A 72,089-nucleotide genomic window follows, 5' to 3' on the forward strand; every position below is an offset into this window, starting at 1 on the left:
GTTGGGAACTGTAACCTCTGAAAAGAGACAAGGTACAGAAATTAGAGGCTTTGCAGGAGATACATTCTCTCCTGGTGGAATTCAGTAAAAATGTGAAACTATAAAATATCTTAGCCTAAAAAGTAGTAGGAAGAGCAGTGGCATAGGGACTTCAAGCTCCTTCAAGCCAAAGAGTTTCCACTTCTGTTTTTCTAGTCCCTTATTGTTGTTGAATTACAAGCACAGTAGGTAAAGCAGATTTAGCTCAAGTGAGGAATGACCAGATAAAAAGGGAGTAAAACTCCTGTAGGATGCAGAGATAGGAAATGAATTTTTCACAAGTTTCATAAACCTCAGTTTGTTTCTTTACAAAAACTTCTGAAGTACTTTTAGTGCACTTAAAAAAAATTAGTCAGTGGTTGGAGTTTAAATTTATTTAACTCAGAGCAAGAGATTTGGGAGTTTGTAATAAGCTTTGTTTTGAATCAGAAAAAAAAATCAGTACATGCTCCTAGTACAACATGATATCCATAAAATAGATTTACATTTGAGATTAACCTCAGTACTGTCTCCAATTAAGGCTGGCATATGGTAATCTCTCTCTCCCTTCTTAACAGCATAGTTAAATTTTCTAGCTCTAAAAAGTAAAATTATGTCTACCCATGTATTAGCTAAATGGAACAAATAAATAAATGAATTTAAACACAACATCAGATTCTGGCTGTAGCTTAGCGTTATGGTATATGTGGAAGACAAAGCCCCTAATTAGCCAGCCCAATCATGCATTTATAAACCGATGCTGAATATCCAAGAGAATGGCAACTTGCAGAGATCGAGGCAGTGATTCATGGAAAATTATCCGCACAGAAGCAACACACAGAGTGAGAATTGTGGGGTATAGGTTGTCTATTTGAGATAAGAATTGACTGTAAAATTAATTGTAACACAAAACACTTTGCAACCAAAATGAATAGGAATTTCTCCCTCACCATGTGTGGCATGGAGCTTAACCTAGAATAAAATGCTTTTTGCACATCAAAAATGTTAATGCACTTCCTTCTTTTCTCTGTAGAGATTTGTACCAAGCATAAGCATCTTGGATGTCTTTGGTATCAGTAATTAAATCTATGGGTGTTTATACAGAATCCTTCTCCCATCCACTCCCTCAGTCCACTCTTATTTGAGATAAAACCCCAGGCTGGAAAAAACAAACACAAGAGAAATTCAAAAGCAACCAAAGCTCTATGTAATCACAGGAGTGAACACACAGAAATCTCTTCAGGGACTGGATTCAGGACTTCTCTTTGAGGCAAAAATATTTTTAGTGGGCTAAAGCACCATGTTTATGTACCTCAAGAATGGTAAACTAAGAGGCAGCTCTAGAATGGACATCATGCTCCCTGAAGGTGTTCAAGGCTGTCACTGTATATATTAATTAGTGACAGACAAAATAACAGTGACAAAAGAATAAGTAAACACAATACCTGAGGCTGAAGCCAAAGCCAATTTATTACTATAACATCAGTCTTTTTATATGCCATGCTACAAGTTGTGGTGATTCTACAAGTTATGGAGCACAGTGATTGGGTAAAATATTGTTTTTAATATTCTTATTGGATAACAGTGATGTAATAGCGAGATGTTGGCTACCTTGGCACAGACTACTTTCAGTTCTTTGCTCTGAGTTATGTTGCTTCCATGCAAATGTTGCACAAGGTGAGAATACCCATTTACTATGTTTCTAACATCAATCTTACTGAGTCAAGGGTACACAGAGTTGCTCTCCAGAGATACATCATTTATCACATTTAGCTGACCCTCTTTTTTGATTCCCATGCAAGGCCAGGTTGGATGAGGCCTTGAGCGACCTGTTCTAGTGGGAGATGTCCCTGCCTATAGCGGCAGGTTGAGACTAGATTATCTCTGAGGTCCCTTCCAACATAAACCATTCTATGATTCTATAATACACACTTAATGTTCACTGCCATGAAATGAACTAAATCACAAAGTTTCTGACTTATCAAGTGTACATATAAATGTTTCTCCAATGATCAAGACTCAGTCTGTAAATAATTTGGACAAATGCATGGTGACACCTACCATATAATAGGTTACCTGCAAACAGTTGCAAGAAACAAGGATAGGTTATAGTTTTTTGTTATGTCCCAGTTAACATCACTCTTCTTCCATAATTAGCAGCAAAGTTTCTGAGCCACACTAGCAGAAAGTCTCACAGATTGCATCAAATTAAAACTTCTTGAAAAATACCAGAATGAGAGCTGGGCACAGAGCAACCTAATAAGGATCAACAAGGACAAGTGCAGAGTCCTGCACCTGGGGAGGAATAATAAACTACACCAGTACAGGCTGGGAGATGATCTGCCCATGTTGGACGCCAAATAAAGATATGTGATGGTTTGGGTGTTACCCGCCCCCCCACACTTTAGAAATTGCCCAGGCTAGACTCAGCCGGATCTGGGAATATAAATGAAGCTATTTATTTACAGCTAGCACAATATACAAGCAGATATTTACAGTATATACAGTTATAGACAGAAATATACAAGGTAAAAAATAATACAGAAACACAACTCCCCTCCCAGAAACCTGAGTCCCCAGGAGGGGCTCTCAACCACCCCTGCACCTTCCCCCTGCCCCTCTCAACCTTACCCCAATCCTAAAGAAGAATAGAGGTTCAGCCAAGAGGTTAAGAAGCAAAGGTTAGTGGAAGGTGAGGTTAGGGAGCTGAAGCTCAGTCAGAAGCTCAAGGCAGAGTGCCACAAAATGGCAAGAATGTTATCTAATGTTTACTTTCTTCTTTAGCAAGACTCTGAGGGGAGTAGATATCACCATTGTTTTCCTTCACAGCCTATGATCTATTTCTTCTCACCAAAACATTCTAGCCTGCTTCAAACTAGCACAATAGGGACCTGGAAATGCTGGTGAGTAACATCCATGGGACAGCAATGTGCCCTTGTGGCCAAGAAGGCCAATGGGATCCTGGAGTCCATTAAGAAGAGTGTGTCCAGCAGATCCAGGGAGGCTCTCCTCCTCCGCTACTCCTCTACTCTGCCCTAGTGAGACCTCATTTTGAATACTGCATTCAGTTTTGGCCCTCCCAGTTCAACAGGGACAGGGATCTGCTGGAAAGGTGTGGTGGAGGGTTGCACAGGCCCCAAATGACTGTGTTTACAAATCTATTCATGCATGGACATGTTGTTCCCCCAAAAGGTGTTACCCTGCCTAAACTTCGGGTAAACAAATCAAGGGGGACAAAGGAGCACAATAGCATTGGTGCCTTCGAGTCTGGGTTGCCTGCTTGAAGGTTGAAGTAAACACATTGTGTAAGCTCCCTAGGGTGGGGATCTGCCTGATCCCTCTCCATATTTGGGGGGTACCAGACCTGTGGACTTCACCTTATTTGGTATGTTTTGGCCTGCTGCCAGACCCCTATTGGACAGAATTGTGCCTATGGACCATCAATCTTGGGACAATTCGGTGTTCCTGCCACCTCTGTCCTCTCCTCTACCACCCACCGCTCCTAGCCACTTTGCCGCCTTTTGGGGACCACCGCCGCTGCATGATTCCAGCCCACGGCACCTCACATCAGCCCAGGGAACTTACCAAGGCACTCCTGGCCAGCCACCGCTCCAGCCCGCTGTTCCCAGCTTGACCATGCCCGTGGAAGCTCCAGACAGTGCACCCCAATAACCCCTGAGCTGAACTATTCATCCCACGGGGGTTAACAACATGGCTTTGCCACACGTATTTGGGACCATCAAAACTGACTTCTGCCAGTGAGGTAACTGAGCAAACTCGATTTAATCCATCATAGACTCTCAGTAATTTTACCAGTGGCACTTTCATGCCACAGACTCTCTTCCCAAATCCTTTCAAACCTCTGCTAAATCGCCAATTTTGCTTTAGATAGACATTCTGTAATATAATTTCCCAACCGCATACAAAGAACTTGTGTGGGGTAGCTGTAAATAAGTTTGGGGGAAGGAGGGATTCCTTGTGTATATAATATTAAATTATTTAAACCCTTTTAAATTCAGCCTCATGTTTCATTCCCATCAAATCCAGACAAACTCCTTCACAACAAAAGGGTCCAAGAGAGGACTACGAGGATGATTGGATGACTGAAGCACTCCTGATGAGGAGAGGCTGAGGGACCTGGGGCATTTTAGTCTGGAGAAGAAAAGACTGAGAGAGGATTTAATAAATTTTCTGTAAATATCTGAGAGCTGCGGAGTTGGAGGGGGGGGACAGGCTGTGCTCACTTGCTCCCTATTACAGGACAAAGGATCAATGGATCTAAGCGGCAGCACAGGAGGTTCCACCTCAACACAGGGTGAACTTCTTTCCTGCAAGGTGTGACAGAGAACTGGAACAGGCTCCCCAGAGAGGTTGTCGGATCCTCCTTCTCTTGAGACATTCAAGGCCTGTCTGGATTGTGTTCCTGTGCGACCTGAGCTAGATTGTATGGTCCTGCTGTGCAGAGGGGATTGACTCGATGGTCTCTTTGGGTCTCTTCCAACCCCTAACATCCTGCGATCCTGTGAGTTAATCCCTCTTATAAAGACCCTTCAACAGTGCTGAGGAAATATTCATAGGGTTATTTTGTGGTTTTGTTGGTTTTTGGGTGGTTTTTTTGTTTGTTTTTTTGTGGGATTTTTTTCTTTTTTGTGTGTGTGTGGTGGTTTTTGCTTGTTTTGGGGTTTGGGGTTTTATATATATATATATATATATAGTATATATACTATATATATATATTTAGAACTGTAGTGGTTTTAACTTCATACTATCAATTATCTTTTGCCCTTCAGCCACTGAAATTTCTTGGACTCCCAATGATGTATTTGCATCAGACATCACCTGGTTTATGAGGAGTACCAACTTGTATTTATAGGAGGGAAAATTTGTTCTTTCTCAGTGATTCATCATTCCTCAGACTTGTCTAGAAAATTATGACCACCACACAGAGATGTAAAAATGCAGATCAAGGCAGCACCGATAAAACAAAACCTTTACTTACCTTTGCTCTTCATTGTCCAAAATGAGAAACTAAGAACTGGAACAGAATATGTATTAGAATGGAAAGAAGAAAAAAAAAGTTTGTGCCTGAATATTGATCTGAAATCATAGGAAGAAAAATAGGGCAACTACAGTAGGAAAGAAGAATTCATTTGATAACCAGTAACCCATAACATCTGCTTTAAAATCTTTTACTGCTTTTGTGTGGGTTTTGGGTCTTTTGGGGTTGGGGGTTTTTTGTTTGGGTTGGGTTGTTGTTGGTGTGTGCACAGGCAAGAGATCTATTTTACATTTAAAGAGTCAGTCAGGATAATAATGATTTAAGTAACAACCTCAGTAGGAATTAATCAAGGGAGCACTGTAACAACTTCAAATCTTCAACAAGTACTGCTTCCCTTTTCCTCACCTCAAATAAAAGGGTGGAAGGAGATAAAAAATCCATACTTTATGATTTCATACTTTAGAAAGCATACTGAATTAGAGGAAAATAAGCTACTCAGGCTTTTGGTAAATCGCTCTGAGATTGTATCAAGCAAGAAAACATAGATCATGCTGCTGCTTTATTCTAGAGGTGATATCAAACAACAACAAAATCCCTAAGTTGCCAAATATGTATTTTGGGTTTCTGATTTTATTTAGTTGCCAAGAAACTGCAAGAATCTGAAAGCAGCTTCTTAAAGGATAACAACTCTTGATCAGCAAATGCTTGTCTCTCTTCAAATTGTTTTCCTCTTGCCGACAGCTTTCCAATCTTCTCCAGGAATAGCTTGAATTGGTTTTTCTTTCCTTATTAGTTTCATGTTTTCCTCAGGCTTGCAGTTAGCTGAATGATAGTATTGTCTATAGCAAACTACATTAATGGCTACCACAGGAAAAAGCTGACCCTAGCAGTCCTACACAGTATCACATGCTCCAGTAGGAGATGACAACTAATTGATTCAGTCATAAGGGATGAGAGTTCGTGTTACTCAAGTTAAAACTTCAGCATCAATTTCCAAGTTGATTGCAGCCTCTGCACACTCTCTAGAGGTTTAGAAGCAAGGGATATGTACGCTTCTACCCAAAGAGATCAAATGACAAGGAACAGAAAGCATCTGTACACAGCGCTGGGTTTGGCCACGACCTTGAGTACTGTGTCCAGTTCTGGGCCACTCTATTTAAGAAAGATGTATGAGGGGTGCTTTAACGTGTCCAGAGAAGGACACCAAGGCTGGTGACAGGGCTAGAACATGGGGTGATGGGGCTGTGAGGAGAGACTGAGGAGTTGGTCTCTACAATTACCTGAAAGGAAGTTGTAGACAGGGTGAGCTGGTCTCTTCTACCAGGCAACCAGGGACAGAATCAAGAGGACACAGCCTCAAGCTGTGGCAGGACAGGTCAGGCTGGATGTTAGAAGGAAGTTCCTCACAGCAAATGATTGGCATTGGAATGGGATGCCTGGGGAGGTAGTGGGAGTCACCATCCTTGGAGGTGTTTAAGAGAAGCTGGATAAGGGACTTAATGCAATGGTTTAGTTAAGTTAGACAGTTAGGTGATAGGTTGGACTCATGTATCCTAGAAGTCTTGTTCCAACCTGGTTAATTCTGTGATTTTGTGATCTGCTATGAAAAAACATCAAATACATTAATATCAGTCTCATTTTGTAAAGACAATCTCTGTAATGCAGAATTCCATCTACAAATCCTACTTAGTACCAGCTTGTGGCCTTTTATTTTGAAGCTTCTGGTTTCTATTAAGAGAAAATGTAAATGCTCTCTGTGTACTGGAGTAGGCAAATCTCCCAGGGAACAACCTACATCTCTCAGGCTGTGACCAATCTTTTGGCTGTTGAAAGTTATAGATACTACAGAGTCTCAGCGTTTTAGATACACAAGCAGCTCAATCTTCAGGAAATATAAATTGCCAAATACTTGGGCTGCTTTATTTACCAAAGGAGTAAAACATATTCTTGCCTACTTTTTGTATTTTCCTCATACCGTCAAAGACACATTTGGCTTTCTAGACGCATTGTATGCAGGGCCCGAGGGGGCTTCTATTTGTATTATTCTAGGTTGGGCTCTGAGAACAGAAAAGGGAACCTAAGCAGTTCTATCCTGTGAATGAGGATGTCCTGTAATACAAATGGAGCACCCTGTGGGCACTGCTGCAGACACCCTGCATGCATGTGGTGTCTGTGTGTTTGTGTCTGTGTGTCTGGGTAACCTCTGCACCAGCTTTAAAAACAGAAGCTGGCAGAACACTTCCAGATGAACTAATCTCTAAAGGGTTCAAGTTTTTGAAAGGAACTTTTTTTTGTTGTTCCTTAGTTTTCTTTCAGCATTATCACTTCTCTGATAAATAGAAACTACCTTTGTTTTATTAATTATTCAAAGCTTTAGAGTTTGAAATTTTCCCTTACATTGACTGGTTGCCAAAATTGTCATAAAATGCAACCTTAAGGTGAAAAAAATTACATTGAAATGAATTAAAAAATAGATCTTCCATTAAAATTCAAGCCTTGAAAATACTTGTGTTGAAAGTAAGCATCTGTACAATGTGTTAACTATTTATTTTCAATGATAAAAGCCAACATTTACACTGACATTGAATTATATTATGAATGTCAAATTTCCAGCTTTGATCAGCTGTATGAATATTCTGCCTGCATTATAAGTATTACTTAAAGAGCATTTGTTCTACTCAAACATGTAGAAAACCCTCTTCTCACAGGGGCTTGTGCTCCAGTTAGTAAAACTTGGGTCAATATCCCTGATTTTAATATTTATTCCACAGTTTCCACTTACATTTGACTATAACAAGCAGTGGTTAGAGGAAAAAAAAAAAAGCCCTGGAGCATTAACTCTCCCTTTAATTTTTCTGTTCTTTATTAAGTGCCATCATTTTCAATTTTCAAGAGTTTGACATATTTATTACACATAAATTAACTTGGATGGACCTCATTGGCATGGGACATTCACTGTGCAATACATTTTTGACAGAGAGGTGTCCTTACTTATTTTTTCCCCATAACAAAGACTTCCTAACATGTTATAGAAGCTTATTTGTTGAGCCCTAAAGGAGCATTATGGTTTGTTTTTGTTTAGTTTTTTTTTAATCAATGAATAAAATATTATTACTCAATTTTTTGCTTAAAACAAAGATCAGTTTTACCTTCAATTCCATTATAGTGTGGGGAAAAGTAGCACTCCTTTTTTTTTTTTTCTGGTAATAATCACACTCAGAACAACATTCGGCACTATTTTCAAGCTGTGTATTGAAAATAAAGACTTCGCTCCTTTGGGGGTTGAAATTTGTTTTGTGTGTGTACTCATCTGTAACTCTCCTAAAATTAAGCTAAGCTTCTCCCTCTCCCCTTAAGGAATGTAATTGCTATCTTTCATTTCTAGTAGTTCCTATGATGTCCTGTCTTCCAAATAGAGAATAATGCATTATCTGTGCCCCAAGGAATTTCATATTAGACAGTAACTATATTATTGCCTGTAAAATTAATTATTTTAAATAATAATAATAATAAAAATCTAGGATGCAATTACTATGTTCAAGAGGACAAATTTAGTTCTGTTTAAATTGATGCTGAAAAATGCTGTGCACTTAATGGCACAATTCAGCTAATATGCTACAACAGGAGCTCTATTCATAAAGTCAGATGTAGTTTGCATACAGATAAAATATGCATTTAATCTATTGTCCATATTTTAAACCAGAAATTATAGACTGATATTTGGTTTTAGCATGACAAAACCATGAGTGAAGATTTAAACATTTCCTTGATAGTCACCAATCACACATTAAAAATCGATGCTGCATCTTATGGTTTCCTAAAACTCAAACACTCTAGAGATGTCTTTTTTTTTTTTTTTTTTTTTTTTCTTTTTAAAGACCAGTGCTAGCACATATGATGACAACAGAAAAACAAAACAAAACAAGACAAAACAAAAACCCACAACCCACACAGCAAACAACCAATCAACAACAACAACAAAATCATGAAAGAAGACACAAACAAAGCCAAAATATATATTAAAGATGATGAAGGGAATGGAACATCTCTCTCACGATGAGAGCCTGAGAAAGCTGAGGCAGCTTGGAGGAGATTGAGAGGTGACCTCATCAATGTTTATAAATTTGTATAGGGTGAGTGCCAGGAGGGTGGCACCATGATCTGCTGGATGATGCCCAGGACAAGGACCAAGGGGTGGAAGCTAAGACATAGGAAGTTCTATGGAAACACACCACAGAATTTTTTCACCTTCAAAGGTGACAGAACCCTGAAACAGGATGCCCAGGGGGGTTATGTAGCCTCCCTCTCCAGAGATATTCAAAAGCTGTGTTCCTTTGTGATTTGGTGTAGGAGATCCTGCTTTGGCAGGTGAGTTGGACTAGATGAGGTTTTGAGGTCCCTTCCAGACGCTGACATTCTGTGATTCTGTGATTAATGGTCACATTGTAACATTTTTAAGCCTTAGCTGTAACAATTTCAGTGCATAACTGCAGTGACTGCTTACTATGTCTGTGTTGTAATAGAATCAAAACAGGTACCGATAGAGATAATGTAGGATATTAGCAGTAGGCCCAAGTAGATCCATGCAAATCATTCAAATAAGATGATAAAGCTTTTCGTTATTTAACCTTGCTTTTCTTTTTCATATTATATTTATTTTACATATGAAGCAATATATTCTTCCACTTTGCTCCTCATCCTCTTCTTTTCTTTATACACAGGTTAGAGGAGAGGTATAAAAATGAATCTCCACTCTTACTGACCACAAGGGAAGAAAATTTGTATTTACATAGAAGATGGAAGATACATTTAAGAACATCAGGAGAAAAGAATGCAGAATGGCTGAAGACTCCACCAGAAGCAGGTGTCATGAAAAACTTAATTACATCAAGCAGGTATTAGTTGTATCTTATTTTGTTTGACTGGATGATCACTGGAAGACATTCATAGATCTATTCCTTGTGATTTTTAATGAGTATAAGCTTTAGAATGGATTCTACCTTCAAAATTACAGGAAGATAAGTTTTCAAATGACTGAATATGGTAAAATGGTGACTAAATCCCATTCAAAATAGAGTCTTTTAAAGATAACAAATATTCATATTTAAGTATTAGTATGAGACCCCACCACTTTTTTTTTTAATTGTTTGTTTGTTTGTTTTGAAGTTTGACTTAATGTGTAATACATGGAAATTATCAAGCAGTTTGTGTAAAACCTACACTTGAAATTCTTCATTTTCATGAAGCATTGATGTGATTGTTGCTCATATATTAGAAAATCAAGTGAATGACCTGTATGGGTTTCATCTGAGTGGACCTGTGGACAGCTACAATTGCAGTACAGTTTCAAGCCTGAAGACACATCTGTGTATATTCAAATGCTGCAGTCTAAAGACCATCAGCATATTTATGTTTCCTTGTTTTGAGAGTCCATTTAACCATTTACTTTCTTTCACTATTGCTTTAATATTACAGAATCACAGAAATATCCAGGTTGGCAAAACCCCTCAGAATCACCAAGTCTAACCTGTAACCCTACTCCTGCAAGATTCACCTTAAACCATAGCCCTAAGCACCACAATCCAAAACCCTCTAAAACACATCCAGGGTGTTGACTCCACCACCTCCCTGGGCAGCTTCATTCCACTCCCTGACCACTCTCCATGAAAAACTTTTTCCTATGTTTCAACCAGAATGAGCAGAGCAGATATGTTGAAGGTTATGCTACCATCCTGCATATTGACTGTTCTGTATGAGAATTGACAGTGTTTTTAATTGACTTTTATGTCTTTCCTACTATGTATAAAACAATATAATATTTCATGATGATTTCTTTATATTTTCTATGTCATCACAGTCTGAATTTATAATAAGGTCAAACTCCTCCTAGAAAGTGCTCTCATTCTGGATGGATGGAAACAAGATGCTGGAGGTGTCCCTGCGTATGGCAGGGGGTTTGGAACTAGATGATCTTTGAGGTCCCTTCCAACCTTAACCATTCTGTGATTCTATAAAGAATCTGGCATGGTGGATTCAAAACCTCATGTCTCCTTCACAGAATTGAGACAAGCTTTAACCTCACATATAGACAACACCACACATAGACAAAAATACAATTCTGCTTTTAATACTGGAAAGATCTTAGCTGCCTCTAAGTGATGATACAATATTTTTAAATCTATACATAACCAAGTGAACGAGCAAACACTCTCTCTAGATAGGAAACTGAAGCAGAATGCAAATTAATTCTTTGGAATAGATAAAAAAAGACATATGCCAATTTCCAAGGCATGTCATATGGTGGAATGGAACTCCTCAGATTGCAGAAAAAGCTTATTTACACTTGTCTTTGACCTACTTGACCAGTGTGGGGTTAAAGGCAGTTGAAATAAAATTGCAGTCAGCCATTTAATCTGTGTTCCAATTAATCTGTCTTCCCAGTTTGAGAGTCAGTGTGCTTTGTGATCTGTTATCATAACTGCAAAGCCATACAAGTAGACTGCCTCTCACATTTTTTATAAAGAATTAGTTCACACAAATCTCAAGTTTTCCAGTCTTAAGGAAAATTTCCTAAGCACAAATGGAATCTATATATGTTCTCTATGTTCATATACATGTGTACATGTGTGCAGAAGCTCCTGGTTTTTCGCTGCAATTTGACTAAATAAAGAGTAATATGTAATCCCTCCAAAGGATCTAATGTCTTTTGAGCAGATGTGAGTCCAATACTTCCATGTTATAGAAATGAGGATATTTTATGGCCAGCTACTGTAAGGCCATTTGACACACTTCAAACAGGTAACTAAGTTAAGAGAACTATTTAAGCATAGAGATTTCAACCTTATTTCTCAGATTAATTGATTATCCTCTATAATTTCACAAGGAATATTTGAATATTGTAGGACAAGAACTTCTTCCAGTGATCTTTGGACAAGTAACGATAAACAGTTCTAAAGAAGGAATTAACCCCAAGGAATTTTTTAATTTAATTAAATGGTCTTAAGAGAAGAAATGCTTTAATACAGGAAATGAGAACCATTTGACCTCTAAATGATAACTGAAAGTTATCACTTCTTTGAAGATGAGTGATCAATAAAAGCTCAAAAGAAGAATTATCTTTAAAGGTATCTTAGGAGTTGCCACTGGTAAGGAAAAAAAAAAAAAAAAAAAAAAGCAGCTTTCTCTTCCTACCCCCAAAAATGTATTTGTATTTTGTGTAAAAATACTGAACATGGGGAGAAGGGAAAGGAAAAGGAAAAAAGAACAAAGTTCAAATAAATAAATAAGTAAATAAGAGAGAGAGAGACAGAAGGACCTGGTAATAGGAACTGTTTGTATAGATTATTATCTCTCCTGTTTGGGCAAAATTATTTGCTCCAAGCAGCAGTGTAGCAATTTATTATTTGTTTGTCTTGGAGAGATACCATTTCAAGAGAAATGTACTCTGGACTGGACTACAGAATAGACTGTGAAGAGAAAATTACGAATTGATGTGCTAGTTTGAAGCAGCCGAGAATGTTTTGGTGATTTAGATTACAGGCTGTGGAAAGAAAACAATGGTGATGTCTACTTTGCTCACAGGCTTGCTGAAATGTATAGGAACAAGAAATAAAAACATTAGATAACCACTCTTGCTGGGGCTGCTGGCTGAACTGCATCTCTCTAACCTCACCCTCCATTTTGCACTAATCCACTTTGCTTCCTAACCCCCTGGCCAAACCTCTATTCTTCCCTGGGACTAGGGTAAGTTTGAGAAGGGTAGGGGGAAGGTGAAGGGGTGGTTGAGAACCCCTCCTCAGGACTCAGGTTTCTGGGAAGGCTGTTGTGTTTCTGTATTACCTTTTTACCTTGTATATTTCTGTATATAATTGTATATACTGTAAATATCTGCTTGTATATTATGCTAAACTATAAATACAAGATTAATTCATATTTCCAGAGCTGGCTGAATCTAGTCTGGGTGATTTCCAAAGTGTGGGGGAGCGGGAACACCCAAACCATCACAACTGAGAAAAAGCTATTCTTAGCTGGACTGAAAAATACATATTCAATCTCTCTGCCAGCTCTTTTCTGCACCAGAGAAAAACTACATTCAACTCTATAGTGACTTTTCCTAAAAGAGAACAAACAAATTTTAGTCCCCACTCTAAATACTGGGAGTGATGAAGGAGGGAACTTAAATATTTCTTACTTAAACACAGAATACCAAGTTCAGGCAGAAAAATAAATAAATTAAAAAACACTGGAAAAAAGAAAAATAAATTAATCACAAAATCATCAGGGTGCACACATTCTATTTCAGTATAAACCTGTGAAGTAATCTTTCATTTCTGATTAAATTATTTTCCCAGAGAAATCTTTTACCTATTGATTTTCTCTCTTTGCATGTGATTAAAGGTGTCATGTACCTTGACTTTCACTTCTACTGTATTGGTCCAGTCCTGGCCACCTGTAATAGACTGCTTCTCTTCTAGTCCTGAGGTACCAGTGTCTAATTCAGATGGAATAATTTTAGGTCTGTCTTGATGTCAGAGAATGAAAAATAAAATTAGGGGAGAGGAGGAAAGTCTTCAGCTTTCTAACATGCTCTCATTTGCCCACTGCAAGCCCACCAACTATGTTCTCTTAAATCACAGAAATGATGATCTGGCCTAATTTTTCACGGACAAGAGATCCTCGATGAGACTATCTCACACCTGGACCAGCTGTGTCTTGAAAGCCTCCAGTGATGGGCACGGTCCCTGGAGAAAGCTCAAGAGCATGAGAGCCTTCACGGTCTTCATACTTCACTTACACACCCCACTCCCAGTGGAGTACAACAGAGATTGCAATTGTATAATATCCTCACCCAGGACACAGTAAGTATTTCACCACAACAGGGATAAAGGTCTTAAATTAAGCAAACCAAAATATATACAAAGAAGTCATTGTATTTGTTTGTTATGTTTTGTTTGCGTTGCAGAGGGGGATTCTCAGTACCTACACCTATTTTGGCAGAGGGGAGAAATTAATTGAGGTGATATAATTTTATATAAAAATATAGATTTATTCAATTCAATATTCTGAGCTCTTGCCACCCCCAACCACTGTATATTAATACAAAAGGTCAGTACATGGTCATGAAAACAATTTAGGATAAAATATGTACAGGAATTTGTTAATTAACTAGCAAATAGTTAAACTATAAACAGAGAGAGGAGTTTTCCCCACAGCTTAATGCCACTTGGGGTCATATGCTATTTGCCCAGCAGAACGGGCTGAAACTCTTTCTGCTCTACGGCAGAGGCGACAGATATTTACAGAGGTATTGAAGCCTTTACTCACAATTCTTATCAATTATTAATCACCCTCTGGGGCTGCGTCACAGCCTGTGTCTAATGTCCAGTTCTCGAGGGTTTCTGCTTGTGGACTCTGAGGCTGGAATCCTCCCAGCTTGAGGGGAAAGGGTAAATCTTCCCAGCTTCTGGGGGAAATAGGTTTTCTGACCTTTGTTCTCCTGGCGAAGAGGCAATCTCTGCCTTTGGTGCTACTGGCTTCTTCTGGATTCTGTGTCCAGGGATTCTGAACTGGCAGGATTTCAGGAGCAGGAGAATATCATGCTGTCTCTGGCATGGTTCTTCACATCTAGCAGGCCGAGTGTGTGCGCAGACAATTCAGAGTCTGCTTCCTGGTTATCTCAGCAGCAACGGTGCTTACCAGGCAATGATAGGCAGTGGGCATGCAATGTGTGCACATCTGCTGGGAGTCTGAGTTCTGTAGGTAAAGGCAATGTAGGATCTGGTCCTGATAACACGATAGCGTGCAGATGTGCACAGATGGCTGGAGACTATAGGCTCCTTATATATATATATATATATATATATGCAGGTTTAAATGAGCTAAATGAGCTCTGCAAGAAAGGTATGCAGGCAGGTAAGCTGTGAATGAGTGAGAGCATGAGGCCTGGGCCTCTGAGCATCGGAGCTATGCAATGGCATCTGAGCGTGGAGGTCTGAGCGGCTGAGTTATGCAGGGTCTATGCCTGCGGGTCTGAGCTGAGCACTGCAAGTGGGGGTCAGAGCATGTATCTGAGCCATGCAGGTGAGTCAGAGCTGAGCTGAGCACGTTGTTTACCTGTGCACCCCTATTTATTGAATGTGGGCTGAGATTAATGGCCTCTTTGGCCACTAGAATGACCAATCAGGTTGGCAGTTCGTCAAACCTTACCATAATAGGCATAAGGCATTTGCCTGGACTATCCCAAATATGGGGATAACATGAGTTTACCCCAGGGAGACAAGAGCTGGATGTGTGTGGGCTTACACAACTTGTTTACAACCAGGGGTCCTGGCAGAAAAACATGTCCAGGCATGCATAGGCATAAGCAAGCCCGTTTTCGGGCCTACAGGCCCTCCATGACAGTTTGTTTGTTTTTCCTAATATCAGGCAAATTTAATGTCTGAAGTCAAAGATATGATAAGAAAAATTCTGAGATGAAAAATTTCATTTACATTTTTGGAGCTACTTGGAAGTGAGGTGCATGTCCTTCAGTCAACAACTCAGCATCACTTCAGGCATCTTACTTTACCTGACTTTAGAAAAAAATAACCCAAACAACCAAACTCAAACAAACTTCCCCTCCAAACATACAAAATGACCAACCAGAAATAGTTCAAGACTATCTTTCCCTGAATGCCTTAATTTCTCTCCTTTAGGAAACTCAAGATATCCTTTCTACTGATGAATAGGAACTTTCTCAATGGCACAATTTGTGTCCCTCCAGCATATAATTACTGAACTTTGTTGATATATTTCAAGTATATATTCTAATGAGAAAAGGGGAAGGAAAAAAATCAACTAGGTGAACAAGACTTTTTTTTTTTTTCATGCCTTCTCTGAATGTTTGGCAATATAATAACACAATTTTTACTGTGAAACAAATTGTTAGAAATAATAGAGACCCTCTGGTTAAACTTCAATATTCTTTCCCATAGGCAAAGAGGAGATAAAGGGAAATAACAATGCACCATTCAATATGACTACAGAATAATGCCTGCCAGAGAAAGGAACTCCAGCAAGCAATCGTCTTCAAGATGGTGAGATCCCAGCTGTTCACCCATTTGGATTGAACTGATGAGCATGGAGAAAATCACACAACTGATCTGCCAAACATTTCCCACTGCTCCAAGCACAGAGCCAACCAAGCTGCTGAAACCATAAGGTGATGCTCAAAAGGAGCTCATTTACAATGTGCTTCTCTCCTCCTCAGTGTGTGTGAGAGAGCATATATTTCAGTACTGAGAGACTTTGAGACACACAGAAACAGAGATAAAGAAAAACTAATTAAGCTCTCTGTATGCTTGCAAGCATTGCCAGTCATTGTAAATAGCCAAATATCTTGGTTGCCAGCCACATTCCAACAAATCCCAGAGGGCGACTGTTATCACCCAGGTAGAACAGCAGCATGGAGATTGGAAGTGTGACCAGCTGCATTCCCTGCTGGCTGTGGAGAGATGGGACACAAGAAGGAGGAAGAGCAAAAGAAACATTGCATCATTCCACATTAGGGGACTGTTAGAACAAACTCAGAGATTGTCCCCTTGTACTCGGCTTTGGTGAGACCACACCTCGAATATTATGTTCTTTGAATTGTATGAACTTGACTTTTATGATGCATTTCAGCTGGTATTTCATTTGCATAGAACGAAAATCTGGTTTATGAGTCTTCTTCTTTCCCTTTCCTATGTGGCAGCTGATGTTCAGTAATTTATATGCATGTCCTGATTGCAGATTTGTTACAAAGCAGTGTCCTGCAGTTGCATGAAAAATACTGTTACCACATATATTAAGAAGAATAACAACTCTGACACTAGAACTGAACCTGGTTTACTCATTTTAGTAAGGGAAAGGTTGATTGCAGGTTGTGTTTATCCCACTTCCAATGTCCTGATAAGAAAACAGATTATTTCATTTGCTAATATTTATTCTCATTTGGCAGTTTGAAGCACATATTTATACTTTAAAGTTATATTGCTCCATATGATTCTGTTCCTTAGCTTGCTCTCTTTTATGTCTCCATTCCAAATTTAGTACCAAGAACATATTAAACTCAGCTCTCCTTACAGTACAGAAGCATTAAAAGAAAGAGAAACTAACTTCATTTCTTGTCCAGAAAGCCCATAAGACAGAGAAATATAAGGCAGCAGAAATAATTCTCCTTGAAGCCAGACCCAAGTGAAATTTTCTAGGATAGTGGGTTGACCTCTTATTTCAATTTTTCATCATTGCTGCACAATTTGGGCAAAAGTAACTCCTCAGAGTACATAAAAGTGCTCTGCAGAGGCCAGTCTGAGAATCACCATCCTACATTACTGGCAAATGACAAATCCATGCAATTTGAGAATTCAATTTTCTTAGAGAACTTTCTGCTTTCTCTCTTTTTTATTTTTTCCCCATTTGTGTTCCTACCCCTAAAACACTTCTTTATATTTCAGTGTATTTTTACTTTCAGTTCTAGAAATCACTACTCTCTTCCCAAATTTTCTTGCCCGTATACAAAGGCTGAGAAACATGTCATAAATTTCCATTCACAGCTTTTTGTATGTGACAGCCCAAAAAAAATCAAAGTGACAGTTTTCTAATCCTTGTGCTTTAGAATGCAGATCAATTTTGATAAAGACCAAATTAGAACATAAGCACTTCAGAGAACAGCACAAGCTGCAAAAGATAAAGGAAAACAGAGGATAATCTCTTAAATAATAGCATTTGTATTATGATGGATTATGAATTGGAATTTGGGAATGTCACTGTAGGAATTTATCAGGTCTTCCAAATGCTATCAAGAGAGAAATGAAATAAAGAATCTGAGCACAGGAACATGAACCTCCTGCTATGCGACTCACAGACCCAGTCAAGCACACAAGTAAATTACAGTCCTATCCATCATGCTGTGAGGATATTTCCTGATCTCTAAAGAATTTTCTTTCCCATGAGATTTTCATATGGGCAAGAAAAAGACAGACTGAAGTGGATTTTGGCTTCCTTCAAAAAAAAAAAAAACAAAACAAAACAGACAAAAAAACCACCCAATGAAAATACACAAAAATCCCAAGCCCCAAACCAAGGAAAAAAATGAACAAAACCACCCACCAAACCAACCAAAAAACCCCAAACCAGAAGTCCCACAAAAAAAACCCAAAACACCCAAAACAAAGAAAAAAAACCCCACACCAAAACCAACAACAACAACAAAAAAAACCAAACCCATAAACAAAAAACACACCACCAAAACAAACCAAATCAACTAGCCAGAAAACACTGACTGGTCACAAAGTTTGACCATGCCTTTCTGAATCCCATAATTTAGAGATACAGCAAAAGAATAATTTCAGGAAATGAACAAGGTAGTTCTGCTTTACCAGAGACAGCTCAAAAAATATCAATGTCATATCTCTATAGAACTACTGATACTAAAATAATCCTGGATTTCAAACCAAGTTGTATTTCTCTTTAGATCCTGTGTTGATTACCACATAAAATGTACACAGAACTGATTTTTCTTCATTTATGAATTTTTAGAGACAAACATACACTAAATGAGAATTTATATTAAAACAAAGCCAATAGAACTCAACAATACGTCTTTATGCCGCTGCTCTTGAGATTAACCCTTTCCCAGATCTTCATTCGTTGTGACAGTTAAGGTGAACTAGCTGTGCACTAATAGAGATTGAACATCAATAAATTAATTGGAACAGTTCTATAGGTCACAAAGTTATCAAATTACATATTTTAATTTTTATTCTTGTTTTCCTTTCCACTTCCATTTTATTCATTTGCTAATGCTTTCAGTCAAGACCACAACACAATCCTGTTTCAGAATGTTCTGGTTAGTGACAGAATACAAATTTAATTTGAAACCAGAACTATAAGGAGTAAAACGATACTGGTCATCGAGAAATTAAAAGCAATATTGCTTTCTCTTCAAGACTATTGTTTTAATGTCATTTCTTAATCAAAAGAATGGTTGCAGTAACAACAGAAACTGGAAAAAAAAGCAGAACAATATGATAGTTTGAAATGAAGGAAATTACTTTTTACTTTAAAAACCAACCAATAAAACCCAAAAAAGCCCCCAGAAAAAGCCCACCAAAACAAAGGAAAAACATGAACAAGCAAAACAAACCCCCAATCAAACAACAACCCAAAAAACATTCCCAGAAACAATAAAAAGGTGCAAGATAAAAGTATTAAGAGCAGCTAATCATAGAACATAAGGCACAGCTAATGTTACACATAATATTTGTTTACAGGGGTAATATCTCCCTGTGGCCAAAATAGCTGTCTACATGTTCTGAATTGAGGCTAATTGAAAGAAATTAAATCCTTAGCTGTGAGAAGAAAGGAAAAAAAAAAAAACACCACAACATATCACCCTCTATCACCCATTCTTCTGCTGAGAAATACAACTAAACAAAATATAGATCAACTACTCACTTCTCACACACTTTTCAGATCTCACTTCTGGCTGTGCCTTCTTTCTGATGGTCTGGTCTCTCTGCCTTAACTCTAATCTGATCTAACCCTTTTTCCTCTGACCTCCTTGTCATCTTTTTTTTTTGACATTTCACCTCAGATGTCCATATTTATTATGTGAGATATATGTGGGTTCATCTGGTTATTTCTGAAGCGAGGGAAAGAGGGAGGGGGAAGGGGGAATTGGGTCAGGAGTCCTCCTGGGGACTCTGGTTTTGGGATGGGTATTGTGTTTCTGTATTACTTTCCACTTGTATATAACTGTATATATTTATGTATATATGTGTGTATATTGTGCTAAGCTGTAAATACAGCTTCATTCTTTAATTTCCAGCCAGCTGAGTGTAGTGTGGGTGATTTTCTTAAGTGTAGGGGGGCAGGCAACTACCAGATCATCACACTATATCAGTGTCAAAGCTGCTTTAATCTTATTCCAAAACGTGTTTTGGAAAAAAATAAAAAGTCATCTTTAACAAGGGAACAGTTGAACTCTCCAATGAGGTCAGGATTGCTCATCTGGTATATTCAACAGCCATAATAGTCTCAACTGTCACCCTGGCTGGGAATCGATAAAACAGTGCTTAAAGCAGACTAACAGTTCAGCAGAACAGTGGTTAAAGTTGGTTTGAATTTTGATAGGTTAAAATTAAAACCATTCCTATTTTTTTATATTTACTTTGATACAAAGTTTGGCAACAACAGGAATCCAAAAATATTTGCATGGCTAAACTTTATTTCCTTTTGAGTAGCACTGATTAAAAATAACACAGATTTGTAACTTTTTTTGGAAGGCAACTTTCAGTGGCACTTAGAAATCATAGAATCATAAAATGGGTGAGGATTGAATCATATAGTTACAACCCTCCTGCCATGGGCAGGGACACCTCACACTAGATCAGGAGACTCATCCAGCCTGGCCTTAAACACCTCCAGGGATAAGGCTTCTACCACCTCCCTGGGCAACCCCTGCCAGGGTCTCACCACCCTCATGCTGAAGAACTTCTTCCTAACGTCCAGTCCAAATCTACCCATTTCTAGCTCTGTTTCATTCCCTCCAGTCCTATCACTACTTGACATCCTAAAAAGTCCCTCTCCAGCTTTCTTGTAGCCCCCTTAAGCTACTAAAAGGTCACAATAAGGTCACCTTGGAGGCTTCTCCTCTCCAAACTGAACAGCACTTCATGATTTTAAGAAAAGCCTTCATGATTTTAAGAAAAGGATTAGACCTCTCAAGAAATAATTTTACTACCAAATATCACCCTTAGGTTTGCTTTAGGGCACAAAAGCCATTAATTATGCTTTGTTATTGCATATGATATGACTTATGCTTAACTCTAATGACTTACAATCCTTTTTTATTTTTTACATATAAGCTCTGTTTTCCTGGCACAAATAGTTGCAAGTCCTTCATTTTCATTCTGCTGCAAACTGAAGGACAAATCAGTGATAACAGAATCACTGGGTAGCACTTGGGTAGTCAGCTAAGATTGTTGTCTAGGAGTAATTTATCATGTAAATGGTGTCTGCTTTGTGTTATGGAAATCTGAATACAGCTTTCTGCATGATTGAAGCCTTTGTCAATGAAAGCCCCTTCAAAATGTGACAAAAGTTTCTTATCTCTGTGAGATGCTGAAAAAACTTAAGTGATAAAAACTATATATACACTTACTATTTTTATTCAGGGGTTACACATATATAGCATTCTGAGGATTTATCAGCTGTGCCAGAAAGAGAAGATTTTCTCTATACTGAATCAATTATATTTTAGGGAGAAATCAATTCCATTCCATAAGGTTGAAAAAAAAAATACACTCTTGTTTTACCCACAAGATATATAAATATTAATTGCCATCACCATAAATAAACAAATCTCAGTATGAAGTAGTATCCCAGAGAAAAATGAAATGCATTACAGATGATTTCCAAGTTTTTTTTGGAATGTGAACTGTGTACTTATTAATTGTCACATTTGTCACACACCTATGCATGCCAAGAAAGCCACTTGCAATGTCTCATCTCACAGACCTCCTCCTCCTCATTCTGCCAATCTGCAATGATTTTCAAACTGTGTATCATGGCCACATTTCAGCTCCCACAGGTAAGCCAGGATGTATATTCCACCATGAATAAATGGCATCAGGATAGTGTTTTACATCCTATATAACAGCTATTTTTAAAAGTGAAATTTAAAAAGTCTGTTCCAGGGTCCCTTCTGTTGGAAAATTCTTGCTAGCAGAGGACACAGAAATGATAAACATGAGCAACTGTACTGAGAAACGTCCTTGGGATGCTGCTAGCCCAGGAAACCAAACTGTAAACAAGTGAGCACCCCACACACAGCTGCAGTGGGCAGAGTTAGATAGCCAAGGGGGCTGGAGTAGGTGGTCTGGAGGGCTGAGCCTTAGAATGTAATGGTATGCTGACCTATCTATGCCTTACAAGTAACCCTATACCTCTGATTGTAACCAATCTTGGTGGAGCACGCCTCTTGCTAGAATGCATATAAGTCACTGTATCATGGAAATAAAGTGGATTATGACCATATAACCATATTGGTGAACAAAGAGTCATTTTACCCAAGGTGCTCCACCGGTTTACGCCGACACCCTTCAAGTACACTTAGCTCATTGCTCATTTGAGGAAATACTCTTAAACCACCTGCAATGAAAAGCATGCTGCCCACAAGCTGAGTATGAAAGCAACATGAAAAGCAGTTTTATGAACATAGTATTCAACACAGATCTAAACCCAGTGAGCACCACCCAGAAATTAACAGGCAAATCTCACCATCTACAATACAGATGATGTAAAGCATTGATTTTCAACACAGCCGATAGTACTTTAAGACATGTTCCACCAGCAAACAAAATATAACTTTAACCATTCATGCTCAAAGAATCTTAGAATGGTTTAGATTAGAAGGGACCTCACAGATCATCCAGTTCCAAGCCTCACCATAGGCAGGTGTCGTGAAGGGCCTGTAGGCCTGAAAATAGGCTTATTTATGCCTTGCCCTGCCTGGACATGTTTTTCTACCCAAACCAGGGGTAAACATATTAAACAAGCACAAAGCAGCACAACAGACCTGGTGCCACAAAGTCTGGTCTGCCAGGACCCCTGTTTGTAAACATGTTGTGTAAGCCCTACACGCCCAGCTCATGCCTGCCTAGTGCTAGGCCCATGTGATTCCCATATTTGGGGAAAGTCCAGGCAAGTGGCTTTTGCCTATTATGGTAAGGTTTGGCTAACTGCCAACCTGATTGGTCATTCTAGTGGCCAAAGGGCCATTAATCTCTGCCCCCATTCAATAAATAGGGGTACACAGGTAAACAATGTGCTCGGACTCCCCCTGCATAGCTCAAACCCCATACATTGCTCACCTGCCTGTGTACTTAGTTGCAGAGCTCACTCAAGCCTGCCTATATATATGTGGAGCCCATAGTCTCCCAGCCAGCTGGGCATACTTGCACGCCACTGCGTTATTAGGACCAGATCCTGTATTGTCTGCCTTTACCTATGGAGTGCAGACTTCCGAGCAGCTGTGCACACCTTGCACGCCCACTGCCTATCATTGCCTGGTAAGCACCACTGCTGCCGAGTTACTTGGAAGCAGACTCTGGATTGTCTGCACACGATCGGCCTTCTAGCTGCGTGAGAACCATGCTCAGACTGCATAGCATCCTTCTCCTGCACCTGAGATCCTGCCTACGTATCCCTGGACAGAGAATCCAGAAGAAGCCAGCAGACAAGCGCAGAGATTGCATCCTTCACCTGGAGAACAAGGTCAGAGACCGTCATTTCCTCAGAGGCCGGGAGGATTCATCCTTTCCTCTCAAGCTGGGAGGATTCCAGCCTCAAAGTCCACGGGCAAAGACTTCCCTGAAGTTTGGAGACTAGTAATAGGCTGTGACGTAGCCCCGGAGGGTAATTATTGATTAATAAGAGTTGTAAGTAAATGCTTTAATGCCTCTGTAATATCTATTGTCTCTGTCATAAAGCAGAATCAGTTTCCAGCCTGTTCTGCTGGGCAAATAGCATATAGACCCCGAGTGGTATTAGCCACAGGGAAAAATCATCTCTCTGTTTATAGTTTGAATGTTTGCTAGTTATTAATAAGTTATACTGTAGGTACTTATCTAAGCATGTTTTCATGACAGTGTAGAATCCAATTTAATGTTAATATACAGTGGTTGGGGGTGGCAAGAGTTCAGAATAATGAGTTTAATAAATATATATTTTTATAGAATATTACATTGCACCAATTAATTTCTCCCCTCCGCCAAATTTGGCGTAGGTGCCAGAATACATCTCCGTGACAGCAGGGAGACTTCCAACTAGAACAGGTTACTCAAGGCCTTATCCAATCTGGCCTTGAACACCTCCAGGGAGGGAGTAGCCACAACCTCCCTGGGCAACCTGTGCCAGTGTCTCACCACCCTCACTGGAAAGAGCTTCTTCCTAACATCTAGTTTAAATCTCCCCTCTGCTGCTTTAAACCCATTACTTCTCATCCTGCCATTACAAGACCTTGTCAACAATCCCTCCCCAGTCCTCCTCTAAGCCTTTTCAGATACTGGAAGGCCACTCCAAGGTCTCCTTGAAGCCTTCCATTCTCCAGGCTGCAGAGCCTAAACTCTCTCAGCCTGTCCTAATAGCAGAGCTACTGCAGCCCTCTGAGCATCTTTGTGGCCTCCTCTGGACTCGCTCCAGTAGCTCCATGTCCATCTTGTGTTGGGAGCTCCAGGACTGCGCACAGTACTCCAGGTGGGGTTTGATGAGAGCAAAGAGGCAGAATCCTCTCCCTTGCCTTGCTGCTCACACTGCTCTTGGTGCAGCCCAGGCATTGTTAGTCTTGCCTAAAGAACTAAAGAATCATGAAAAAAACTGTTTCTTATTTTGTATGGATTTTAACTTACATAGAAACATTACTACTATCCAGCTAAGGACAGAATGTAAGTATCAAAATTAGTGCTTTTTTTTTCATTCAGCTTTCTTGAATTTCTTCTGTCTCTCCATTTCCTTAGATGATTTTGGCACTTAAGGAGTTCTTCTATAGTAAAATGTACACTGCACAAATGCATGCAGAGCTACAAACACCTTCTCACAGAGAAGGGAACAACATTCACACAATCTGTTCTTTGTATTTTATTTTAAACAGATGCAATTTAATAGAATCCTCCGTGGACAACCTGTGACAGTGCCGCACCACTTTCACTGGAAGGAGCTTCTTCCTAACATTTAGTTTCAATCTCCCCTCTTCCACTTTAAATCCTTTTACTGTCATTACAAGACCTTGTCAGTAGTCCCTCCACAGTCCTCCTGTAGGCCATCTTCAGATACTGGAAGGCTACTACTGGGTCTCCTTGAAGCCTTCTCTTCTCCAGGCTGAAGAACCACAGCTCATGTAGCCTGTTCTCATAGGAGAGGTGCTCCAGTCCTCTGAGCATCTTTGTGGCCCTCCTCTAGACTCGCTCCAACAGTTTGATGTTCTTTGGTTGAGAGCTCCAGAACTGCACACAGTACTCCAGGTGGGGTCTAATCAGAGCAGAGTAAAAGGGTAGAATCACCTCCCTTGCCCTGCTGGCCAAGCTTCTCTTGATGCAGCCCAGCATATGGTTGTTGTTTGGGCTGCACTCACATTGTTGGCTCACGTTGAATTTTTCATCACCTCAGACCCCCAGATCCTTTTCCTCACGGCTGCTCCCAGCCATTTGCCACCCAGCCTGTATCTGTGCTTGGGATTGTGCCAACCCAGGTGCTGGACCTTACATTTGGCCTTGTTGAATTTCATGAGGTTGGCCTGGGCCCACCTCTCCAGCCTGTCCAGGTCCCTCTGGATGGCATCCCTGCCCTCTAGTAAGATGACTGTGCAAAGTATGTGCCCCTCTGGAGTGATCAGTTCTTCGGTCTTAGGCAGACCTTCTGTCTGGCTTTTATAAGGTTTCTGGCAAAGGTGAAATTGCTAGAGTTAAAGAACTTTTCTCCTTAAATGAGGGAGGAAATCACAATATTTTTCAACAGAACAGAGGCTTTCTGTTCTCAGCAGTCACATCATGTATATCTCCAGTCTGAAGAGAAGAATATCTGTATGATCCATACTGTGGCCTTTTGAATTGGATTTCTATCTCAGACATAAAATATTTGGATCAGAGAAACTTAGAAGTGGAAGAGTATTGGAGTCTCTTAGTGGAGAGGTGAACATCTGAACGGTCTGGATTCATTTGAGTGTGATCTGCTCTAGGTCATCCTGTTCTGGCAAGGGGGCTGGACCAGATGATCTTTTGAGGTCCCCTCCAACCCCTGACATTCTTGATTCTATGATTCCAGTGATAGGCCATAAAATGTCAACAATCAATAAGCTAATATAATTTCATTGGAGAATCAAAAGATTTAGGTCTGGAACAACAACTTGGATCTGCCCCTTGCTGCTTCTGCAGCATCTGCTGCTGTCTTCCCCACTGCTGTTTGGGCTGCTGCTAGGCTGCTTCACCACTGCTTGACCCCATTCCCATGTTCTTTAAGGTTACTATATTCTGTAGTAGTTTATTCTCTTTACACTGTTATATTTAAACTGTAAAAAAATACAATTCCTTTTTTAATTGTTGACTTTCCAAATCCCGAGTTTATTCTACCAGGGGAGGGATCGGCTCTAACCCAGCACACATGCTAACCAGATTTTTTACTGTCTTGTAGTTATTGCTGAAGATCTTGCAGAGAAACAGAAAGGGTAGAGAAAGATCCCATACCATGAAGAAATGTAGTGTACAGGTTAAACATATGCGGTAGGCAATGTGGGAACCAAGACAAGTGAATAATAGGAAGCAAACTTGTGCTAGTTTAAAACTAGCTGGAATATATTGGTGAGAAGAATTAGATTACAGGCTGTGAAAGGGAAAGAGGAAAAGTGATGGCTACTCATAGGCTTGTTAAAATGTATAAAAACAAGAACACAAACACAGATAACACAGTTGCACTCTGGCTGCCTGCACTTCCCTCTCTAACCTGCTGTCTGTGTAACTAATTCTTCTGCTTCCTAATCCTCCTTTCCAGTTCTCCAAACTCACTTTGAATGTAAGGCAAAGTCTGGGATAAGGTAGAGGGGTGCAAAGGAGGTGGAAATATGGTTGGGAGCCCCTTCTGGGGACTCTGGTTTCTGGGAGGGATGTTGTGCTTCTGTATAACCTTTTTAAACTTGTATATTTCTGTATATAGCTGTATCTATTGTAAATATCTGCTTGTATATTGTGCTAAGCTGTAAATATAAAACTTCATTCTATTTCCAGGTCAACCAAGTCTAGTCTGGGTCATTTTCTTAAGTGTGGAGGGGCAAGTAACACCTAAACCATCACAAGGTTAGAACATACTGATGGAAGAGAATATATAGTGATTCTCCTGCTATATTAATGAGTATATATAGTGATGCTCCTGCTATATTAATGAGTAACTTCACTGTGGTGGTTACAGTACTATCCTTGATATTAATATTAGACCTACTAATAACTCCCTACAATGTCTTGCCCTAAGTTCTGTCTTCAAATGGTACATTAGGCAGTGTGTGTATCAATTCTATACAGCATGGAACCATTTTTTTTCCTATTAAGTGTAATGGTAGTATGGGTGAGATTTATTTTTCAACATTAATATTGTTTATTATTTTTTATATGAACACATTTAATCTCTCCCCTTTACCTATTTTTAATCATAGGTTATTTACACAGCCATAAAAACATTATACAGAGGAACAACAGAGGATCTAGAGCAATCTAGATATAACTAGCAATAATATAACATTGAATTATTAGAAGTGGAAGAGAGGTTGTTTCAGTCGATTATACCACTTGTCCACTAGAGGGACTCGAAAGGCTTCTTTCAGCTTAAAGTAGAAGGCACTTGGATTCAGATAGAGACTTTAAGTATTTACTCACAAAATATTATCTCTGGACTCCTGGGACTAACTACAGTTTCCAGACAGTACCCAAACACTTGCAGGGAGTGCTGTCAGTGTCTTCATAGCCTTCCAGATCTTCCCAGGCTCCAACAAGGTGCTGGGAAAGAGGCAGATGATCTCTGACCTGATCCTGGTTCCTCTTGGACTTTAGATTTGACATGGAGCTTTGCAGAGGTGCAGGTAGGATGTCTTGCAGATGTCCACAATGTCCTATTGGCCAAGTGAGCCTATTGTGTGAGGCACTTAATGCCTAATCCTTATAAACTTGTTGTACAACAAGATTCCAGGTAGACAAACTCAAGGCATCAGGGCTTGATATTATGTAGCAGACAGAGCATGACAGGATGCAATGGCAGAGGGCAATGAGGCAGAAGCATGATAAGGCAGAAGCACATAGAGAGAGCATGTTGTCTGTACCTGCTCATCTCTTTTTATCAATGCATCCCAAGACTAATGGCTCTCTGGCCACAGATTAGCCAATCAAAATGGCAGTTTACCAAACTTGACCACAATAAAGTCAGGGCTTGCTTTTACCTTTTTAGGACAGAACACAAACAAGCATAAAAACGTGTGCAGATACCCTGTTTACAAGAGAGAAGAGAAATGGAGGCAGCAGGCCTTTCTCTTCTTTTCCTGTGGTTGCTTCTCCTATCACTAGAAGGAAGAGAGTACTACAAATATGTCTGGACAAGCCAGAATATTAATTAAAACAAAACACATTCTTGTAGCAAAATCAGGGAGTGGCTTAGAGGACTTCTTTTTGTTCAGATAAGAGAAATTGCTTAAGCAGCACCCCTGGACTATTAGACTGCAAAAGTTTCACACAGTATCATCAGGGTTGGAAGAGACCTCTCAGATCATCAAGTCCAACCCTTTACCACAGAGCTCAAGGCTAGACCATGGCACCAAGTGCCACGTCCATCCTTGCCTTGAACGGCGACTCCACCACCTCCCCGGGCAGCCCATTCCAGTGTCCAATGACTCTCTCGGTGAAGAACTTTCTCCTCACCTCAAGCCTAAATCTCCCCTAGTGCAGCCTGAGGCTGTGTCCTCTTGTTCTGGTGCTGGCCACCTGAGAGAAGAGAGCAACCTCCTTCTGGCCACAACCATCCCTCAGGTAGTTGTAGACAGCAACAAGGTCACCCCTGAGCCTCCTCTTCTCCAGGCTAACCAATCCCAGCTCCCTCAGCCTCTCCTCATAGGGCTTGTGCTCGAGGCCTCTCACCAGCCTCGTCGCCCTTCTCTGGACATGCTCAAGCATCTGGACACGCTCAAGCATGTCAGACAATGCTCACTGTGATGTCACACAATGTGCTCTGTGACATCACACAATGGTCTTTGTGACATCACACAATGTTCTCTGTGATGTCACACAATGGTCTTTGTGACTTAACACAATGCTCTCTGTGATGTCACACAATGGTCTTTGTGACATCATACGATGCACGCTGTGATGTCACACAATGCTTTCTGTGATGTCACACAATGGTCTTTGTGACGTCACACTATGTTCTCTGTGATGTCACACAATGGTCTTTGTGACATCATACAATGCACTCTGTGACATCACACAATGGTCTGTGTGATGTCTCACAATGCTCTCTGTGATGTCACACAATGCTCATGGTAACGTCACAATGCTTTCTGTGACGTCACACAATGGTCTCTGTGAAGTCACACAATGTTCTCTGTGATGTCACACAATGGTACTTGTGACAACACACAATGCTCTCTGTGATGTCACACAATGCTCTCTGTGACGTCACACAATGCTCACTGAGACGTCACAATGCTTTCTGTGACGACATACAGTGGTCTTTTTGACATCACACAATGTTTTCTGTGCTGTCACATAATGGTCTTTGTGACGTCAAACAATGCTCTCTGTGATGTCACACAATGGTCTCTCTGACATTGTACGATGCACTCTGTGACATCACACAATGGTCTCTGTGGTGCCATGCAATGTTCTCTGTGACGTCACACAATGTTTTCTGTGATGTCACACAACAGTCTTTGTGACATCACACAGTGCTCTCTGTGATGTCAGACAATGCTCACTGTGATGTCACACAATGTGCTCTGTGACGTCACACAACGGTATTTGTGATGTCACACAATGTTCACTGTGACATCACAATGTTTTCTGTGATGTCACACAATGCTCACTGTGACGTCACAATGCTTTCTGTGATGTCACACAATGGTCTTTGTGACATCATACAATGCACTCTGTGATGTCACACAATGCTCTCTGTGATGTCACACAATGTTCTCTGTGAGGTCACACAATGGTCTTTGTGATGTCACACTATGTTCTCTGTGATGTCACACAATGGTCTTTGTGACATCATACGACGCACTCTGTGATGTCACACAATGCTCTCTGTGATGTCACACAATGGTCTCTGTGATGTCACACAATGGTCTAGGTGATGTCACACAATGCTCTCTGTGATGTCACACTATGCACTCTGTGACATCACACAATGGTCTAGGTGACGTCACACTGTGTTCTCTGTGATGTCACACAATGGTCTTTGTGACATCATACGACGCACTCTGTGACATCACACAATGGTCTCTGTGATGTCACACAATGGTCTTTGTGACGTCACACAATGCTCTCTGTGATGTCACACAATGTTCTCTGTGATGTCACACAATGGTCTTTGTGACATCACACAATGTTCTCTGTGATGTCACACAATAGTCCTTTGAAGCTACACAGAGGAAGCAAAAGTACAGTCTCTTTTGTTCTCTCTAAAGTTTTAAATGCTTATTTTTACTATAAAGACTCTGAGATTCCTTGTTGGCACTAGGACAGTACCCTTGTTGTATTTCAAACACATAATGTGTATGGAAGCCCTTCTCTCAAGCATGATATAACTGTGACTTTCCAGACATAGATATAGTTTAACAGATCAGCTGTTCCGCAGATGCTTCATGAAAGGTAAGTGGCATTGGTAGGGCTGACTGTTAAATGCCTTTGAAATCCTTATCCACACTAACAGTGGTCTGGTGAGAGCTGATTTTTCTTTGTATGCATCTTGATGAAAAAATGGACTATTATACAAATAGTGTTGTAATATGGAAGTGTCAACAAGTCTCCCTCTAAAAAGTTCTATAATTTTATGCTGGAGTTCTTATATTGATGACATACTGCTGCTGGTATCCCTCAAAGCAGCATTGACAGATAAAATCTTTTACCTGTATTTAGAGTTCATAGAATGGTTTAGGTTGGAAGAGACCTGTGGTGGTTTGGGTGTTACCTGCCCCCTCACACTTTGGAAATCACCCAGACTAGACTCAGCAGCTCTGGATATTGAACAAAGCTTATTATTTACAGCTTAGCACAATATACAAGCAGATATTTACAATATATACAGTTATACACAGAAATATACAAGGTAAAAGGTAATACAGAAACACAACTCCCTTCCCAAATACCTGAGTCACCAGAGGGGCTCCCAACCACCCTTCCACCTTCTCCCACCCCTCTACCTTACTCCAGACATTGCCTTGTGCCCCAAGGAAGAATGGAGGGCTGTCCAGGGGGGTTGGGAAGCAAGAGGATTAATCAGAGAGACAGAAAAGGAGGCTAGAGAGAAACGCAGCTCAAAGCCAAGGCAGCACCTGAATACATTATATATGTTTGGATTCTTGCCCTTATACATCTCAGCAAGCCTATGAGTGAAGTAGACATCACCATTGTTTCCCTTTCACAGCCTGTAATCTAGTTCTTCTCACCTAAACATTCAGACTATCACAATCCACACCTGTCTACTTCACTCAGAGTATTGATGAGAACTATCTGATCTGATCTAATCTAAAACAATATTTACACTAATGAATATTACAAGTTCAGTTCACACTTCATTCTGTCCATCTCAGATGTAGGTGATTCAAAAGCTCAGAAAACAGCAAACAGTTTGTCTCCTCACAGATGAGAGAAGAACAGGGACTCCCAGGTGACATTGGGTTCGTGCTCACAGACTGTAGAATTTAATCTCTCTCAACTAGTTAGATTTCTCTGTGGAATACACTGGATTTCACCATTCTCCTACATTACCCAGTAAGTATGACCAGGACCTTCAGCAGAAACCACCCCTCGGACAGGTTTCCCTTTGCCCAAAGAAGAAAATGCCCAAACAGTTTTCCCTAACAGATTCTTTTCACGTACAACAGGAACTTTATCACTGTCTACTGTTTGGACCAAGTCTGATTGTGCAGTTCCTGCTCTGTTTACTGAACCTCTACTCTTTACCAACCAGGTAGCTTGTGCTAAATGTTTGTCCCAGTTTTTTAGAGTTCCACCCCCCATGGTTTTTAGGGTGGCTTTCATCAAAGCATTGCAACACTCCGTCTTCCCTGAAGCTGGTGCATAGTAGGGTATGTGGTAGATCCATTCAATACCGTGCTCTTTGGCCCAGTCTTTCACAAGATTGTTCTTGAAATGAGTGCCATTGTCTGACTCAATTCTCTCTGGAGTTCCATGTCTCCACATGATTTGTCTTTCCAAGCCAAGAATGGTGTTATGTGCAGTAGCATGTGGAACTGGATAGGTTTCCAACCATCCAGTGCTGACCTCTACCATCGTTAGCACATACTGCTTACCAGAACGAGATTAAGGTAAAGTGATGTAGTCAATCTGCCAGGCTTGTACTTTGACCATCTCTCACCATACCATAAGGGCTTGATTCGCTTAGCCTGCTAAATAGCACAAATGTCACAGTCATGGATGGCTTGGGTGATAGCATCCATGGACAAGTCAATTGACCTATCACGAGCCCATCGGTATGTTGCATCTCTGCCTTGATGTCCAGATGAATCATGGGCCCACCGAGCTAGGAACAGCTCACCTCGGTGTTTCCAATCAAGGTCAAGATCAGAGTTGGCATCAACTTGAGCAATCTTAGCAGCTTGGTCTGCCTGCTGGTTATGTTGATGTTCCTCAGTGGCTCTGCTCTTAGGCATGTGTGCATCTACGTGCCGCACCTTCACTGGAGTTCTCTCCAGCCGTGCATCAATGTCCTGCCATAGATCAGCACACCAAATAGGCTTTCCTTTCCTCTGCCAACCATGCTTCTTCCAGTCCTTTAGCCAACCCCATAGAGCATTGGCTACCATCCACGAGTCGGTGTAGAGGTAAAGGATAGGCCAATTCTCATGTTCAGCCACATCAAGAGCAAGTTAGACGGCTTTTACCTCAGCGAACTGACTGGATTCTCCTTCTCCATCTCTGGCTTCAGGAACTCTCCTGGTAGGACTCCAGACTGCTGACTTCCGTATTCGCTTGTTCCCAACAAGACAACAGGAACCATCTGTGAACAAGGCATAGTTCTTTTCCTGATCAGAGAGATCAACATAGGGAAGAGCTTCTTCAGCATGGGTTACTTTCTCCTCTGGAGGTTTAGTACAGTCTGTGCCTTCCGGTCAGTTGGTGATCACCTCCACCAGACCAGGTCGATCAAGATTACCCATTTGTGCTCATTGGGTTATCAAAGCCACTCATTTAGACCACGTTGCATCTGTGGCATGATGTGGTGCTGAACCTTTGCCTTTGAACATCCAGTTTCGAACTGGCAATCTAGGAGCTAACAGCTATTGTGACTCAGTTCCAATCACTTCACAAGGTACTTTCACTCCTTCTTAGGCTGCTAGTATCTCTTTCTCTGTTGGGGTGTAATTTGCCTCTGAACCTCTGTAGCTACGTCCCCAGAAACCAAATGGACAACCACATGTCTCATTTGGAGCTCTATGCCAAAGACTCCAAGTTGGACCATTGTCACTGGCAGCCGTGTACAGAATGTTTTTAATGTCCGGACCAGATCGCACAGGTCCCAAGACCACTGCATGGACTACTTCTGGTTTGATCTGATCAAAGGCTGCTTGCTGTTCAGGTCCCCACTCAAAATTGTTTCTCTTATGAGTCACATTGTGCAGAAGTTTGACAATCTGAATGAAACCAGGAATGTGTATTCTCTAAAATCCCACTGCACCCAAGAAAGATAGAGTGTCCTTCTTATTGGTGGGAACTGCCATGGTAGAGACTTTGTTGATCACATACTGTGGAATGTGACAGTGACCATCCTGCCACCGCACTCCCAGAAACTGAATTTCTCTGGCAGCTCCTTTGACCTTGTCTCTCTTAATGGCAAAACCTGCTTGCAACAGAATGTCAATGATTTTGTTCCCTTTCTCGAAGACTTCCTCAGCAGTTTGGCCCCACACAATGATGTCATTGATGAACTGGATGTGCTCTGGAGCTTTACCTTTCTCCAGTGCACTTTGAATGACTGAGTGACAGATGGTTGAGCTGTGTTTCCATCCCTGAGGCAAACGGTTGAACTGGTACTGGATTCCTCTCCAGGTGAATGCAAACTGAGGCCTGCACTCCTTTGCTATGGGAATAGAGAAGAAAGCATTAGCAATGTCTATGGTAGCATACCATTTAGCCTCCTTTGATTCCAGCTCGTACTGGAGTTCCAGAATGTCCGGCACAGCTGATCCCACCTGTGTTGAGGTACCTCTGCAGCTATCAGCCTTTCTCTACCTCTCACACCATCACTACCATGTGATGTTTTCCTGTTGGCAGCTGCTTCCTGAAGGGGATCGGGCTCATCCCTGCATGCTTCTGGGCAGCAGGTTGAGAGCCCTTACTAGTCCCCCATTGCTCCCACACTGATGTGTCCTCCCACACCTTGCCACGTGGAAGCCTGATGACTTTATCCCACTCCCCCTTCACATCCCATTTAAAGTCCTGTCAACTAGCCTTGCAATTTCCTCCAAAAAGACCCTCTTCTCACTTCAAGAGAGGTGTCTCCTGTTTGGTGCCAACAACTCTGGTGCTGTACAGATCATGCCATTTTCAAAGAACCCAAATTTATGGTGGTGACACCATCCAAAGAGCCATGTATTCAAAGACTGTGTCTGCTTAATCCAGTGTCTCTTCCATCAGTTGGATTAATAGAAGAGAAGATGATTTGTGCCCTTGAGTATTGTACCACTCATCCTAGGGCCCTGGACTCTTTTTTGATTGTTCTAGGACTAACAGATATTATTTTTTCTCCCTGTGCTAGTTTGAGGCAAGCTAGAATGTTTTGGTACAAGAACTAGATAACGGGCAGTGAAATGAAAACAATTGATGTCAACTTCTCTCACAGTCTCGCTGAGAACTCTAGGAAGAAGAAAGACTTTTTCTCCATTTTTTGTTTCTCACTCTTGCTTTTGCCTTAGACCTGGTCACATCTCATTAACCCTGCTCCCACTAACCTTGCTCCCTAACCTCTTGGCTGCACCTCTTTTCTTCCTGAGAACTGGGGTAAGGTTGAGAGGGCCAGGGGAGGTGTTGGGGGTGGTTTGAGAGCCCCTCCTGGGGACTGGGGTTTCTGGGAGGGGAGTTGTGCTTTTGTATTGTTTATCCTTTGTATATTTCTGTATATAATTGTATATAACTGTATATATTGTAAATAGCTGCTTGTAAATTCTGCTAGCTGTAAATAAATTGCTTCATCTATATTCCCAGGGTCCGTCTGAGTTAGCTGGGGAAAATACAAAGTGTGGGAGGGGCGGGGTAACCCCCAAACCATCACATTTTTTTAATTGGCTTTCCCAACGTGGGGCTAGAGATTTTTGAGTGACTGGAAATTAGCTCTGGGAATTAAGATGAAGCTGATCAAGCAGCTATTGTACTTGGTGGGGATTGCTGTGTGGCCTGTTTTCTGGTTTTTTGTGTACAATTGGATCAAAGATCAAATTGGTTATTTCTTGCTTCATGTAGTTTTTAAGAAGGCTAAAGTTAAGCTTTCAAACATGTTCTGGAGCTGGGGTGATTTTATTCTTGGTTATGCTGGTTTTAGTGTCACTGAGAATATTACTAGTGATATTACAAGAGTTTTTGTCAATAATGTTACAATCAATCGAGAGTCTGCTTTATCTACTGCTCTCATGAGGGTCATCCAGCCCCAAACTGAAATGCCAAATCCCTGCAAGGAATGCTATGAAGAAGGTTCTGTTAGGCCCAGTACCACCAGATCAAGAGGAAGAAGAGGAGGAAGATGACATCCAAGGCTCCAAGGATCCACTCAGAGAGGTCAGGGAAGTTAGGAAGGAATACACAAGGGAATCAGGTGAGCCAATCTTAAGCTGGCTAGTGAGATGCCGTGGCATTGGTGCTAATGCTCTGCAGGTAGGAGACAAGTCTGCCAAGCAGCTGGGACCACTCACTAAGGAGAGTGGAGTGGACAAACACCTGGCAAGTCCTCTTGGTAGGGTTAGCTTGTGGACACGCCTTCTGTTGGCTGTGGCTATGAGATATCCTTCCCGAGATGATTTGCCATGGGCTGCCAAGAAGTGGAACACCGTTGAGCAGGGAATTAAGCTTCTGAAGGAGTTTGCTGTGAAGGAAGTGCTTTATGGAGATCATGGTACTCATGAGCCTGACGATATTCCTTTGGGAACAGGTCTCATGAAGAAGCTTATTAAGCTTGCTCCTTCATCCTATGCTAACATCTTGGCCAGTAAATTTCTAGCAAGGAGTGATAATGGAAGATCTTTCACTGTTGGTGAATTCACTGACCAGCTCAGGCAGATAGAGGACAGCTTGTCACATTCTGGTATAATCTGTGCCATAAAAACTATGACTTCTGAAATAAAGGGCATGAAAGATGGTTTTGAGAATACCATGAAAGAACTGAAGGAGGACCTTACAACCTCAATTTCCAATCTGGTAAAAGATACCATTCCTGCATCATCTGAATGGGTGAATGTTTCTGCAGTCAGGAACAGACGCCCACCTCCTGCAAGGCAAATCCAGCCTAGGAGGAGACAAATTCCACCCAGACAGCAGCAATCACGTGCGTCACTGTGGATACTTCTGCGTGACACATACGGGGAGAACATGAACAAATGGGATGGTAAACCTACTTCAGCTCTTTCAAAGACAGTTAGGGAACTGCAGAGTGGCAGAAACAGAGGCAATAATGCCAGGAAAGTAGCTGTCACTTCTTCAGCTCCCGAGAGCAGCTGCAATTGTTCCAACAGTTGCAGTCCCTCTCACAACACCACCAATCATTGTGTACACCCTACGTGCCATGTTCAGCATTAGGGGTGCCCTGCCTCCAGCCAGGAGGAGGAAAGGGATAGTGGAGAGAACCGAATCTATTGGAATGTATTCATTAGGTGGCCTGGCAGTTCAAGAGTTCGGAAATACAGGGCTTTAGTTGACACAGCTGCTCAGTGTACTTTATTGCCATCCAATTGCAAAGGGACAGAGTCCATTTCTATCTTTGGAATCACTGGTGGATCTCAAGAGTTAACTAAGATACAGGCTGAGATCAGTTTAACTGGTAAAGAGTGGAAGAAACATACTATTGTAAACTGGTCCTGATGCGCCTTGCATTCTGGGAATTGACTTTTTGAGACAAGGTTGTTTCAAAGATCCTAAGGGTCATAAATGGGCTTTTGGAATAGCATCTGTAGAGATTGAGGATGATAAATTGAAATTGTCTATTAGACCTGAACTTTCTGATGAATCTGCAGTTGTGGGACATCATGACATAGAGGACCTGGAAGTGCCAATTGCAACTCAAACTGTTCATCATAGGCAGTACAGAACTAACCGTGACTCTTTGTTGCCCATTCATCAGCTGATTCGTCAACTGGAGAGTCAGGCTGTCATCGAGAAAGCTCATTCACCTTTCAACAGTCCCATCTGGCCTGTGCGTAAACCTACGGGCGACTGGAGACTGACAGTTGACTTTCGTGCCCTCAACGAGGTGACGCCACCCATGAACGCAGCTGTGCCGGACATGCTGGAGCTCCAGTACGAGCTGGAATCGAAGGAGGCTAAATGGTATGCTACCATAGACATTGCTAATGCTTTCTTCTCTATTCCCATAGCAAAGGAGTGCAGGGCCTCAGTTTGCTATTCACCTGGAGAGGAATCCAGTACCAGTTCAATACGTTTTGCCTCAGGGTGGAAACACAGGCTCAACCCATCTGTCACTCAGTCCATCCACAATGCACTGGAGAAAGGTAAAGCTCCAGAGCACATCCAGTACATCGACGACATCATTGTGTGGGGCCAAACTGCTGAGGAAGTCCTTTCGAGAAAGGGAAACAAAATCATTGACATTCTGTTGCAAGCAGGTATTGTTGCCATTAAGAGAGACAAGGTCAAAGGAGCTGGCCAAGGAAATTCAGTTTCTGGGAGGTGCGGTGGCAGGATGGTCCGCCATTACATTCCTCAGGATGTGATCAACAAAGTCTCTACCATGGCAGTTCCCACCAGTAAGAAGGGACACACTTTCTTTCCTTGGGTGTGGTGGGATTTTGGAGACTACACATTCTGGCTTTAGTCAGATTGTCAAACCTCTGCATGATGTGACTCGTAAGAGAAACAATTTTGAGTGGGGACCTGAACAACAAGCAGCCTTTGATCAGATCCAAACGAGAAGTACTCCATGCAGTGGGCTTAGGACCTGTGAGATCTGGTCCGACATTAAGAACATCTGTACACGGCTGCCAGTGACAATGGTCCAACTTGGAGTCTTTGGCAGAGAGCTCCAAATGAGACACGTGGTCGTCCAACTTGGGTTTTCTGTGGGACGTTGTTACAGAGGTTCAGAGACAAATTACACTGCAACAGAAAAAGAGATTCTAGCAGCCTATGAGAGGAGGTGAAAGCAGCTTCTGAAGTGATTGGAACTGAGTCACAATTGCTTTTAGCTCCTAGACTGCCAGCTCTTAACTGGATGTTCAAGGGCAAAAGGTTCATTCACCACATCATGCCACAGATGCAACCCTGGTCTAAATGGATGGCTTGATAACCCAACGAGCACGAATGTGTAATCTTGACCCGACCTGGTCTGGTGGAGGTGATCACCAACTGGCCGGAAGCACAGACTGTTCCAAACCTCCAGAGGAGGAAAATAACTCGTGCTGAGGATTCTCCTCCCTATGGTGATCTCTCTGATGAGGAAAAGAACTATGCCTATGTCACAGATGTTCCTGTCGTCTTGTTGGGAACGAGCGAATATGGAAGTCAGCGGGTTTGGAGTCCTACCAGTAGAGTTACCGAAACGAAAGATGGCGAAGGAGAATCCAAGGTCAGTTCGCTGAGGTAAAAGCTGTTCAACTTGCTCTTGATGTGGCTGAACGAGAGCATTGGCCTATCCTTTTACCTCTACACCGACTCATGGATGGTAGCAATGCTCTATGGGGTTGGCTAAAGGACTGGAAGAAGAATGGTGGCAGAGGAAAGGAAAGCCTATTTGGTGGTGCTGATCTATGGCAGGACATTGATGCACGGCTGGAGAGAACTCCAGTGAAGGTGGCGGCACGTAGATGCACACATGCCTAAGAGCAGAGCCACTGAGGAACATCAACATAACGAAAGGCAGACCAAGCTGCTAAGATTGCTCAAGTTGATACCAACTCTGAACTTGACATTGACCTTGATTGGAAACACCGAGGTGAGCTGTTCCTAGCTCGGTGGGCCCATGATTCATCTGGACATCAAGGCAGAGATGGAACATACCGATGGGCTCGTGATAGGTCAGTTGACTTGTCCATGGATGCTATCACCCAAGTCATCTATGACTGTGACATTTGTGCTGCTATTTAGCAGGCTAAGCGAATCAAGCCCTTATGGTATGGTGAGAGATGGTCAAAGTACAAGTATGGTGAAGCCTGGCAGATTGACTACATCACTTTACCTCGATCACGTTCTGGCAAGCAGTATGTGCTGACGATGGTAGAAGCCAGCACTGCATGGTTGGAAACCTATCCAGTTCCACATGCTACTGCACGTAACACCATTGTTGGTTTGGAGAGACAAATCTTGTGGAGGCATGGAACTCCAGAGAGAATCGAGTCAGACAATGGTACTCATTTCAAGAACAATCTTGTGAAAAACTGGGCCAAAGAGCATGGTTATTGAATGGATCTACCACATGCCCTACTATGCACCAGCTTCAGGGAAGATTGAGCGCTACAATGGTTTGCTGAAAACCACCCTAAAAGCCATGGGGGGTGGTGGAACTCTGAAAAACTGGGACAAACATTTTGCACAAGCTACCCTGGTTGGTAAATAGTAGAGGTTCAGTAAACAGAGCAGGACCTGCACAATCAGATTTGGTCCAAACAGTAGACGGTGGATAAAGTTCCTGTTGTACATGAGAAGAATCTGTTAGGGAAAACTGTTTGGGGTATTTTCCTTCCTTTGGGCGAAGGGAAACCTGTCCGAGGGGTGGTTTCTGCTGAAGGTCCTGGTCATACATACTGGGTAATGCAGGAGAATGGTGAAATCCAGTGTATTCCACAGAGAAATTTAACCTAGCTGAGAGAGTTTAAATTCAAGCGGTTAGGGAGTTTTCTGTTCAAGGTAACATCGGCGCCACAACACTGAGAGAATCTACGATAGAATCTACAGTACATGAGCATGAACCCAATATCACCTGGGAGTCCCTGTTCTGAGCTTTTGAATCACCTACATCTGATTGAAGTGTGAACTGAACTTGTATATATTGTTCTAGTGTAAATATTGGTTTAGATTAGATTGGATAATTCTCAGCGATACTCTGAGCGAAGTAGACAGGGGTGGATTGTGCTAGTTTGAGGCAAGCTAGAATGTTTTGGTACAAGAACTAGATAACGGGCAGTGAAATGAAAACAATTGATGTCAACTTCTCTCACAGTCTCGCTGAGAACTCTAGGAAGAAGAAAGACTTTTTCTCCATTTTTGTTTCTCACTCTTGCTTTTGCCTTAGACCTGGTCACATCTCATTAACCCTGCTCCCACTAACCTTGCTCCCTAACCTCTTGACTGCACCTCTCTTCTTCCTGAGAACTGGGGTAAGGTTGAGAGGGCCGGGGGAGGTGTTGGGGGTGGTTTGAGAGCCCCTCCTGGGGACTGGGGTTTCTGGGAGGGGAGTTGTGCTTTTGTATTGTTTATCCTTTGTATATTTCTGTATATAATTGTATATAACTTGTATATATTGTAAATAGCTGCTTGTAAATTCTGCTAGCTGTAAATAAATTGCTTCATCTATAATCCCAGGGTCCGTCTGAGTTAGCTGGGGCAAAATACAAAGTGGTGGGGGGGTGCGGTAACCCCCAAACCATCACACTCCTCCTACATGGAAGATCAGTAATGTGTAGTAGTCCACAGAGTGCATGAGGCTAGGAATTTTTCCTAGCAACATCCCTAACCTGGGCTCCAGGTAGGCATACCTATGAGAGGGGGTCTGCCCGATATATTGGTCCCTCTGTTCCTCACAGGTGTGAATCCCCTACAACTATCACACTCCTTTTGATTTTTGTTGCAGGTAGTCCTAATTCTTGGTGAGGGATGCGGGGGGGGGGGGCCTGACATGTACTGGGCAATGGAAATAGATGGACTTTCCCCTCCATCCTCCTCTGCCTGATCCTCAGTTTCTAGTGCCCCATATCTGTTGTGCAAGGGCAGCTGGTAAGACTGAGAAGAGGGGGAGGAGCTCTTCCTGCCTCTGTTGGGAGGGACCTGTCTCCACTCCCCCTTATCTCCAGGGTCTCCATTTTGTCTGGGTAGCAAGAGGAAATGGAATCCTCTACTATTTGTGCAGCCCCCACCTGCTGCTCCTCCCTTCAGGATGGTGTAGCCTGGCTCCACAAGTTAATTTCCCCTTTCATAATCCCATATAGACCTTAGTCTCTCAACTTCCTCCTTTAGCCCAGCCATCATACGGAGCAGATCAATCACCTGCTCACAGCCTCACACAGGTTTCCCACCATCTTCCATTCCAAATGCTAGGGCTCAGGCATTCTCTGCAACTAGGGCTCTGGACACTTGCATATTTGCATGAGGCACCAGTCTGGGTGCCCACAGTTTTTTTAAGCACAATATTTGTGCAGTTTACAACCACGGTGTCTGGGTTTGGGGATTTTTTGGTTTTTTTTTTTTTATTTTTTTTATTTTTTTTTTTTTTTTCTTCTTTCTCCAGTGCTTGCTGCTGGCTGGGTTCAACAGAGTGAGCAGCTTTCTTTCCAAATTAGGGTCTTCCACTGCTGCTGCTTCTCATTTAAATCACTCATATATCTGGCACCACCCCTGCTGCATCACTCTGTCAAGCGTGCATGTAGGCCATGTATCTTGCCATGCTTGCCATTTGCCTGCCCCCTTCTGGGATTCTCCATTTGGGAGAGCCCAAAGTATAGAAAAAGGCTTTGAAAAAGCTTAAAAAAATGATTTTAAAAAGTGTGTTCCAGCAGAATTAGCCTTGGTACTGCTCTCTTCTCAAATAGTCTTCCTGGCCTAACAGATATCAATGAGGTGATTTGTTCTCTGCCATTATCTACTTCTAAATCTACCCTCCTGAAACAATGGAAGAGATGGAAGTTAATAGTACGTCTTCTGGGTTGTTCTTTCTGAACCACCAAAACTAGCTATAACAGGCAAAGACCACGCTCACCACGTCCTCCTTCTTCCTTGCCAACCTCAGAACCAGAAGCCATATTAGCACAGGATGTCAGTTAGGTGTACTAAGTTGGTTTCAACCTGGCCAGAGCAGGACAAAATAAGCAAAAACAGGAAAGAAAATTAAGAGAAGGCAGAAGTCTGAACTACTACTTTATTAAGGTCATCGCAAAAATTTCTTCCGTTTGCTCTGACAAAATCCAAAGTAATTAAAAAACTGCATTGTCCCCACCAGATTAAAATGTCTCATCAGGTAGGGGAGACTGGCTCAAGCTGTGCCAGGTAAGGTTTAGGGTGGGACATTACAAAGAAGTTCTTCACAGCAAGAAGATTGGCATTGAATTGGCTGCCTGGGGAGATGGTGATTTGCCATCTGTGGATATGTTTAAGGAGGAGGCTGGATGAGGTGTATTGGTGCCATGGTTCAGTTAATTAGGAGGATTAGGTGATAGGTTGGGACTCAGTCTCAGAGGTCTTTTCCGATCTAGTTAATTTTGTGTTTCTGTGTATAACCACATTGACTCAAAAACCAAAACCCAACAAACCAACCATCTTACATACTTCCCCTGTTACAGCATCATATGGCTAACCAAAATCCAGTTGTTTCACTTATAATCTTTATCCCCCTGAAATTCCTACACCATCTTACCTGCAGTGCTCACCACATCCATTGGTTTTCATCCACATCATGCTTTGTACACAGGCTGTATTGGTGTATCTGTGATCAACTAAGAAACAGAGGTATTTTTTTTTTAACATCACTGGAGTGAATTAACCAAGACAAATCATGCTCTTCTTTTACATAGTTACATGTATTGATCTTAAACACCCTGGGAATCTATCTTTATGCACCACCTTTGTGTTTTGTACTTTTAGTACTGAGAACAGGCTGCAAGAGTTGGGGCTGTTCAGCCTGGGAGAAAAGAAAAAAGCCAGGGAGACCTTATAGAGGCCTTCCAGAACCTGAAGGGGCCTACAAGTTACCTGGGAAGAAAAAAAATACAAATGCCTGCAGTGACAGGGATGAGAGGATACCAACTTTAATCCTGAGCAGGGCAGATTTAGTCTGGATATCAGGAAGAAATCCTTCACTGTGTTGGGGTTGAGGCACTGGTACAGTTTGCCCAGGAGGTTGTGTTGGGATGCCCCCCTCCCATGGACCTGTTTAAAGACCATGTTGGATGAGGCATTGAGCACCCTGGGCTGGTGGGAAGCTGTCTCTGCCCAGGGCAGGGGAGTTGGAACTGGATGATCTTTAAGGTCATTTCCAACACAAACCTTTCTATGTATCCGTGAACATGATATGAGGAAACCCAACAAATAAAACAAGTATCACTGAGAAGTTACATCTGTTTTCTAACTGAATGTCTGCTTTCTTTCGTCTTCTGATTTCTGTCATCACCTTTGTGATTAAACATGATACAGGGAAAAGATTTTTAATTACATAGAATTAGGTAAATTAATTTTAAATCCCTGAAATCTTTAATACTCTAATAATTTTTTTGAACCCATTTTTGAACTTCAAGCCATTTTATATTTGGCTCTGGAACACAAAACTTCTGTACAGGCTCATTCTTGCTACCTCTTTTTTTTTTTTCACTATCTCAGTGTTAGATCTCATTTTAAAATTCATTTTTTCTTCCTTAGCTTCCAATACATTCACGTTTAGAATAAAACCTAATGAGCTCAAAGGCAGTCAGGAAGATTAAAGTGTGCATTTTTTACATAAGCAATCTTCCATTATAGAAGGCACTTTTAATACAAACTTTGCACTCACTTTCTGAGCAAGAAGGGAAGTAATTCTAATTTTGATGGATATGGATTTTAATGGTGCTCCCTAAAGCTTACCAAAATCTCATCAGTCTGACAAATTTGGTCAAATAGTTTATAGCAGTGGAAGTCCTACAGCAGAGTGATAAAAATTTGCCTGGATTACATACTAGTCAATAAGAATAGTTTTGTATTTTCTTTAATGTTTCATCAGAGATTTGAATTCTCCCCTAAGATTAGTGAAACTAAAGAGATTGGAGTTGATGAGTTATGGAGTTTATCAGGGGGCAAAGTTTTGATCTCAGATTAAATATAATAGTGGATAAATGCTGTTCAGTTAATGGGTTTATGCCTGCTGCTGTAATCTGCTTCAACCTTCATCAGACTGATAGTATCTCCAGATAAACCCTCTTAGTGAACCATTTTCATAATTTAGAACCCATCTGTGCCAAAAAAGACTAGTAGCCAGTTGATTTTTTTTCCTGGTAAAATTTCAGATGTACAAAAGAAGAAAAAAAGACTATAAAAAATTCAGTTAAGATCTTCCTTAATAACGCTAAAGAATAGATTTAACACTTGCCATTGAGTAGCTGAGAGGGAATATTGCCATGGAGCAATTTATTTTTAAATTGTCAAAGAAAATCAGAGTTAATTAAAACATTTAAGGAGCTAAATACAATGGATTTTGATCAAAAATATACCGTGGTTTTTTTCAGGTTTTATTATTCTTCCACTTAGCTTTCTCCAAAACATCACTAATCTGACAGAAGCTCCAGGGAAACATGGATATATATATATATAAACCCCAAAAAATCTTTCTGTATCAAATTCCACAGCCACACTGCTTGGTTGAAATGCTCTGTTGTTCTTTACATGAGCAGATCTTTACATGAGCAGATAAACCCACAGAAGCTGCCTGAAGCCAATTTAAAATGAACATTAAATGCTTCAACACTTTTCAAACAGTAAAAAACAAAGCTTGCAAAGTTTTTAAATGGTTAAGGATAAAAAAGACAAAAAGGATGTTTCTCTGGTGTCTTGTTTACAAATCTAAGCTAAAGATAATAAAAAACATCGCAGAAACCTGTATCCTGTTAAAAATCTTATTTCTCCTTTAAATTTTTTTTTCAATAAAAAAATATAGAATCATAGAATCAGTCAGCGTTGGAAGAGACCGCAAGGATCATCTAGTTCCAATTCCCCCGTCACAGGCATGGACAACCTTACGCTAACCAGGATGTCTACAGCCTCATCCAGCCTGGCCTCAAACACCTCCAGGGATGAGGCTTCCACTACCTCCCTGGGCAAACCCCTTCCAGGGTCCTCATCACCCTCATGCTGAGGAACTTCTTCCTAACATCCAGTCTGAATCTACCCATTCCTCTTAGCCCTATCACTACTTGACATGCTAAGAAGTCCCTCTCCAGCTTCCTTGCAGCTCCCTTAGAGATAGTGAAAGGCCACAATAAGGTTATCTCAGAGCATTCTCCTCTCCAGAATGAGCAGCCCCAACTCCTCAGTCTCTTCTCCTAGGAGACATTCTAAACACCATTCCCCCCACCATGTCCTAATGTATTCAACTACTGCTAAAAGGGAAAATAAAATTAGAACAGCCACTACAAACCCAACAAAACAGAAACAGCAATACAACAATCCTATGTTTTCCTCTGTATTCTTAAAATCTCATCTCTGGTTTATTTCAAGGTAGGAAGGACCTTGAAATTTCATCTCTGGCTTTCTTTCAAGGTACAAAGCAGTACTGAGAAGTTAGCAGTGGACTGCTTTTCCATTACATAAAATAGCTACATTTAGTCACAAGCAGAAACACAGTGTGGCAGGCATTACCCTTGAGGAACTATAGAGTTTATTGTTCAGTGATTTTTGGTTGTTTTTTGTTTTTTTTTTTTATGGATTATTAGAAAAAATTTTGAATTGCACTGGTAAAAATAAATCTGCAGCATACTTCTCTTTTTCTTAAAAAAATGACTGTCTGTAAGACATTTAAACTGCCTATGGTTAAATCTGAGCAAGTACAATGTGGGGTTAAAGGAAGAGGAATTATCATGACTACACAGTAAACTGATACCAGTGTCCTATTTGTATGAAGGTGTTCACATTTGTACCTAATATTTAACATTTCCTCCTATATTTCTAAAAGAAATTGCTGAGATGCAGCCCCCATGGTGCTTTGAATTTTGTAAACATGTTCAAATGACAGCTGAGGAGCCCACTGAAACTACAGAAGAGTCAGTGAACATAGGCTTTAAAAACTGATAAACATCATGTTAGAGCACAGTAAAAAAGTTCTGCCCTATTCACTGAACTGCTTTAAAACAATTACCCTTTTCCTAATTTCCAATAATATTTTTGCTGCTTAAAATGCACAGAAATATGGAGAACTGAACAGCATTAAACTTCTCTGAGCACATTAAAAATAAAATATTATGCTTCAGTCTTAGTTCTATGACAATTAATACTTTGCAGCTTTAGAATTTCATCACAGTGTATTAACTAAGCCATAAAAATACAAATTAGCTCTTTAGTATAGAAAAAAACTTTCAAAATTTTAATAGCAAAAAAATTCCTGTCTATGGTGTTTTAATTACATCTTTTAAAAATACCTGAAGCTGTCTTATTTGGCCTTCAGGCTTCTGTTTATTTGTATCTATTCCTTAGATTAAAGTCCCTGCATACACAGAAATGGCAATACATGGAATAACATTGCTCGTTTGTAGTATATTCACTGTCCTATCAGGAAGTCAGGGCAATGCTTTCTATTTATTGTGATGAATAAGACAACATATTTATCACTATAAAGGTCACAGTTTTTGTCAAGAAATCTTTATCCCTCAGCCTGACAGATTGGCCAGTGAAGTCTATAACTTTAGACAGCATTGCACTTTCCAAATGATGCTCAATGCTGAGATAATAAAGTGATATGTGAGCAGAGCATAGGCAGGTCTGCAAAGCAGCAGCAAGGTAAAAGGGTAGTCCAGGAGAACAGAAAAAAAAACAACAACAAAACAAACCAACCAAACAAAACACCTCAAACAAACCAACCAAACAAATTCCAAACAGGCTGTGGAAACAGCAGAAGACATTCAGAAAAGGTGAGAGCTTTGAGAGGTGCATAAGGTAGAGAGATAAACAGCATCAGTAAATAAGTCTGTGCACAAAACTGAAAAGAGATTTTTAAACTATACACTCCTGCACTGCAAATGTTAGTAAGAATGAAGAATTAAGAGCTATAGGTTGAAGGAAATATCTACTAAGAGGGTTCTAATGACAGCATTCAGAAGGGTTTGATTTATGCAATACTTGGAGAAAGAGAAATTTGTCTGTTACCTGGGGGAAAACGTTCAGAGAAGATCTGCAATGACAGCTCTGACACAGACTTATCCCTGACCTCTACATAAATAGAAACGTTCCCAAGGAATTCAAATGATCATACTCAGAAACAGATAGAAAAAATATGTGGCATTAAAAGATATTAAACTATTAACAGATGAAGTCTATTATGCACACATAAAATGGTAACTTGAGGGATCCTGGGACTCCCTTAACAAACCCATAGAGGCAGAGGACCCATCCAGAGGGATGGACCTGCTTGTTCCAGGGTATTACAATATCGTTATTCTATTCTGTCTTCCAGTATCATAGTTTAAAAGATAGTGCCTGACTGATCTCCTCCCTTCTCTTCCCTGCCTTTCCTCCCTTCACTTCTCCAGGAACAGGGCACATTCTTATCTCACAGTTTGTGGGGGAGATGGCCATTGGCTGGCAGGAAACTGAGCTGCCTCATTGTCATAAATCAGATGTGGATGGGGTGCTGCTCCTGGTGGGGAGTCAGCACAGGAGAAAGGGGATGGCTTCTAAATCACCCCCATTAAATACATCATTTTGAAAATTAAACTGGCCAATAGGTACTAACATCATTGCTCTGCCAATGAATTCAAAGCTTCGTGCCTTGTGTGACCACAGAGACACGATGAGGGGGTAGCACAAGGACACCTGACTTGGTGGTGCTGAGCTCCCAACCCTCAGGGCTTTGCTGGGGATCAAACCATCCACTGTTTGCTCATCCACTCAATACCTGAACCCACAACAGGAGGAGGAGAGCAAGACTTAAAGTAGCCTGGCAAGATTTATGCCCTGCCAGGACAGTCATGTGTCCCACTGAGGCCTTGTAGGCCCCAGCTGAGGAGGGCAGTTTGGACTATCCTGAAGGCCAACTAAGGGTGGAAGGGGTAGAGGATTCTAGAGGCCAGTGTAGGCTTAATGGCTTTTTGTTGTTAGTCTACATGATTGCCTTTTGTATATATGCTCTTTTAAGCAGAATTTCTCTTTAAGCTTCCAATCAGTGTGCAGTATCCTCATTCTTACTTCTGGAAAGGGGTAAGAGTCATTTCTGTCCTCTAGTACTGGGTAGGATTGCAGCCCCTAACTGGGCCATATAAAAAAAAAAACAAAACAGAGAAGTATTAAAATAAGAAATTATTAAAATTTTAAAATAAACCAGCATTTTGGTTAAAGTGCCCCTTAGCTACATTGTGAGTGCATCTCTGAGAGTTTTCTCCCTGTAAAACGTAGAGCTGTACTGGTTTGAGTCTAATTGGAATATTTTAATGAGAGAAATTAGATTATTGCCTGTGAAGACAAACCAATATGATGTCTATTTCACTCATAGTTTTGCTGAGATGTATAAAAACCATAACACAAACATAGATAAGAAAGTCTCTCCCTGGCTTCTTCTGCATTAACTGCTTTTGCCTGACCCTGCACAGAGCCCAAGTAATATTTCTTTCAAACCCTTTTGCCAGTTCTCCCAACTCACTTGCATGTAAGGCAGACTCTGGGATAAGGGAGGGGGGGTTGAAAAGAAGGTGGAAGGGTGATTGGGAGCCCCTCCTGGGCACTCTGACTGCTGGGAGGGATATTGTCTTTCTATATTACTTTTAACTTGTATATTACTGCATAAGCTCTAAATATTTGTAATATATTGTAAATACCTGCATGCAAACTGCTGGCTAAGCTGTCAGCCCATGGCTTGGATGGCAACACTCTGTGCTGGGTTAGGAACTGGCTGGAGGGCCGGACCCAGAGAGTGGTGGTGAAGGGTGCCACATCCAGCTGGCAGCCAGTCACTAGTGGTGTCCCTCAGGGATCTGTGCCGGGCCCCATCCTCTTTAACATCTTCATAGATGATCTGGATGAGGGCATGGAGTCAGTCATCAGCAAGTTTGCAGATGACACCAAGCTGGGGGCAGATGTGACTGAGTTGGAAGGCAGAAGGGCTCTGCAGCAGGACCTTGACCACCTGGACAGATGGGCAGAGTCCAATGGGATGGAGTTCAATAGCTCCAAGTGCAGGGTGCTGCACTTTGGTCACAACAACCCCATGCAGAGATACAGGCTAGGGTTGGAGTGGCTGGAGAGCAGCCAGGACAGAGAGGGATCTGGGGGTGCTGATTGATACCTGCCTGAACATGAGTCAGCAGTGTGCCCTGGTGGCCAAGAGAGCCAGTGGCATCCTGGCCTGCATCAGGAATGGTGTGGTCAGCAGCAGCACTGGTTACACCACACCTTAGTACTGTGTTCAGTTCTGGGCCCCCCAGTTTAGAAGGGACGTTGAGATGCTTGAGCGTGTCCAGAGAAGGGCGACGAGGCTGGTGAGAGGCCTCGAGCACAAGCCCTATGAGGAGAGGCTGAGGGAGCTGGGATTGGTTAGCCTAGAGAAGAGGAGGCTCAGGGGTGATCTTATTGCTGTCTACAACTACCTGAGGGGTGGTTGTGGCCAGGAAGAGGTTGCTCTCTTCTCTTAGGTGGCCAGCGCCAGAATGAGAGGACACAGCCTCAAGCTGCGCCAGGGGAGATTTAGGCTTGAGGTGAGGAGAAAGTTCTTCACTGAGAGAGTCATTGGACACTGGAATGGGCTGCCCGGGGAGGTGGTAGAGTCACTGTCCCTGGGACAGTTCAAGGCAAGGTTGGACGTGGCACTTGGTGCCTTGAGCTCTGTGGTAAAGGGTTGGACTTGATGATCTGTGAGGTCTCTTCCAACCCTGATGATACTGTGATACTGTATATTGTGCTAAGCTGTGAATATAAAGCTTCATTCCTTGACTTCCAGCCAGCTGACTCTAGTCTGGGTGAATTCACCACCTGGGGGGGGTGCAGGTGACTCCCAGAACCATCATAATAGCCAACAGGGAGCACTCCTGGTATGTCTTAGAAAAAATGTAAAAATGCCATTGTAAAAAACTCTTCCCACCCTAGGTTAAGTTCACTGAGTTCTCCCCCAGTCCCACTGAAGGAGCAGAATTTCATAGTTGAGGAGTAGCAGCTAAGACACTTAAATATTTCAAGAATTCAATCACTGGGTTTTAAAAGCTGTGTTAATTGTTTGGGTTTTTTTCCTTCCCTTTCGCTGCTATATTTCTGTCTCTTTGGGTTACTGTACGACCTGGAGAGCACATTTCAATAGCAGGTACCCTAATCACCTTAGTGGTACAGGATAAGCCTGAAATACCATCATACAGCAAGTACAAGAGAAAAGGGATTTTTCTGGATTAGCTTGGATAATGCTACAGTATCCACTACTGGGAGAAATCTGCTGTTTCCTGACATGGAGAAGAGCTGCTAAAAGTGTACCCTGTCAGTACTTCAATGATTTTCTACAGCCTAGTGGACAAAAAAAGGAGCCTGAGGAAACTCCAAAAACCCAAATCAAACCAACCAACCAACAAACAAAAAACCCCAAACAAACACAAAACCCCCACACAGCACAAATTAAAAAAGCACACACACACAAAAAATTATTAACCCCTAAAAAATTGAAAAGAAACACACACCAAAACAAAATTGCCAACCCAAATAATAACTAAAAACATAGAATGAATCATAGAATGGTTTAGATTGGACAGGATCTCAAAGATCATCCAGTTCAGATCTCCTGCCATAGGCAGAAACATTTCTGACTAGAACAGGTCACTCAAGGCCTCATCCAACCTGGCGTTGAACACCTCCTGGGAGGGAGAAGCCAGAACCTCCCTGGCCAACCTGTGCCAGTGTCTCGCCACTCTCACTGTAAAGAACTTCTTCCTCACATCCATTTCAAATCTTTCCTCTTCCACTTTTAATCCATTACTCCTTGTCTTGTCATTCCAAGACCTTGTCAATAGCTCCTCCCCAGCCTTCTTGTATCCCCTTTCAGATACTCCAAGGTCTCGTGGAGGCCTTCTCTTCTCCAGGCTGCAGAGTCCCAACTCTCTCAGCCTGTCCTCATAGCAGAGATGCTGCAGCCCTCTGAGCATCTTCATGGCCTCCTCTGGGCTAACTCCAACAGTTCCATGTCCTTCTTGTGTTGGGTGCTCCAGAACTGTCCACAGTACTTCAGGTAGGGTGCGATGAAAGCAGAATAAAGCAGAAGACATAATGAGACAAAAAAAAACCTGCACCCAGACTACAACAACAAAGCACCACAAAAAAAAAAAAAAAAAAAAAAAAAAACAAACCATAGTGTAATATAGGGAATAGCAACTACCTCATCTCTTCGCAAACACCAGTGGTACAAGCACAGCAGTGTCCTTCAAAGACTTGTTTGCTTGTTTTTATGAACACTGATTTCAGTCAGCTTAAGTGTTGAAGGGAATTGCTGTCAGCGCTCTACACATCAAGGAGACTCCCCCAACATTTCATTGTTCAGCAAGCATGCATCAGGCACTGCAGCCTTGGCAAGGGATTCAGTTCAGCAGGCACCATTAACATACAAGCTTAAAAAATATTTATTCATAGACACACCACAGAAGTAACACACTCAGACATGGAGAATTCCCTGGTTAAATAAGACTACTTTATGGCTTGCTGAGCCTGCCACTGCATTGGTCATGCGTATCGGTGCCAATCAACACAGGTCAAGGACCTAAGCATATTTTGGAGATCTGCCTTCCCACTTCACTTCGCCTGACAATTGATTTTTGAGATAGTTTTCACATCTCCTGCATATCAAGATTACAAGTTACGTTAGAGATTTGGATACAACAAAGAGGAAAAAAAAATTAAAAGATGAAGTGGGAGAAACTAAAGAGAAAAGAGAACAATAATGCTTTTCCTCTCTGTTCTTTCTAGTTGCAGTGGAAAATGTTATCCTAGGAATTTAACAGAAAATAACTAAATCATAACTACATGGAAAATGTCTAGTTTTCTGCAAAGTGATGGTAGAATTAAGTTACTAGACGTATTTATAAAACACTTTTTAGATTAAAATAGCAAAACAGGAAGGAATTTTGCATTATGAGTCCTTTTTAGACAAGTGAATTCACAGAGTCACAGAAACATCCAGGTTGGAAAAGCCCCTCAGGATCACCAAGTCCAACCTAGAATCCTACTCTACAAGATTCACCTTAAATCATAGCCCTAAGCACCACATCCAAACTACTTTTAAACACATCCAGAGTTAGTGACTCCACCACTTACCTGGGCAGATCATTCCAGTGTCTGACCACTCTCTCCATGAAAAACTTTTTCCTAATGTCCAATCCAAACCTCTCCAGTCTCAACTTGAGGCCGTTCTCCTTCGTTCTGTCTCCAAATACCTGTGAGAAGAGACCAGCAGCAACCTCTCCATAATGTCCCTTCAGTTGTAGACAGCAATGAGGTCTCCCCTCAGCCTTCTCTGATTCACACTAACAGTCTCCAGCCTCCTCAATTGCTCCTCATAAAATTTATTCTCCAGGCCTTTCCCCAGCTTCTTTGCCCTCCTCTGGACCCACTCCAGCACCTCCACATGTCTCTTGTATTGCAAGTGACCAAAACTGAACAGAATACTTGAGATGTGGCCTCACCAATGCAAGTACAAGGGGACAATCACCTCACTACTCCTGCTGGACACAGCATTTTTAATACAATTTTTAATTCATGGAAGTCTGGGCTGTAGAGTTTGATCATTCAGTAATTTCCTTTGAAAAGTGCTTGCTTACATAGTAAGCATAAATCATGGATGCACTAGAATAATAAGCTAAAGACAGGTCTAGCTCGAACTCAGGTTTAACAGTTGCCAAGCATCAGAAGATAGTCCTTCCTTTCTTCCACAGTAGGCTAGAAATTCCCTTCCCCTGGCTGAAGAAAAACACTTTCCATTTTTGTACTTGTTTACTCTCACCTGTCAGCATGACTCAGCTGGTGCCTTGCAGGTTTTAGCACCTCAGGTTAGTGTTTCTGAAACTCAAGTCTGTTATACAGAGAAGCAAAACTAGAGTGGCACTGCTAAGTATACACCCAGGCTGCACTTCGTTTCAAATGTCATGATGGAAGGACCTCTCTGTCTGTTGCAATTTATTTAGTCATTTATGTTATTATAGAAAGCAATGTGAAAGAAGACTGTTCTGATTTGACGACATTTTACATTTCATTTATTCTGTACCAGCTAAGTGACTGCATGAGGTTCAGGGCAACAAAAAGCAAGCCCCACTGGGCACTGATGAATTTGTATCATGTCAGAAAAAGGATTAAGCAATTGACCTTGCAGAGAAAGAAAGAGATGTTCTTTATAGTTATTTCTCAAATACCTTTGATTTAGGCACAGTCTGGTACACCTAATAGTGTTGTGCTTCTCAGAAAAGAATGGGGGGAGGGCTTACAGGCAACCAGAAGTAGTTAGCAGTACCCAGCACACAGTTTCAATCACAAGCTTGGAATAAAAGAGTTTAGAAAATAAAAAAGACAATGAAAAGAGAAAAAAAAAATATTCTAGCTATCCTCAGAATTTTAACAAATTGTTTATGTATCACTCCAGAAGCAAAAGAAAAAAAAAAAAATAAAAAGGAAAAACAAACAAACCCCACACCTGGTTTATTTATTCAGAAAACTAAAAGATATTGGTGAAATTCCTCCTCCTATGTTTCTTACTGCTCCTCTGCTGTTAAGATTGTTTTCCTGTAGGAGTTATTCTCCCGTGTAAGAAACATGCATGACAAATAGTTCAGATCAGATTGGCAGATCCTGTGTATTTTACATGAGCACAACCAAATGTGCTCCCAAATCAAATGACACTCAGGCCAGAAGATGAACCAGTGTGGACATATTCAGGAAGAGACACAGAATTTCACATTGAAGCAATTATTTTTGTCCTTTCTTGTGGAACTCACAACAAGTACATTCAGTGAAAGACTTGTTAAATTGCATAAACAAAATGACTCAGAACTTTTTGGAATATACTTCTGGCAGATCTCACAGAACTGAAGATGTCTGCCTTACCTAAAATTTAGCTAGCTATCAGTGGACTTCTCCTGTAGAGAGACACTAAGGAGAGAAGGTAGTTGTATTTTGCATACTAATAGCTCCTCCCTACTATATTCTCTACTATATTCCTAAGCCATTCCAAATCTAGATTAAAAAAAATGAGTAAAAATATTTAAAAATAAAAGTTTACAGAGTGCAGGCAGAATTAAAATGCACGGTATGTTTTTCAAGTAACCCCCATTATGAAGAAATACACCTGAGCACAAGAGGCACAAATTACCAAGCTCCTACAGATGCAAGAACACAGAAGGCATTTTTTATCTTAAACCCTTGGTGAATATTAATGATACAAAAGTAACAATTCAAATGATGAAGCCACTTCAGACAGCACCTTTCTGAGCTGATACAGCTTACAACCAGAAAGGGGGAAGTTTAAAGACAGGGAAGGAAATAAGACACAAAATACCAAATCTTTTGTTTGAATCATGCTCCTGACATGTCCACAACTTCGTTTTTTGTTTTTGATTCGGCTGTAGCCAAGTTATTAATCCTAGGAAAATCACCTTTCTAAAACATTTTCCCTCATGCTGATGCACTTAGCCTATTTAAAACCAATGACAATACATGGAAATCATGGGCATTTCAGGGGGGTTGTCCACAGCTGTATGATCTGCATAAGGCAGGATTTAACAGTTTAAAAATTCACTACCTGGACTAACCACTTAAAATTCTTTCATAAACACTCACACACATAAACCCAAACCCAACCCCACCCAAAACCCCACACAGAAAAACCCAAACAAATCCCAAAACAAATAACCAACCAAACTGACCAATCTTAAACCCACAAGAATCATAACACATATACAATAGGGAAAACTTTGCAGCTTCCCCATCAATCATAGAATGGTTTAGCTTGGAAGGAACGTCAAAGATCATCCCGTCCCAACCTCTTGCCACAGGCAGGGGCACCTCCCACTAGAACAGGTTGCTCAAAGCCTCATCCAACCTGGCCTTGAACATCTCCAGGGAGGGAGCAGCCACAACCTTCCTGGGCAACCTGTGCCAGTGTCTCACCACCCTCACTGGAAAGAACTTCTTCCTAACATCCACTGTAAATCTCCCCTCTGCCATTTTAAACCCATTAATCCTCAACCTGTTATTAGAAGACCTTGTCAATAGTCCCTCCATAGTCTTCCTGTAGGTCTCCTTCAGGTACTGGAAGGCCACTTCAAGGTCTCCTTGAAGCCTTTTTCTCTCTAGGCTGCAGAGCCCCAATTCTCATCGTCTGTCCTCATAGAAGAGCTGCTCCAGCCCTCTGATCATCTTTGTGGCCCTCTTCTGGACTCACTCCAGCAGTTACATGTCCTTCTTTTGTTGGGGGCTCCAGAACTGCACACAGTACACCACGTGGGGTCTCAGGAGAGCAGAGCAAAGGGGCAGAATCCCCTCCCTTTCCCTGCTGGCCACACTTCTCTTGATACAGCCCAGGACACGGTTGGCTGTCTGGGCTGCACATGCATACTGCTGACTCATAGTCTTATACATTTGCCTAAGTTATTTAGCTCCACCTTCCCATTTCTTCTTTCTCAAAAAGGTTACATAGAGATTTAGAAGAAAAACAAAGGAAAAATACAAATTAAAATCTATTAATCACAAACTGTTCAAGAAAAAGTACTATGAAGAGAGAAGTGAAAGACACAGAGAGGTAGGTAAATCAGTTTTCTCTGCCACTTTCAGTGTTGCAACATTTGAATGGAACTGGCTCAAATACTCTTACTTTCCTCTCCTTCTTTAAGAAGCCCCAACAAGAAGTAAGCAGTATTTTCCTGCAGACTTAGCATCTGACTCCTAGCAGGGCAAAAGAGAAAAAGAAAAGGAAGAAGAAAGGAAACAAATCCAAACAGCACACAAACTTACAGGGAAAGAACACTGGCACCTCATAGAAGTCACATTATTACCACGTAGCTGACCATCCGTAACACTTCACACATATCCAGATCCTTAGTTCGTTGGTGCATTTCTCACTTCTTTACCACAGAACTCACAAATTACATTCTGGGGTCTTGGGGACAAGGAAAATTCAGCAGCCATCAAGCAATGTATTCTGTAGTAGGCCGAACAGCCTAAAATTGACTGCAAAGAACAGAAGCAGCTGCATCAGCTTTTCACCAGTTCAGCTGTTCTTTACTCACTCGGAGTAAACCTTGCTAGAATTTTGCATGCGCCTGAAGGTTTCTGTCGTGGAGGGCCTGTAGGCCCGAAAAGAGGCTTATTTATGCCTTGCGTCCCAGGTTGAGGCTATAGGGTTAAAAAAAGTTTTCCTGGGACTAGAAGATTGTTATTCAATCCCATAATTCTGCTATCTCTTTATAGACTGACAACAAGGTCAGTTCGTTCTCCTTTCCTCCTCCTCCTGCCCTGAGTGTGTGGCGGGAGCCAATTTATCGGGAACATGTAAGCAGTAGGCCTTTTGGATGGCGGAGGCATTGGGCGGGGGAAGGATTGGAGCACTGGGGAGTGTAGGTATAGTTTTTTTTGAATGGGGGAAACTTCAAGGGGGCTTGCCATGGTAATTGCTTTGTAATGTCTATTGCTGTTTTCTCTCTCTAAATATAATTCTGTATTTTCTCTCCAATTCGATTTGAGAGTTTAATCTCTGTCAGCTCTCTTTAAAAAAACCACAACACCTTGCCTTGCCTGGACATGTTTTTCTGCCAGGACCCCTGGTTGTAAACAGGTTGTGTAAGCCCCACACACTCATGTCTCCCTGGGGTAAGCCCATGTGATCCCCATATTTGGGAAAGTCCAGGCAAGAGCTTCTGCCTATTATGGTAAGGTTTGGCTGACTGCCATCCTCATTGGTTATTCTAGTGGCCAAAGGGACCATTAATCTTGGGCCACATTCAATAAATAGGGGTGCACAGGTAAACAACGTGCTCAGCTCAGACCATCAGGCACAGACCCTGCATAGCTCAGTCACTCAGATGCTCAGGGGCTCAGACCCTCATGCTCTGACCCTCATTTGCAGCTCACCTGCCTGCGTACCTTTCTTGCAGAGCTCATTTAAGGCCTGCCTATATATATATATATATAAGGAGTCTATAGTCCTCCAGCCATCTGTGCACATCTGCACACTATCGCATTATCAGGACCAGATCCTGCATTGCCTTTACCTACAGAGTTCAGACTCCCAGCAGATGTGCATACATTGCATGCCCACTGCCTATCATTGCCTGGTAAGCACCGTTGCTGCTGAGATAGCCAGGAAGCAGACTCTGAATTGTCTGCACACACACTCGGCCTGCTAGATGTGAAGAACCGTGCCAGAGACAGTACGATATTCTTCTCCTGCACCTCAAATCCTGCCAGTTCAGAATCCCTGGACACAGAATCCAGAAGAAGCCAGTAGCACCAAAGGCAGAGATTGCCTCTTCGCCAGGAGAAAAGGTCAGAAAACCTATTTCCCCAGAAGCTGGGAAGATTTACCCTTTCCCTCAAGCTGGGAGGATTCCAGCCTCAGAGTCCACAGGCAGAACCCTCGAGAACTGGACATTAGACACAGGCTGTGACGCAGCCCCAGAGGGTGATTAATAATTGATAAGAATTGTGAGTAAAAGCTTCAATACCTCTGTAAATATCTGTTGCCTCTGCCGTAGAGCAGAAAGAGTTTCAGCCCATTCTGCTGGGCAAATAGCATATGACCCCAAGTGGCATTAAACTGTGGGGAAAACTCCTCTCTCTGTTTATAGTTTGACTGTTTGCTAGTTAATTAACAAATTCCTGTACATATTTTATCCTAAATTGTTTTCATAACCATGTACTGACCTTTAGTATTAATATACAGTGGTTGGGGGTGGCAAGAGTTCAGAATATTGAATTGAATAAATCTATATTTTTATATAAAATTATATCACCTCAATTAATTTCTCCCCTCCGACAAATAGGTGTAGGTACTGAGAATATCCCTCTGAAACAGTTTCCATGTGCTGCCATTTGAGGATTCTCCTCCCTTGTCCTCAATTATATTCCCTCTTAGAAGTTGGAGTAATAATCTCTAAGAAACACAGCTGATGTCAATGTTGATTAGCTGCCCCTGAAGAATTTAAATTTTAAATACTTGCTGTTCCAGAGAATCAGGAATGGTGAGGATTGGAAGTGACCTCTGGAAATCATCTAGTACAACCTCTGGCTAATGCAGGTGCACATGGATCAGTTTTCTCAGGATTGCAATGTCCCAGCAGGTTTTGAAAGTCTCCATAGAAGGGAACTCCACAACCTCAACGGTTGGCCTGTTACAGCACTCTCACAAGAAAGATGTTTTTCTATCAGAGAGACCACTTAGATATTTGTATACATTTTATAAGATCTCCTCTCAGTCTTCTCTTTTCCAAGCTAAAGAGCCCTAGGTGTCTCAGTCTTTCCTCATAACAAAGATGTCCCAATCCCCTCACTCTGTTAACCTTCATAGTAATAAGGATTTCTCTTAGTCACTTCCAGAAACTGTATCTCTAATTGCTTTGCATCTCTATATGAATTCCCAGGAACTCTCTCACCTACTATGTATTTAGATGGCTTTTCAGACACATTCAGGGATTTGTTTACTTACATGCAAAGTGTTAAACCAAAGGACTGTCAGAACTGGATATAGTTTGTGCTGCTAGCTGCAGTGGTGAGCAACTCCTCTAAAAGTGTCACAATGAACATATAATATTACCTGATTCCCTTCAGTGTAGGGCTAGTGTATGAGAATAAAAGTTCTGATCAAAGCATCAGCATAAATAATGAGATAAATATAAGAATATTGTAATGCAATGACTACATGCCTGTGAACATCCAGAAATATCCACAGCAGTGTAGATACAGCCACAGGGAGTCAGCAGCAAACATCTTGCTCTGCAAAATCATAGAAGATCAATACAAACAACATGACAACAGTGGTTAGGAAGAACTTCTACGGTTGAAGGTGTTTTTGAATGACACTTTACATAGTAAAAGATTCTCTACTGTTAAATCTGTAGATGTTAAAGGTGATTTGATTTACTGTTTCTGTGACTTGGAAATCCAAAAAGAGAGTCTAATGGATTTGTGACAAGCAGCTTACACTGTAAGTAGTTTAGGTATCCTGAACTGGCTTAATGTAGGGCCATAAACTGAAACGTCACTGGGCTATTCCAATTTGCAGCATTCAGAATTCCATGGCTGTGATTAGGAAAGGAATATGAAGTCATCTAAGCATGACTGAGCCACAGTAGATTCTCATCTTAATTTACAACAAAGGATAAAGTAATGATGTGTTTGTCACAGGTGACTTAATTATTAGTAAAGTAAGATTTGATTCATATCTCTGTTGTCAGGAGCTTGGAGAAAAACAGAGAAAAAAAATAAAAGTGGCCTCCCAGATTGGTCTGCCTCGTGGAGAAGTGCTGCAACTGTTGCCTAACTGTATGTGATCTAGCACAATATGTATTTATAGCAATATTCTACTCTACACACCCTCACAAATAAAATATTTAATCATGTTCTACCACTGCCAATGTTGAATTAAATAATAATTTTTAAAAAAACAAGGTAATCATCATCCTCCTCCTTTCTAAAACAGTCATAGGACCTTTTGAACTACTTCAGAACAAGTCATTACTGGATCAGAGTTTTGATGATTGAAGGTATTGTGTGTTTTCTGGTGTCTCTATGCCCAATGACTGGACAAAGGGCAACAGGCAGAAGTTGAGGCACAGGAAGTAATCTGAAATAAAACTGAATTAGATACTTGTATTATCATGTTATTTGAAAGTTTAAGACCATTATCGCAAGTCCTGTTTACATTCTGTAATTTTCAGTAATGTCTGGGGAAAAAAAAATTAGGAGAAAATAATAGGAGAAAATAGTATTTTCAATTTTTCAAGACAAAAGGAGAAAGAAAATCTTCCTCAATTCGCTCCTCCTACTTGATGCTGTGATCAGGCAGTTAGATGATCACTAATAAAAGGGCTGAAATCAGCCCCCAGCGTTATTCTTTAGCCAAGGACCAGAATACAGAGTGTATATATCTCTGGCAGCTTTCAGCCTCTATTTCTCTAATAGAGGCAGAGAGACACCATATGTTTGCTTCTAAGCTTGAATTCAATATTGTTGTTTTGAATTATTTTTTTTTTCATCATGAGTCCAAAACTTAATTAATCATAAAAGCTCTAATAATCACCCATTCAAATTGTTCCCTCCAGGACTGGGCTAGAATTTCTCTTGCTGCATTTTAATTGTTTTTTTTTTTCAATTCCTTACTTTAAAAAAAAAAAAAACAACCCAACAACAAAAAACCTTCCCCTCTGAAAGATCTGCTTGAAGCATAAAACATAAGGGGGGATCTTATGTTCAAGATATTTTAGGGACTCTACTTTGGCGATTGTGACTGCTCTGATTTGATAATTTATGACTCTCTGATTGGTACACTGTGCCTTAATTACAATGTCCAATACCACTCAAGAAAATCTATAGTGTTTAATAGTTTCATTTTATCTTCTACATCTGAACAGGCTGAGTAGAACAAGTATATACTATCATGAGAAATGAGAAAATTGTCTTTAAACTGTACAAGAAATGAAACAATTAGGAAAGGCAACACTGAGTTTAAGTGTTGCTTTTTTATTTTAATTGGTTGTATTTATTGCTAAATAACTTTTCTCTAGAACTAGATGTATCTTCACTCACATACTTATTAAATGTTCAATGTTAGTCCTATAATTTTTCCTATTTTAATCTATGTGTCAGGGGCAGTGGCTATCCACCTCTTCTATTTTTACAATTTATTTTTATGGCTTTAGTTTTACTCTCTGTGGATGCTATTTTAAAACAAACATCTATTTGCTGTCTTTATAGAGAGATAGTTTTCTTGTTCTTACTCAGATTTTCATAACAAAGGCAGCACAGGCTGTATCTGAGATGCACATTTATGTGAAATATTGTAGTTCAAGCACCATTCAGTCTCCAGCCAAGGCCACAGAATCACAGAACATTAGAGATTGGAAGTGTCCTCCAGAGGTCATCCAGTCCAACTCCTCTGGGAATACTTCTACGTTCCAGTTTGTAGTTGTGCTAGTTTGAAGCAAGCTGGAATGTTGTTGGTAACAGAACTAGATAATGGGCAGTGAAATTAAAACAATTGATGTCACTTCTCTCACAGTCTCGCTGAGAACTCTGGAAGAGAAAGACTTTTCTCCATTTTGTTTCTCTCTCTTGCTTTTGCCTTAACCTGGTCACATCTCATTAACCCTGCTCCTACTAACCCTGCTCCCTAACCTCTTGGCTGCACCTCGTTTCTCCTGAGAATTGGGGTAAGGTTGAGAGGGCCGGGGGGAGGTGTTGGGGTGGTTTTGAGAGCCCCTCCTGGGGACTCAGGGTTCTGGGAGGGGAGTTGTGCTTTTATATTGTTTATCCTTTGTATATTTCTGTATATAATTGTATATAACTGTATATATTGTAAATAGCTGCTTGTAATTCTGCTAGCTGTAAATAAATTGCTTCATCTATATTCCCAGGTCCGTCTGAGTTAGCTGGGGCAAATTCAAAAGTGTGGGAGGGGCGGGGTAACCCCAAACCATCACATTTTATAATTGGCTTTCCCAACGTGGGCTAGGATATTTTTGAGTGAGTGGAAATTAGCTCTGGGAATTAAGATGAAGCTAATCAAGCAGCTATTGTACTTGGTGGGGATTGCTGTGTGGCCTGTTTTCTGGTTTTTTGTGTACAACTGGATCAAAGATCAAATTGGTTTATTTCTTGCTTCATGTAGTTTTTAAGAAGGCTAAAGGTTAAGCTTTCAAACATGTTCTGGAGCTGGGGTGATTTTATTCTTGGTTATGCTGGTTTTAGTGTCACTGAGAATATTACTATGATATTACAAGAGTTTTTGTCAATAATGTGACGATCAGTCGAAAATGCTGCTTATCTACTGCTCTCATGAGGGTCATCCAGCCCCAAACTGAAATGCCAAGATCCATGCAAGGATTTCTACTCGAAACAGAGCATGGCAGGGATTGCTGGCATTATACTGGCTCTTGTAGTTTTAAAATTTCATATTAATTTTGGCATTATGTGGGAAAATTCAAAACCGCTTCTGTAAGAGCTAGGAAAATTCTGGTGTCCTCAGAATCAGTCTCTTTCACAGCAAAACAAGGGAACACAGTTATCGGCTTCCCCCTTGCAGCCTCTGGCCCCTCCTTCTCCAAGTGCTGGGAACACAGCCAGTGTTCCTGCCACTAACGTATACAATGATAAGGATAACCAAAACAAGCCACAGAGTTCAGCAGGAGCCTCAGGAGGGCAGCAGTACCCAAATCAGAATGTTCCTAGCAAAAATGAAAACAAGTCAAGCTTGGCAAGCATCCCAGGAGGGACAGGCAACAATCCACTAATCTAATACTAGTGCTAGTAACGCTAGCCACAGTCAGTCCAAGATCCTAATGACACAGCTCAGCCAATTCAAACCCCCAGCCAGCAGACCAGAACCAAAATCCTCCTGTTAAAAGCAAGGCAGATTTGAACTCACAAGCTCCAAGTCAGACCCCTAAGTAACAGAATGCTCCAAGTCACACCTCCAAGAATTCAAATGCTCCAGTCAGACCCCTAAGGATTCAAATCCTCCAGCAGACACATCCAAGTCTGTGCTGCTCAGGCCCTTCTGGCACCTGCTAAGGGCAAAAGCTAAGACAAAGAGTGGTTCGCAGGAGGATTAAGAGATGGAACCTCTGTGATCAGCAGCAAGAGGAGGAAGAGGAGGCAGTTAGTCCTGCAAACCTTGTAGATGTCTGAGACAACAATACGCAAGTGAGAGGAGCGCTGTGAGTTTAGCTGCCAGGAGAGAGGATGGGATCCAATGAGTTTAGGAATGCTATGAGGAATATTGTGTTAGGCCCGGCACCACCAGAACAACAGGAAGAAGAGGAGGAAGATGACATCCAAGGCTCCAAGGATCCACTCAGAGAGGTCAGGGTAAGTTAGGAAGGAATACACAAGGGAAATCAGGGTGAGCCAATCCTAAGCTGGTCTAGTGAGATGCCGTGCATTGGTGCTAATGCCCTGCAGGGTAGGAGACAAGTCTGCCAAGCAGCTGGGACCACTCACTAAGGAGAGTGAGTGGACAAACACCTAGCAAGTCCTCTTGTAGGGTTAGCTTGTGGACACGCCTTCTGTTGGCTTGGCTATGAGATATCTTCCCGAGTATGAATTGCCATGGGCTCCAAGAAGTGGAACACCGTTGAGCAGGGAATTAAGCTTCTGAAGAGTTTGCTGTGAAGGAAGTGCTTTATGGAGATTCATGGCACTCATGAGCCAGACGATATTCCTTTGGAACAGTCCCATGAAGAAGCTGATTAAGCTTGCTCCTCATCCTATGCTAACATCGTGGCCAGTAAATTTTCTAGCAAGGAGCGATAATGGAAGTCTTTCACTGTTTGGGAATTCACTGACCAGCTCAGGCAGATTGAGGACAGCTTGTCACATTCTGGTATAAGCTGTGCCAGTAAAAACTATGACTACAGAGATTAAGATACTATGAAAGAACTGAAGGAGGATCTCAAAAATCTGTAAAAGGATACCATTCCTGCATCATCTGAATGGGTGCTTTGTTTCTGCCGTCAGGAACAGACGCCCACCTCCTGCAAGGCAATTCCAGCCCAGGAGGAGACAAAGTCCACCCGACAGCAGCAATCACGTGCATCACTGTGGATACTCTGCGTGACACATATGGGGAGAACATGAACAAAATGGGATGGTAAACCTACTTCATCTCTTTCAAAGAGAGTCAGGGAACTGCAGAGTGGCAGAAACAGAGGCAATAATGCCAGAAAGTAGCTGTCACTTCTCAGCTCCCGAGAGCAACTGCAAGTGTTCCAACAGTTGCAGTTCCTCTCACAATACACCAATCACTGTGTACACCCCACATGCCATGTTTCAGCATTAGGGGTGCCCTGCCTCCAGCCAGGAGGAGAAAGGGATAGGGGAGAGAATCGAATCTATTGGAATGTATTCATTAGGTGGGCCTGGCAGTTCAAGAGTTCGGAAATACAGGGCTTTAGTTGACACAGGTGCTCAGAGTACGTTATTGCCATCTATTGTAAAGGGGACAGAGTCCATTCTATTTTTGGAATCACTGGTGGATCTCAAGAGTTTAACTAAGTACAGGCTGAGATCAGGTTTAATGGTAAAGAGTGGAAGACACATACTATTGTAACTGGTCCTGATGCGCCTTGCATTCTGGGAATTGACTTTTTGAGACAAGGTTGTTTCAAAGATCCTAAGGGTCATAAATGGGCTTTTGGTATAGCATCTGTAGAGATTGAGGATGATCAAATTGAAATTGTCTATTAGACCTGAACTTCTGATGAATCTGCAGTTGTGGGACATCATGACATAGAGGACCTGGAAGTGCCAATTGCAACTCAAACCGTTTCATCATAGGCAGTACAGAACTAACCGTGACTCTTTGTTGCCCATTCATCAGCTGATTCGTCAATTGGAGAGTCAGGCTGTCATCGAGAAAGCTCATTCACCTTTCAACAGTCCCATCTGGCCTGTGCGCAAACCTACGGGCGACTGGAGACTGACAGTTGACTTTCGTGCCCTCAACGAGTGACGCCACCCATGAGTGCAGCTGTGCCAGACATGCTGGACTCCAGTACGAGCTGGAATCAAAGGAGGCTAAATGGTATGCAACCATAGACATTGCTAATGCTTTCTTCTCTATTCCCATAGCAAAGGAGTGCAGGCCTCAGTTTGCATTCACCTGGAGAGGAATCCAGTACCATTTCAATCGTTTGCCTCAGGGGTGGGAAACACAGCTCAACCATCTGTCACTCAGTCATCCACAATGCACTGGAGAAAGGGTAAAGCTCCAAGCACATCCAGTACATCGACGACATCATTGTGTGGAGGCCAAACTGCTGAGGAAGTCTTCGAGAAAGGTAACAAAATCTTAGACATTCTGTTGCAAGCAGGTTTTGCCATTAAGAGAGACAAGTCAAAGGGACCTGCCAGAGAAAATTCAGTTTCTGGGAGTGCGGTGGCAGGATGGTCGCCGTTACAGTCCTCAGGATGTGATCAACAAAGTCTCTACCATGGCAGTTCCACCAGTAAGAAGGACACACTTCTTTCCTTGGTGTGGTGTGGGATTTTGGAGACTACACATTCCTGGTTTTCAGTCAGATTGTCAAACCTCTGCATGATGTGACTTGGAAGAGAAACAATTTTGAGTGGGGACCTGAACAACAAGCAGCCTTTGATCAGATTAAGCGAGAAGTAGTCCATGCAGTGGGCTTAGGACCTGTGAGATCTGGTCCGGACATTAAGAACATTCTGTACACGGCTGCCAGTGACAATGGTCCAACTTGGAGTCTTTGGCAGAGAGCTCCAAATGAGACACGTGGTCGTCCTCTTGGTTTCTGGGGACGTTGTTTACAGAGGTTCAGAGACCAAATTACACTGCAACAGAGAGAGAGATTCTAGCAGCCTATGAAGGAGTGAAAGCAGCTTCTGAAGTGATTGGAACTGAGTCACAATTGCTTTTAGCTCCTAGACTGCCAGTTCTAAACTGGATGTTCAAAGGCAAAGGTTCATCACCACATCATGCCACAGATGCAACCTGGTCTAAATGGATGCTTTGATAACCCAACGAGCACGAATGGGGTAATCTTGATCGACCTGGTCTGGTGGAGGTGATCACCAACTGGCCGGAAGGCACAGACTGTTCCAAACCTCCAGAGGAGAAAATAACTCATGCTGAGGAAGCTCCTCCCTATGGTGATCTCTCTGATCAGGGAAAAGAACTATGCTTTTGTTCACAGATGGTTCCTGTCGTCTTGTTGGAACAAGCGAATAGGAAGTCAGCAGTTTGGAGTCCAACCAGGAGAGTTACCGAAACGAAAGATGGAGAAGGAGAATCCAGTCAGTTCGCTGAGGTAAAAGCTGTTCAACTTGCTCTTGATGTGGCTGAACGTGAGAATTGGCCTTTCCTTTACCTCTACACCGACTCGTGGATGGTAGCCAATGCTCTATGGGGTTGGCTGAAGGACTGGAAGAAGAATGGTTGGCAGAGGAAAGGAAAGCCTATTTGGTGTGGCTGATCTATGGCAGGACATTGATGCACGGCTGGAGAAAATTCCAGTGAAGGTGCGGCACGTAGACGCACACATGCCTAAGAGCAGAGCCACTGAGGAACATCAACATAACCAGAAGGCAGACCAAGCTGCTAAGATTGCTCAGTTGATACCAACTCTGAACTTGACATTGACCTTGATTGGAAACACCGAGGTGAGCTGTTCTTAGCTCGGTGGGGCCCATGACTCATCTGGACATCAAGGCAGAGATGGAACATACCGATGGGCTCGTGATAGTCAATTGACTTGTCCATGGACGCTATCACCCAAGCCATCCATGACTGTGACTTTTGTGCTATTTAGCAGGCTAAGCGAATCAAGCCCTTATGGTATGGTGAGAGATGGTCAAAGTACAAGCCTGGGCCGATTGACTACATCACTTTACCTTAATCTCGTTCTGGTAAGCAGTATGTGCTAACGATGGTAGAAGCCAGCACTGGATGTTTGGAAACCTATCCAGTTCCACATGCTACTGGCACGGAACACCATTGTTGGTTTGGAGAGACAGATCTTGTGGAGACATGGAACTCCAAGAGAATCGAGTTCAGACAATGGTAACTCATTTCAAGAACAATCTTGTGAAAAACTGGGCCAAAGAGCATGGTATTGAATGGATCTATCACATACCCTACTATGCACCAGCTTCAGGGAAGATTGAACGCTACAATGGTTTGCTGAAAACCACCCTAAAGCCATGGGGGTGGAACTCTGAAAAACTGGGACAAACATTTAGCACAAGCTACTTGGTTGGTAAATAGTAGAGGTTCAGTTAAACAGAGCAGGACCTGCACAATCAGATTTGGTTCAAACAGTAGACGGGTGATAAAGTTCCTGTTGTACGTGAAAAGAATCTGTTAGGGAAAACTGTTTGGGTATTTTCTCCTTCAGCGAAGGGAAACCTGTCCGAGGGGTGGTTTCTGCTGAAGGTCCTGGTCATACATACTGGGTAATGCAGGAGAATGGTGAAATCCAGTGTATTCCACAGAGAAATTTAACCTTAGCTGAGAGAGTTTAAATTCAAGCTGTTAGGAGTTTTCTGTTCTAGGTAACATCGGCGCCCATACACTGAGAGAATCTACGATAGAATCTACAGTACGTGAGCACGAACCCAACGTCACCTGGGAGTCCCTGTTCTGAGCTTTTGAATCACCTACATCTGATTGAAAGTGTGAACTGAACTTGTATATATATTGTTTTTGGTGTAAATATTGGTTTAGATTAGATTGGATAATTCTCAGCGATACTCCGAGCGAAGTAGACAAGGGGGTGGATTGTGCTAGTTTGAAGCAAGCTGGATGTTTTGGTAACAGAACTAGATAATGGGGCAGTGAAATTAAAACAATTGATGTCAACTTCTCTCACAGTCGCGCTGAGAACTCTGGGAAGAAGAAAGACTTTTTCTCCATTTTGTTTCTCTCTCTTGCTTTTGCCTTAGACCTGGTCACATCTCATTAACCCTGCTCCTACTAACCCTGCTCCCTAACCTCTTGGCTGCACCTCTTTTCTTCCTGAGATGGGGGTAAGGGTTTGAGAGGGCCGGGGGGAGGTGTTGGGGTGGTTTGAGAGCCCCTCCTGGGGACTCAGGTTTCTGGGAGGGGAGTTGTGGCTTTATATTGTTTATCCTTTGGTATATTTCTGTATATAATTGTATATAACTGTATATATTGTAAATAGCTGCTTGTAAATTCTGCTAGCTGTAAATAAATTGCTTCATCTATATTCCCAGGGTCCGTCTGAGTTAGCTGGGGCAAATTCAAAAGTGTGGGAGGGGCGGGGTAACCCCCAAACCATCACACTCCTCACCTTATTGCTGAGACCACAGATTGGCCCCAGCCACTTGACACTCACCCTTCATATTTATACACATCTGTGAGATTTCCTCTCAGTCTTCTCCTCTCAAGACTTGGAAGAGCACTAGGAACCACAAAATTACAGACATTTATAGAATCATTTGGGAAAGTCTAAGGAATTCTGATCTGGTCATTCCAGATACTGAAAAGATTGCAAAATATTTATTTCCCTTCATGTGCCAGTAGAGTGGCTAATGGATGGTTTTAGACTCAGTGCCTGGACAAAGCAGGGCTTCTTTTCATTCTTCTGATAGAGTACAGTTAGTATATCAACAAACAGTCATCACATTTTCTGCCAATATTAAGACGATTTTTCCCTGGATGAGGGTTGGCTCAGTCTTCATGCCAGTTAGCCTCTCCCTGGAAATGTCAAACCCATACCAATTAATGCCACCTATGAGGATATTTCTGAGATGGACACCATTTTATTGAGATTGGATTAGGTAAAACTGCAATTATTTCATAAAGAAAGCTAAACAGGTATATTAAAGTTTAATCATGCCAATTTGTGTTAGTCTTTAATCATAATTTATCTTTTAAACTATCACCATTCCCTTAAACTATCTTTTGGGAAGAGGTTTAATTTTGTCTCAATAGTGAAAGAGTATCAACTGAGAAACTGGAAGATATTTCTCTAAGGTTTAGGGGAAAAAAGTGTTACCCAGAGAGTTTTGAGCAACTGACTACAAGTTATATTTATAGGATAATCTTTTCATTATGAAATACAATTTTTTGTTTATACTGTGGCACTGTTAATAGTCTGAGTTTGTCTAATAACATGCAATTCTACTTTAGAAAGCTTAAATTTCATCACTTTTGGATTTGGAGTGGGTTATCTTGAAATCACAGAATATAGAATTACAGAATAAGTTAGGTTGGAAGGGATCTCAAAGACCATACAACTCCAACACCCTATCATAGAATCATAGAATCACAGAATCAATCAGGTTTGAAGAGACCTCCAAGATCATCCAGTCCAACCTATCACCCAGCCCTATCCAATCAACTAGACCATGGCACTAAGTGCCTCATCCAGTCCTTTCTTGAAGACCTCCAGGGACGGTGCCTCGACCACCTCCCAGGGCAGCCCATTCCAATGGCAAATCACTCTCTCTGTGAAGAACTTCCTCCTAACATCCAGCCTAGACATCCCCTGGCACAACTTGAGACTGTGTCCCCTTGTTCTATTGCTGGTTGCCTGGCAGAAGAGAACAACCCCCACCTGGTTACAATGTCCCTTCAGGTAGTTATAGACAGTTATAAGATCACCCCTGAGCCTCCTCTTCTCCAGGCTAAACAACCCCAGCTCCCTCAGCCTCTCCTCATAGAGTTTGTGTTCCAGGCCCTTCACCGGCTTTGTTGCCCTTCTCTGGACACATTCCTGCACCTCAACATCTTTCTTGAATTGAGGGGCCCAGAACTGGACACAGCACTCAAGGTGTGGCCTGACCAGTGCTCCATACAGGGGAATAATAACCTCCCTTGTCCTACTGGCCACACTGTTCCTGATCCAGGCCAGGATGCCATTGGCTCTCTTGGCCACATGGGCACACTGCTGGCTCATCTTCAGCCTACTATCTACCAGTACCCCCAGGTCCCTTTCCTCCTGGCTGCTCTCCAGCCACTCAGTCCCCAGCCTATAGCACTGCTTGGGGTTGTTGTGGCCAAAGTGTAGAACCCTGCATTTGGCCTTCTTAAATCTCATCCTACTGGCCTCTGCCCACCCATCCAGCCTGTCCAGGTCCCTCTGCAGGGCTCTCCTACCTTCCAACAGATCAACACCTGCTCCTAGCTTGGTGTCATCTGCAAACTACTGATGCTGGACTCAATCCCCTGATCCAGGTCATCAATAAAAATATTGAACAGGACTGGGCCCAGCACTGATCCTTGGGAAACACCACTAGTGGACTGGCCGCCAACTGGATGTGGCACCATCACCACCACTCTCTGGGCTCTGCCATCCAGTCCAGTTCTTGACCCAGCACAGAGTGAATCTGTCCAAAGCCATGAGCTGCCAGCTTTGCCAGGGAGCTTCTTGTGGCAGACAGTGTCAAAGGCTTTGCTGAAGTCAGCTAGACTACATCCACAGCCTTCCCCACACTCACCAGGCAGGTAACCTGATCGAAAAGGAGATCAGGTTGGTGAGACAGGACCTGCCCTTCCTAAAACCCGTGCTGGCTGGGCCTGATCCCTTGGCTATCCTGTAGGTGCTTTGTGATGGCACCCAAGATGACCTGTTCCATCACCTTGTAGTTTTCTGGCTCCTCCTTACAACCCTTCTTGTGAATGGGTACACATTGCCAGCTTCCAGTCTTCGGGGACCTCTCCAGTGAGCCAGGACTGCTGATAAATGATGGAGGAGTGGTTTGGGGCCAGCTCAGCTGCCAGCTCTCTCAGCACCCTAGGGTGGATCCCATCCGGTCCCATGGACTTGTGAGGATCCAAATGACGCAGCAGGTCCCTTACTGGCTTCCTCATGGATTAGAGGGGGACTATACTGGACCCTGACTCAATCCACCACTTCAGAGTCCATCTGTCCTGGAGACAACCTGTCCCACTAGTGAAGCTTGAGGCAAAGAAGGTGTTAAGCACCTCTGCCTTTTCCCATCCTTTGTCGCTATGTTCCCCTCTCTATCTAATAAGGACTGGAGGCTGTCCTTGGCCCTTCTCTTGCCATTCATATATTTAAAGAGAAACATTTTTTATTTTCCTTGACAAGCCGTGGCCAGCCTGAGCTGCAAGTGGGCTTTTGCCTCTCTAATTTTTCCTCTACAAGACCTAGCAACTTTCCTTGAACTTTTCCTGGGACAACCTCCCCCTTTTTCCAAGGTGATATATTCTCTTTTATCTTTAATTCCTTCAGCAGCTCCCTGCCCATCCAGTCTGGCTGCCTCCCTCGTCGGCTCATCTTCCGGCTCAATGGCACAGCTGCTCCTGTCCTTCAGAGTTCTTTCTGAAGTAGGTCCAACCTTCCTGGACCCCTTTGTTTCCAAGGGCTTTTCCCCAAGGAACTTTCTGAATTAGTTCCTTCAATAGGCTGAAGTCTGCCTTCGGAATCCAGCATAGAGGTTCTGCTGATACCCCTCCTGGTTTCTCCATGTATTGCAAATCTCTATAATTTCATGGTCACTGACCCCAGGGCAGCCTCCAACCACCACATCCCTACCAGCCCCTCTCTATTTGTGAGCAGCAGGTCAAGCAGGGCTGCCCCCCTGGTAGGCTCTTGTACAGCTGGGATAAGAAGTTGTCTTCCACACATTCCAGAAACCTTCTAGACTGGGGACACCTAGGCAGGGACACCTCCCTCTAGAACAAGTCATAGAAACATAGAATCATAAAATCAACCAGGTTGGAAGAGATTTTTTTTGTTTTTATTGCGGATTCCTCAGATATAAACAAGCAGAAAAAAGAAACAACCCTCTTTTCAATTAATAAGTTCCTTGTACTCAGACACCAGGTGCTGAACAAGTTTCTGCTGCTTAGAAAGTAATTCCAAATAGTTAAATAATCTCAGTTATACCTTATCCAGTATAACTTTGGAAGAATTAGGCATGAAAAATCTCATTGAAATAAGTAGGGACAGAGCAGGAAAGGTTTTATTTGGGAGTTTACTCATCTTGACTATAAAGGGGTGAGCAGTAACATTGTAGGTTAGCACAGTTAATGAACACTTAATTTTTTTCACATTTCAGGCACATAAATTAAAATTTTTGCCCTTACATGCATGACTAAGCTCAACAGGAGACCGCCTTATGCTTCCAAGGGCAAAGATGTGTCCTACCTGATTTTTTTTTTAATATATGACTTTTACTCATATTTTACTTTACTTTCCTTAAAAAAAGACTTCTATTTTCCGTTTATTTCCACACTCAACTTATTCTATCATTATTTTCCATAGTTTTGTTAACACTACGCATTTGCACTCTTAGCAGCTTTATCAAAAGACTTACAATTAACAATTTTTATTAAGCAAACAAGAGTGCAAGTAAAAGTGCAGTAAAAAAACAAACAACTTCTATGTCATAAGTGATTAAGTATTTTTAAAATCATCTCATTTCCACTATGGAAGGACATTTCATAAACAAAACTTAAGTTGCTCACAGCTCTTGGATGATCACTCACATTGTTTGTTTGAAAGGACATATAT

The sequence above is a fragment of the Pogoniulus pusillus genome, chromosome 10, assembly GCF_015220805.1.
Source record: "Pogoniulus pusillus isolate bPogPus1 chromosome 10, bPogPus1.pri, whole genome shotgun sequence".
NCBI classification, from domain to species: domain Eukaryota; kingdom Metazoa; phylum Chordata; class Aves; order Piciformes; family Lybiidae; genus Pogoniulus; species Pogoniulus pusillus.